The 72,089-nt window shown below is 37.8% G+C and overlaps 1 long non-coding RNA gene across 1 annotated transcript; it reads right to left on the reverse strand.

The window, feature by feature from the left end:
* Positions 1-20,531: 20,531 nt before the first annotated feature.
* On the reverse strand, positions 20,532-51,948 carry Gm39154. The gene is made up of 3 exons (XR_870298.1): positions 51,872-51,948; positions 29,524-29,599; positions 20,532-21,178 (listed from the first exon to the last, which is right to left on the reverse strand). It is a non-coding gene; the product is annotated as a predicted gene, 39154 (long non-coding RNA).
* Between the last annotated feature and the right edge of the window lie 20,141 nt (positions 51,949-72,089).

Consider the following 72,089-nt stretch of genomic DNA (forward strand, 5'->3'; position numbering starts at 1 on the left):
CCCCCCTTCTAAGAAGGACTGAAGTATCTACACTTTGGTCTTACTTCTTGTGATTCATGTGGTCTATGAATTGAATCTTGGGTAGTCTACATTTCTGGGATAATAACCACTTATCAGTGAGTGCATACCATGTGTGTTTTTTTAGTGATTGGGTTGCCTCACTCAGGATAGTATTTTCTAGTTCCATCCATCTGCCTAAGAATTTCATGAAGCCATTGTTCTTAATAGCTGAGGAGTACTCCATTGTGTAAATGTAACACATTTTCTGTATCCATACTTTTGTTGAAGGATATCTGGGTTCTTTCCAGCTTTTTGCTATTATAAATAAGCTTGCTATGAACATACTTGAGCATGTGTCCTTGTTATATTTTGGAGCATCTTTTGGGTATATGTCCAGGAGTGGTATAACTGTGTCCTCAAGTAGTACTATGTCCAATTTTCTGAGGAACTGCCAAACTGATTTCCAGAGTGGTGGTACCAGGTTGGAATCCCACAAACAATGTAGGAGTTTTCCTCTTTCTCCACATCTTGGCCAGCCTCTGCTGTCACCTGAGTTTTTTATCTCAGTCATTCTGACTGATATGAGGTTGAATCTCAGGGTTGTTCTGATTTGTATTTCCCTGATGATTAAGAATTTTGTACATTTCTTTATGTACTTCTCAGCCATTCGGTATTCCTCAGTTGAGAATTCTTTGTTTAGCTCTGTGCCCTAATTTTAAATAAGGTTATTTGGTTCTCTGGAGGCTAACTTCTTGAGTTTTTTTGTATATATTTTATATTCATCCTCTATTGGATATAGGGTTGGTAAAGATATTTTCCCAATCTGGTGGTTGCCATTTTGTCCTATTGCCAGTGTCCTTTGCCTTACAGAAGCTTTGGAATTTTATGAGGTCCCATTTGTGATCCATGTGTTATCTTTGATAAACCAATATGGATATATATATGGAAAGCTATAGATCACATTAGTGCTACTCTTTCAGCTCTGTTCTTTAACTCTTTTGATGAGTAGCAATCTATGTTTTACCTAGCATCCCTAAGGAACCATGATGTCAGTATCACACAGAAGAGTTTGAGTGCCCTAAGAAACACCATATACTCCACGAACTTATCCTTGCTTCCCACACAACTTTGATGGTGATATATCCTATAACTTCCTCTATAATTTTACATTTTAGTGATTAGAGTGTGAATAGAACCACAATACAATGTGGAGTTTTTGCAGCTCAATTTTTCCCCTGTGGCATTCCGTATTTAAGGTCCCTTTAAGTCTTCATGGCTGACAGCTTGTTTCATTGTTAAAAAATATCCCAGTATAAGTACATAAAAGTGTATTTCTCACTATCTATTGAAGAATATATTAGCAGCTTCCAGGTTTGGGAAATCATCAATAAAACTGCTATAAACTTCCATGTATATTTCCTTGTGTGATCATAAATTCTTAAACATTTAATTACGTATGCATATATGTGTTATGTATTTATTATGTGTTATGTATGTATGTCAACATGGGTCTGGCTTTGTACTCTAGGCTGGTTTAGAACTCAATGGATAAACCACATTGGTCTCAAACTTGTAACCCATATTCCTGCTACAGATTTATGCTTCTAGAATTAGAAGTCAACACCATAATACCTATCACAAATGAGTTTGATAGATACAAAATATCAGTTCTTTCTGTCCACCAGACTTATTTCTCCACACTTATCCTTAATTTCTCTACAGCCTGCCTGCCAACATACATACATACATACATACATAGAGACAGACAGACAGACACACACACATATAGACATACATATTCACACACACACACACACACACACACACACACACACATATGTATGTATAATAGAATCTGTGACAGCATTCACAAGTCCTGCTTAGGATCAAAGCAAACCAAATAGCAGTACTGAGAGGGGAAAATAGACACAAAGTTTCATCCCTTTTAAGAAATTATTTGCAATTGATATCTACTGGAAAAAGGTAAAATGATTTCTCCAATGAAGTGTCACTGCATACACCAACCACAGTGCAGGGGAGTCTTCATGACCAGGAGCCAATGCAAACACACTCCTTGATTTTGTGCTCTATTTGGTTTTAATTTTGTTTGGGTAATCTATCTATCTATCTATCTATCTATCTATCTATCTATCTATCTGTCTGTCTGTCTGTCTGTCTGTCTGTCTGACTGTCTGTCTGTCTGTCTATCTATCATCTATCATCTATCTATCTATCTATCTATCTATCTATCTATCTATCTATCTATCTATCATCTATCATCTATCTATCTATCTATCTATCTATCTATCTATCTATCTATCATCTATCATTTGTCTTATTCATTTTTTCTTTCATCCTTTATTTTGTTTCTTTCTATTTTTATTAGGTATTTAGCTCATTTACATTTCCAATGCTATACCAAAAGTCCCCCATACCCAACCACCCCTACTCCCCTACCCGCCACTCCCCCTTTTTGGCCCTGGCGTTCCCCTGTTCTGGGGCATATAAAGTTTGTGTGTCCAATGGGCCTCTCTTTCCAGTGATGGCCGAATAGGCCATCCTTTGATACATATGCAGCTAGAGTCAAGAACTCCGGGGTACTGGTTAGTTCATAATGTTGTTCCACCTATAGGGTTGCAGATCCCTTTAGCTCCTTGGGTACTTTCTCTAGCTCCTCCATTGGGAGCCCTGTGATCCCTCCATTAGCTGACTGTGGGCATCCACTTCTGTGTTTGCTAGGCCCCGGCATAGTCTCACAAGAGACAGCTACATCTGGGTCCTTTCGATAAAATCTTGCTAGTGTATGCAATGGTGTCAGCGTTTGGATGCTGATTATGGGGTGGATCACTGGATAAGGCAGTCTCTACATGGTCCATCCTTTCATCTCAGCTCCAAACTTTGTCTCTGTAACTCCTTCCAAGGGTGTTTTGTTCCCACTTCTAAGAAGGGGTATAGTGTCCACACTTCAGTCTTCATTTTTCTTGAGTTTCATGTGTTTAGGAAATTGTATCTTATATCTTGGGTATCCTAGGTTTTGGGCTAATATCCACTTATCAGTGAGTACATATTGTGTGAGTTCCTTTGTGAATGTGTTACCTCACTCAGGATGATGCCCTCTAGGTCCATTCATTTGGCTAGGAATTTCATAAATTCATTCTTTTTAATAGCTGAGTAGTACTCCATTGTGTAGATGTACCACATTTTCTGTATCCATTCCTCTGTTGAGAGGCATCTGGGTTCTTTCCAGCTTCTGGCTATTATAAATAAGGCTGCTATGAACATAGTGGAGCATATGTCCTTCTTACCAGTTGGGGCATCTTCTGGATATATGCCCAGGAGAGGTATTGCTGGATCCTCCGGTAGTACTATGTCCAATTTTCTGAGGAACCGCCAGACTGATTTCCAGAGTGGTTGTACAAGCCTGAAATCCCACCAACAATGGAGGAGTGTTCCTCTTTCTCCACATCCTCACCAGCATCTGCTGTCACCTGAATTTTTGATCTTAGACATTCTGACTGGTGTGAGGTGGAATCTCAGGGTTGTTTTGATTTGCATTTCCCTGATGATTAAGGATGTTGAACATTTTTTCAGGTGCTTCTCTGCCATTCGGTATTCCTCAGGTGAGAATTCTTTGTTCAGTTCTGAGCCTCATTTTTTAATGGGGTTATTTGATTTTCTGAAGTCCACCTTCTTGAGTTCTTTATATATGTTGGATATTAGTCCCCTATCTGATTTAGGATAGGTAAAGATCCTTTCCCAATCTGTTGGTGGTCTTTTTGTCTTATTGACGGTGTCTTTTGCCTTGCAGAAACTTTGGAGTTTCATTAGGTCCCATTTGTCAATTCTCGATCTTACAGCACAAGCCATTGCTGTTCTGTTCAGGAATTTTTCCCCTGTACCCATATCTTCAAGGCTTTTCCCCACTTCCTCCTCTATAAGTTTCAGTGTCTCTGGTTTTATGTGAAGTTCTTTGATCCATTTAGATTTAACCTTAGTACAAGGAGATAAGTATGGATCGATTCGCATTCTTCTACATGATAACAACCAGTTGTGCCAGCACCAATTGTTGAAAATGCTGTCTTTCTTCCACTGGATGGTTTTAGCTCCCTTGTCGAAGATCAAGTGACCATAGGTGTGTGGGTTCATTTCTGGGTCTACAATTCTATTCCATTGGTCTACTTGTCTGTCTCTATACCAGTACCATGCAGTTTTTACCACAATTGCTCTGTAGTAAAGCTTTAGGTCAGGCATGGTGATTCCACCAGAGGTTCTTTTATCCTTGAGAAGAGTTTTTGCTATCCTAGGTTTTTTGTTATTCCAGATGAATTTGCAAATTGCTCCTTCTAATTCGTTGAAGAATTGAGTTGGAATTTTGATGGGGATTGCATTGAATCTGTAGATTGCTTTTGGCAAGATAGCCATTTTTACAATGTTGATCCTGCCAATCCATGAGCATGGGAGATCTTTCCATCTTCTGAGATCTTCTTTAATTTCTTTCTTCAGAGACTTGAAGTTTTTATCATACAGATCTTTCACTTCCTTAGTTAGAGTCACTCCGAGATATTTTATATTATTTGTGACTATTGAGAAGGGTGTTGTTTCCCTAATTTCTTTCTCAGCCTGTTTATTCTTTGTGTAGAGAAAGGCCATTGACTTGTTTGAGTTAATTTTATATCCAGCTACTTCACCGAAGCTGTTTATCAGGTTTAGGAGTTCTCTGGTGGAATTTTTAGGGTCATTTATATATACTATCATATCATCTGCAAAAAGTGATATTTTGACTTCCTCCTTTCCAATTTGTATCCCCTTGATCTCCTTTTGTTGTCGAATTGCTCTGGCTAATACTTCAAGTATTATGTTGAAAAGGTAGGGAGAAAGTGGGCAGCCTTGTCTAGTCCCTGATTTTAGTGGGATTGCTTCCAGCTTCTCTCCATTTACTTTGATGTTGGCTACTGGTTTGCTGTAGATTGCTTTTATCATGTTTAGGTATGGGCCTTGAATTCCTGATCTTTCCAGAACTTTTATCATGAATGGGTGTTGGATCTTGTCAAATGCTTTTTCTGCATCTAACAAGATGATCATGTGGTTTTTGTCTTTGAGTTTGTTTATATAGTGGATTACATTGATGGATTTTCGTATATTAAACCATCCCTGCATCCCTGGAATAAAACCTACTTGGTCAGGATGGATGATTGCTTTAATGTGTTCTTGGATTCGGTTAGCGAGAATTTTATTGAGGATTTTTGCATCGATATTCATAAGAGAAACTGGTCTGAAGTTCTCTATCTTTGTTGGATCTTTCTGTGATTTAGGTATCAGAGTAATAGTGGCTTCATAAAATGAGTTGGGTAGAGTACCATCTACTTCTATCTTGTGAAAAAGTTTGTGCAGAACTGGAATTAGATCTTCTTTGAAGGTCTGACAGAACTCTGCACTAAACCCATCTGGTCCTGGGCTTTTTTTGGTTGGGAGACTATTAATAACTGCTTCTATTTCTTTAGGTGATATGGTACTGTTTAGATGGTCAACTTGATCCTGATTCAACTTTGGTACCTGGTATCTGTCCAGAAATTTGTCCATTTCATCCAGGTTTTCCAGTTTTGTTGAGTATAGCCTTTTGTAGAAGGATCTGATGGTGTTTTGGATTTCTTCAGGATCTGTTGTTATGTTTCCCTTTTCAGTTCTGATTTCGTTAATTAGGATTTTGTCTCTGTGCCCTCTAGTGAGTCTAGCTAAGGGTTTATCTATCTTGTTGATTTTCTCAAAGAACCAACTCCTCGTTTGGTTAATTCTTTGAATAGTTCTTCTTGTTTCCACTTGGTTGATTTCACCCCTGAGTTTGATTATTTCCTACAGTCTACTCCTCTTGGGTGAATTTGCTTCCTTTTTTTCTAGAGCTTTTAGATGTGTTGTCAAGCTGCTAGTATGTGCTCTCTCCCGTTTCTTCATGGAGGCACTCAGAGCTATGAGTTTCCCTCTTAGAAATGCTTTCATTGTGTCCCAAAGGTTTGGGTACGTTGTGGCTTCATTTTCATTAAACTCTAACAAGTCTTTAATTTCTTTCTTTATTCCTTCCTTGACCAAGGTATCATTGAGAAGAGTGTTGCTCAGTTTCCACGTGAGTGTTGGCTTTCTGTTATTTTTTTTGTTATTGAAGATCAGCCTTAGTGCATGGTGATCTGATAGGATACATGGGACAATTTCAATATTTTTGAATCTGTTGAGGCCTGTTTTGTGACCTATTATGTGGTCAATTTTGGAGAAGGTACCATGAGGTGCTGAGAAGAAGGTATATCCTTTTGTTTTAGGATAAAATGTTCTGTAGATATCTGTCAGATCCATTTGTTTCATCACTTCTGTTAGTTTCAGTGTGTCCCTGTTTAGTTTCTGTTTCCATGATCTGTCCATTGGTGAAAGTGGTGTGTTGAAGTCTCCCACTATTATTATGTGAGGTGCAATGTGTGCTTTGAGCTTTACTAAAGTTTCTTAAATGAATGTGGCTGCCCTTGCATTTGGAGCATAGATATTCAGAATTGAGAGTTCCTCTTGGAGGATTTTAACTTTGATGAGAACGAAGTGCCCCTCCTTGTCCTTTTTGATGACTTTGGGTTGGAAGTCAATCTTATCAGATATTAGGATGGCTACTCCAGCTTGTTTCTTCATACCATTTGCTTAGAAAATTGTTTTCCAGCCTTTTATTCTGAGGTAGTGTCTATCTTTTTCTCTGAGATGTGTCTCCTGTAAACAGCAAAATGTTGGGTCTTGTTTGTGTAGCCAGTTTGTTAGTCTATGTCTTTTTATTGGGGAGTTGAGACCATTGATGTTAAGAGATATTAAGGAAAAGTAATTGTTGCTTCCTGTTATTTTTGTTGTTAAAGTTGGCATTCTGTTCTTGTGGCTGTCTTCTTTTAGGTTTGTTGAGGGATTACCTTCTTGTTTTTTCTAGGGCATTGTTCCCGTTCTTGTATTGGTTTTTTTCTGTTATTAACCTTTGAAGGGCTGGATTCGTGGAGAGATAATGTGTGAATTTGGTTTTGTCATGGAATACTTTGGTTTCTCCATCTATGGTAATTGAGAGTTTGGCTGGGTATAGTAGCCTGGGCTGGAATTTGTGTTCTCTTAGTGTCTGTATAACATCTGTCCAGGCTCTTCTGGCTTTCATAGTCTCTGGTGAAAAATCTGGTGTAATTCTGATAGGCTTGCCTTTGTATGTTACTTGACCTTTTTCCCTTACTGCTTTTAGTATTAGTATTCTATCTTTATTTAGTGCATTTGTTGTTCTGATTATTATGTGTCGGGAGGAATTTCTTTTCTGGTCCAGTCTATTTGGAGTTCTGTAGGCTTCTTGTATGTTCATAGGTATCTCTTTCTTTATATTTGGGAAGTTTTCTTCAATAATTTTGTTGAAGATATTTGTTGGTCCTTTGAGTTGAAAATCTTCATTCTCATCCACTCCTATTATCCGTAGGTTTGGTCTTCTCATTGTGTCCTGGATTTCCTGGATATTTTGAGTTAGGATCTTTTTGCATTTTCCATTTTCTTTGATTGTTGTGCCGATGTTCTCTATGGAATCTTCTGCACCTGAGATTTTCTCTTCCATCTCTTGTATTCTGTTGCTGATGCTCAAATCTATGGTTCCAGATTTCTTTCCTAGGGTTTCTATCTCCAGTGTTGCCTCACTTTGAGTTTTCTTTATTGTTTCTACTTCCCTTTTTAGGTCTTGTATGGTTTTGTTCATTTCCATCACCTGTTTGTATGTTTTTTCCTCTTTTTCTGTAAGGACTTCTACCTGTTTGATTGTGTTTTCCTGTTTTTCTTTAAGGACTTGTAACTCTTTAGCAGTGTTCTCCTGTATTTCTTTAAGTGATTTATTAAAGTCCTTCTTGATGTCCTCTACCATCATCATGAGATATGCTTTTAAATCTAGGTCTAGGTTTTCGGATGTGTTGGGGTGCCCTGGACTGGGCGAAGTGGGAGTGCTGGGTTCTGATGATGGTGAGTGGTCTTGGTTCCTGTTAGTAGGATTCCTACGTTTACCTTTCTCCATCTGGTAATCTCTGGAGTTAGTAGTTATAGTTGACTCTGTTTAGAGATTGTTCTTCTGGTGATTCTGTTACCGTCTCTCAGCATACCTGGGAGACAGATTCTCTCCTCTGAGTTTCAGTGCTCAGAGCACTCTCTGCTGGCAAGCTCTCTTACAGGGAAGGTGCGCAGATATCTTGTTTTTGGACCTCCTCCTGGTCGAAGAAGAAGCCCCAAAACAGGGCCTCTCTCAGAAGCTGTGTTGCTTTGGCAGTTCCCAGAAGCTGTCAGCTTCTGTGGTGCAGACTCTCACCTGTGCAGACTAAATTCCTAAGTTCCAGGGAGTCCTGGAACCAAGATGGCGACCACTGCTCCTGAGGCTGAGGCCGCCTCCCGAGCCAGGCGGACACCTGTCCTCTGGTCCGGATGGTGGCCGGCTGTCTGCAGCCTGCAAAGGGTGCTGCCTCAGCGGCTCTGTGCTTCTGCCTGTCCCAGAAGCTGTCCGGTTCTCTGGCGCACCCTCTAACCTGTTCAGACTAATTTCCTAGGTCCCGCGGAGTCCTGGAACCCAGATGGCAACCGCTGCTGCTGAGGCTGAGGCCGCCTCCCGAGCCAGGCGGACACCTGTCTTCTGGTCCGGATGGTGGCCGGCTGTCTGCAGCCTGCAAAGGGTGCTGCCTCAGTGGCTCTGTGCTTCTGCCTGTCCCAGAAGCTGTCCGGTTCTCTGGCGCACCCTCTAACCTGTTCAGACTAATTTCCTAGGTCCAGTGGAGTCCCGGAACCCAGATGGCGACCACTGCTGCTGAGGCTGAGGCCGCCTCCCAAGCCAGGCGGACACCTGTCCTTTGGTCCGGATGGTGGCTGTCTGTCTGTGGCCCGCCAAGGGTGCTGCCTCAGCGGCTCTGTGCTTCTGCCCGTCCCAGAAGCTGTCCGGTTCTCTGGCGCACCCTCTAACCTGTTCAGACTAATTTTCTAAGTTCTGCTGAGTCCCAGCACCAAGATGGCGACCGCTGCTGCTGAGGCTGAGGCCGCCTCCCAAGCCAGGCGGACACCTGTCCTTTGGTCCGGATGGTGGCTGTCTGTCTGTGGCCCGCCAAGGGTGCTGCCTCAGAGGCTCTGTGCTTCTGCCCATCCCAGAAGCTGTCCGGTTCTCTGGCGCACCCTCTAACCTGTTCAGACTAATTTCCTAGGTCCCACGGAGTCCCAGAACCCAGATGGCGACCGCTGCTGCTGAGGCTCTCATCCTTTATTTTTAGTTCATTTTGATTTTCATTATTTTTGCTTTTACTTTTCTTGTTTCCTTTTTTAGGTATAGAGAGAACCTGTGCAGCCAAATGGGTAGGGAGATGGGGAAGACCTGTGAGGAATTATGGGAGAAGAAACATATGAAGAAATATATCCTTTGAAAATTTTCAATTTTTCTAAACATCATTTTGGATTCTCCTGCTTTCCTGATGTGATTATATTTCTTTTTGAAAGGAGCTAGCACGAGTGAAGCTCCTACTAGCAACGACCATTTCTGTCTCTTCTGTACCTTACCATTAATGGTAGATTTTAGCTCTTCTAGTGTGTGTGCCATGACATTTCATGACTTTTCCATAAAAAGATGCTGATGTCTGCTTTTTAAATTAGGTGTAAAATACAGAGGTGTTTGTCTTAGTTACATTTTTATTGCTGTGGTAAAACAACAAGGTAACATATAGAAGAGTTTATTGCATGCTTACTATCCCAGAAGATGAATCTATAACCCTCATGTTAGATAACATGGCAGTAGGCAAGCAGTCATGGTTCTACAGAAGTAACTAAGAGCTTGTGTCTTGACCCACAAGCATGACATAAAAAGACATAGCTGGGATTCAAGTAGACTTTTGAAACCTCAAAAGCCACCAATAATGAATACTTCCCTCAACAAAACTCTAACTCCTAAACCTTCCCAAACAATTCTACAAATTGGTGACTAAGCATTCAAATATATGAGTCTATGTGGGCCATTATCATTCAAACCACCATCATATTTGAAAAGGACAGTGGATTTCAGACATTTTCTTGGGAGTTGAATAAGTTTTGTAGCTGTTCTCGTTGTTGCCTGTTTATTGCATTTAACGTGTATCATCTGAAGGCAGGGGTTGAGCTTACTTTCCTCTTCTCATCTCTTTCCCTCTTTGCAGAGACAGTATATTGCTGCTGCCACCATCCCTTAAAACTTTATCAATTCTCTCATACCGTTCATGATGTAATGTGCAGAAATTTTGATTTTTTAAGCATCTTGAAGGACATCCAACTAGTCTGCTCTATTGATGGCATTATGTTAGTGGTCAAAATTATTACTCCTAGGATTCTCAAAATGGAAAATTTAGGCTTTATTTCAGATGGCATCATATTTTTGCCATCACTTTTTTTTTAGGAGAACAGCAGCATATGACAATACTTTGTAAAAGTTGTGTGTTGTACTGACCAAACTTTGCTATATTTTATTACATTTACTACTTTAGAGTACTGTAGCAAAATCCCATGAAGTTTCACTGTGACCTTGCTTTGTGTTTTTTCATTGTTTGGTGACACTAAAAACAATAGCTACACTTTTATCTATTTATAGTGTTATTGTCGTTATATACTTATGTAAGTGTATAACCCATAAATACAACTTGCTAAGTCTATTTATGCAGAAGATTTCAAGATTGACACTTTTTATTACATAGCTAAGTAGGGCGCTCATCCATTAAGAAAATTTTTGTCAATAACAAAAGTGGCTACAGATAAGAGTGGGATGGGGAGTAGGGGACATGAGAGATACTGAAGGAGGAGGGCTTAAGGTGGGATGGCAAAGTGAAGAGGGAACTAATGTAATTGTATCTTAAATAAAATTTAAGAACATTTTAAAAGTAATCTGTAAATCCATTGTCAGGAGCCCTGCTTCCACTTTGGGTGTGTGTGAGTACTGAGTTAAATGGCAAACCTCATCACCACTTGATCCACTGCATGGGAATAATGTGTTTTATAATTTCTTGAGATGTTCAATGCAGACTCTTGTTAGAGAACAGCAGCCATGCTAGCACAGCCTCACACTCTGGCAAGAAATGCTTTGAGCTTAGACAATCACCTTTTGTTGCTGCTGTTGTTGCTGCTGCGGCTGTTGCGGTTGTTTTTGTTAGATAGAAGAACAAAGACAGGAATGTGCAACATTTCAGGTAACAAGATTGCCATGAGTGAAAACAGTAGCACGAGGGAAATAAAATATTATGGTATTTGGGAGGAAGCTGCAAATGGCATCACTCTGGGCAGTGATGATTCCATGTTTGAGTGGATTTATTAACTAGGGGCAAATTCCTCCAGGCATAATGTATACTGTAGACTGTGTCCAAATGAATTCAAACTACTCTGACTCACTCCTGGTTTTAAAATTCTATAGCCAAGATGTTTTCACTCTGTGCAGGAAAAACTGTTCTATCGCAAGCCAGACTTGGTACTAAGAGATTCAGTTCACAGCTTGACACAGCTGGAACCAACTCTGGACTGAAATCAACTCAGCATCCAGTGGTGACTCAGAAAACAATCTATATCACAGAGCATTTAATGTCACCCCAAGCTTTAGTGATCCTATGAAGGTATATGACAAAAGGACAACTGTCTTTTGCATTTACAGACATACAGACAAACAGACAAATGCACACACACACACACACACACACAGAGAGAGAGAGAGAGAGAGAGAGAGAGAGAGAGAGAGAGAGAAAGAGAGAGACATTGAATTTGAATGCCATTAAAAATTATTAACAAAGTAGCAAATAAACTGTCACTTAGAGTATATGACCATAATGACTGCTCTTAGGTATGCTATGTCATTTGGGATTTGAGTTCTTGGCAGGTGAAATATAAAATATTCATTTTCATATTCAGTGTTTTTCTGACTCCAGAAACCAAATTTGAAACACTGGATTTTCTTTTTCTTCTCACCCACCAACAATAGTTCTCTGCAGAATATTGCAGTGGGGGAACATAGGTAAACACAGGGTATCCTGATGAATAATAAACTGTGTGGCTCTGGTGAACATCTGTTCTTGTCCCCTTCATGCTGAAGGTTCAGGAGAGCATACGTCATTTGAACCTGGGTCATAATGCTCATATGCACAGCTGTGTACCCACAGGTGGTATTTAACTGAAGTATAGAATGTTTCAGATTTTGGACTTTCCCGATTTTAGAATACTGGCTTATGTATAATGAGACATCATGGGGATGGGACCTGAGTCAAAGGATATGGTTTGTTTATGTTTCATATATATGTATTTACATAGCCTGAAGTTATTTTATATAACTACCTTAAATAATTGAGTGTGTTGGTGTAGCAGGCCACTTGAGGGCAGATGTAGAATTTTCTACATTTGACATCAGGTAGATGCTGAAATGTTTAATATTTGCAAGCCTTTATGGCTTTAAATTTTGCAATGTGGGGATTAGAGATGCCCATCACCTATGAATCTATCATCTATCATCCATTCATTTATCTGTCTGTCTGTTTGTTGATCTATCTATCTATCATTTAGCTAGCTATATAGCAAACCATCTTTTATTATTTCTCTAGCTATCATCTGTCATCTAGCTGCAATCTATCTACATATCTATTATCTATCTGTCAAGTTTTACAAAAATCTAAACACCATTTATTAGTATATATTTATAAACTATATATAATGTATATATATGGCACAGATTGATATATAAATTATACACATATATTTATAGGTTTATGTAGTATAATATATTTAATATCTATTGGTATCAACTTGTGTCACAAAATTTTCAAACGTCCTTTAAGAGTTAGTCTTTGTCCCATTTTTAAATTCATAAATTCTCTTCTACCTTTCTAACGATTATAACTTATTAATTAAAATGCCTGAACAAGAAATATTTCTATCACTTCATAAAACGTACCAGTGGTCCATGTGGTGACTATGGAGTGAGCAATTGGATCTTCAAAACACAGTGCTGACTCTCCCTATCCTTGCATAATTTGATGCAATTTTGTAACAATTTGAGAGGAATAAACATGCCTTTAAATCTCTGCATCAGACACATGCAAAAGCAACACACACTATGCAGATACTCGGATTAATGGTTTTATTATTTTGACTATGTTTTTTTTCAAAACTTTATTTTCAAGGGTAAAAGAAGCACATTGTTCATGTTTTTCTTCTGGCTTGATTTAAAAGACCCTAGAAGTAAAATATAATTAACAAAGTGTTTTTCTTCTGATGCCAATTCTCCTTCCTGGTATGTGGCTGGGGATTGGTGTTACTTTCAGGAGCTTGGCTCTCTCCCACAAACACAAGGACTGGCACACAGTTGGAATTTTTAAGTCTTTCGAAGGTAAAATGGGTTCCCAGCAGTACTCTCAGAAACATGCTAATTGTGAAAAATGTTTCAACAGAAGCTGTTAATCTGGCTGTGCCTTTATGATGTAGCAGTTCCATGATGCAGCTGAACTCAGGCCAACAACTCCAAAGGCAAGTCAAGAGGTCAGTCAGAGTGACTCTGGAGTCTGAAGAGGCTTGTGAGGTGAGGAACATCTTAAGGAATTAGCGAGTGTGGCTAAAACTTCAGAAGTTTTAGTATTTTGACAACAGGCATATTGCCACACAGTTTACTGTATCATGACTTGAGCACTGAACATTTAGAAAACTCTCACTCCCACTTACAGATATCTTTTATTTAGAATATATATAATTAAAATTTACATCAATTTACTTTAGGAAATATATTTCATAACCTGTTCATTCCAATTCTAGTTCCATTTTTATCTTTTAATTTTGACCAATAAGGAGTTTTAAATTCAAATGAATGAGCATAGACGTTCCAACACTTTCTTTTATTGATGAAAATAAATAAGTTTATGATTTCTTCTTGAAGTTCCACTAGTTTTGGACCGTGGATATACATTTGGTTCTGACACCATATTCTAATTCAAAATTTATTTGTATCTAGTAATCAGGACTATTAATTTTTTGTTTGAAAATAAAACTAAGAAAGTTAAACAGCAGAGCATCATCTAATACTCCATCTGCCAATATCCTATAGGGCTTGTTCAGTGTCAAAGCTTAGAACTGGCATAGATACAATAATGAAGATCTTCTTCATATTGCACAGGTAGAAATGTCTTTTGGTACCCAGGGGGCTGAATTTCCTCCTCCCTCACCCCTTCATAACTGACTCTTAAGGAAAGTGTATGACATATTTTAGTTATAATATATATATATATATAATTAAAATTTATATCAATTTACTTTAAGAAATATAAGTTGTAACATGCTCATTCCAATTTTGGTTCCCACCTTATATTTTACTTTTGACCTTAAGAAGAAGTTTTTAAAGTCAAATGAATGAGCATAGATCTTGCAAAACGTTCCTTTTATTTAATAAAACAAGTAAGCTTCTGATTAGTTCTGGATGCCCTATGGATATCCTACAACTTCTTTAAATCTTTTCTAAATTGTGTTTTACTACCCAATTTCATCCAATCTTTCTATAAATAATTATTTTCAACTATTTACAAAATAATGACTAGATGTGTGTGTGTGTGTGTGTGTATGTGTGTGTGTGTGTGTGTGTGTGTGTGTGTGTGTGTGTGTGTGTGTATACAAGGATATTTTTAAACTGTTCAGCACAAGAATAATTTTTAAATTATTTATGATCCATGACTAGTAATATCCAAATATTTCAAGATGTGAATTGTTGATAAAATTGTTTTTAAGTTTTTCACTCACCTATTTTATTTATTTTTTTTAATATTTTTTATTATGTATTTTCCTCAATTACATTTCCAATGCTATCCCAACAGTTCCCCATACCCCCCCCCCACTTCCCTACCCACCCATTCCCATTTTTTGGCCCTGGCGTTCCCCTGTACTGGGGCATATAAAGTTTGCTTGTCCAATGGGCCTCTCTTTCCAGTGATGGCTGACTATGCCATCTTTTGATACATATGCAGCTAGAGTCAAGAGCTCCGGGGTACTGCACTCACCTATTTTAATATGTGCATGCATTCATGTATGTGACATTCTGTGCAATTCATAGCTGCTATACATGGGTAGAAACCACCACTAGCAGAACACGAGCTATTCTTTTGGTTCACTTTGCTTTCTCCAGTTCTGTATGTGCACCTATAGCCTACCTTACTTGCCCTTCCATACATGCCGTTCCAAATACTTCCCACCCGAAGTGCTATTGTTCACCACTGAAACTGCTGTATCATGGATACACAGAGTATGTTATGTTGGAAGATTGGTTGCTCCATGCCACATAAGACTATGTCTGATTGGATTCTGTGACCCTGTATAGTTTTATAAACAGTCAAACTCATTCTCACAGTGTGTTTACCATCTTACTCTCTGCACTGTGGAAGAGTTCCAACCCCACTGCACCCTTAGCAGCCCTTGCTATCATCACTACTTTGATTTTTTTTTCTGTTCTCCATGACATGCACTCATTTTATGTTCTACTTTTGATTTGAATTTCCCTAATGCAGATGAACATATTTTCACATGACTTATTTGCTATCCACATTTCCTCTTTTGCAGCATCTGTACCTATATTTTGCCCATTATCTAACCTGGTGTTTTATTTCTCTCTTTTTGAATTCTATTTTTCGTGTTTGTTTTGACCTTTTTTGCATTTTGTCTATGAATCCTTGATTTTATATATATATATATATGTAATATATATATATACACAAATAGATTCACAAAACTCATAACTTTCCTTTGCTTACATTTGTTGTAGGAAATGTATCAAGACTTTATGAATTCAGAGTTCTTGTATTATTAATTCTGTTCTTTAATAATTTTGAAACACCTTTTAATTAGTGTAGTGCATCAAATTATTGTTTCTTACAAAGAATATATTTTAGCAGATATTATCATTAAATTTTCACTTTTATTATGCATTTTCTTTTATTTTCTTAAGAAGGGTTGTTTTATTATATTTATATTAATAAATTAAAAATATTTATATTCATAAATATTTTATATTTAAAAGAAACCCCCAATTAATTGCTCTCCTTTATAAGAGTTGCCGTTGTCATTCTTTTCTTCAGAGTAATAGGACACTGACTAAGGTAAAAGGAAGAGGAATGTCTCCTGAGAAAATATTACCAATCAGATTATTATAGGTAAATCTGTGGGTGATAACTCAATTACTAATTGATAGAGGAGGGCCCAGAATACTAGACACAGTGCTATTCCTGGACAAATGATCCTGGTTTGAATAAGAAATATAGCTGAGCAAGCCAATAACCAGTGGTCCCCTATGGCTTCTGTTTAAGTTCCTGCCTCTGGGTTTCTTTCCTGACGTTTTCCCTTCCCTCCTCTCAATGGACTGTGTCCTGGGCTGTATAAACCAAATAAAACCTTTCCTCTCCAGCTTGCTCATGGTTATGCTGTTGAATCCCAGCAACAGAAATGCAATGAAGGCTTGTGAGGAATTATTTGCATCATGCTCCCAAAGTGGAAGGTCACTCAAGGAAAGAAAAATTGATGTGGCATTTGTGAGAGGCACAATTTGAATTTAGAGAGGGGGAAAGTACATCTAAGAAACAGACCAAGGCTCTTTCATAAAAGGAAGTAGCTTAAACTTGCTTTGGAGACTTGATGGTGAGAGAAAGAAAATGAATTCCTATTGCCGTGCATGCATCACCAGGGACAGGAAAAGCAATGCAGCATCCCCAAATGCTACTTCCTAAGGACCTATGGAATGATTGTGAAAAACATCCCTTTGGAATACCATGAAAAATAAGTTAACAAATAACTGCCTATTAACTAAATAACAAAATAAATATGAAAGTGTTTTTACTTGCTGTTATATGCTGCAACTAGACATTGACTCTCCAAAGAAGAGAGATGGAGGGCTCACTGAGCAAAAGACAAAAATAACTGCAAAGATGGCCACCAAAATTTGAGGACCACAATACAAAGGAAATATATGAATTATAAAAATTAGAAAATGAGACTATGGAGCAAAGATGACACACCCATACACAAAGGAGTCATGAGAGAATTCCTATTAGCCTTCAGTACGGGGAATACTTTTAGGTAGTCAAAGACTCAGGTAGCCTCCCAATAAATTCATATGATTTTAAAGTAGGATGAAAACTCTTCCTAGATAGCCTAAAGGGAAAAGGTTGCTAATAAAAATATGCTTTTCAAATTTTGAAATGAAATAACACATTGGTATGAAATGTACTGAAGAGTCAGTTTCTTAATTCTGACAGGTAAGCTGAAACTTCACTTTTTTTTTCTTTTCTTTTCTTTTTTTTTTTTTTTTGCTGTTTTTTGCTCAAACTGTCATAGAGCTTGCAATATAGCCAACATTGACCTGAGACCCCCATCAGTTCTCCTGCCTGAACATCTCTAATGCTGGAATTACAAGCATGAATGCCTGGTTGAAAATCTACTTTTTAAAGTTAAAAATAAATAAGTACTAAGAATGAATGAAAAAAAAAAAACTAAAGTAAGAATTTTATTGCCACAATGATCTACTACCTTCAATAAATGTCCACGTGAAATAGTAGAGAATAAGTAAAAACATAGATTATAGCACACACAATAGCATAAAATAAAAGTAAAACAAATACTAAGATAACAATTGCATTCATGAACTAGATTTCATTTAATTACCTATTAGTAGAAGGAGCACTGTGGAATGTTAGAGAAAATTCAGTTAAAAATGACGTGATTCCGAAATGTGAAAATTTTAAGGTAGGCAAAATAAACCAGAGAACTCCAGCCAAAAAGATACTTTACTTGATAACTCATTGCCGGAAGCACTGAAACATGTAAACAGAGCTTGAGAGGCCCAGATATATGAGTTTGTGGCAAACCTAATCCTCTTATCAAATTTTCATTCACATAGGGTTAGACTTTTTTTTTTATTGGGTATTTTATGCATTTACATTTCAAATGTTATCCCCTTTCCCAGTTGGATACTCCCTCTCCCACGCACCCACTTGGTCCTCACCACCCTGGCATTCCCCTACACTGGGGAATCAAGCCTTCACAGGACCAAGGGCTTCTCCTCCAGACAATGTCATTCTCTGCTAAATACTACATATGCAGCTGGAGCCATGGGTCCTTCCATGTGTATACTTTGGTTGGTGGTTTAGCCCCTGGGAGCCATGGGTCCTTCCATGTGTATACTTTGGTTGGTGGTTTAGCCCCTGGGAGCCATGGGGAGGGGGGTCTGGTTGGTTGATATTGTTGTTCTTCCTATGGGTTTGCAAACCACTTCAGCTCCTTTCTCTAACACCTCCATTGAGGACCCTGTGCTAAGTCCAGTGGTTGGCTGCAAGAATCTGCCTCTGTATTTGTCAGGCACTAGCAAAGCCTCTTAGGAGACAGCTATAACAGGCTTCTGTCAGCATACACTTCTTGGCATCCACAATAGTGACTGACTGGGTTTAGTGTCTGTATATTGATCCTCTGGGTGGTCTTTTCTTAAGGACCCCAACTTTGTACCCATATTTCCTTTAGACAGGAGCACTACTGAGTTAAGAATTTGGAGATGAGTGGGTGCCCCATCCCCCAACCTGGGGCCTTGCCTGGCCCCTGGATATGGTCTCTACAGGTTCTCCCTCCCTTTTTTTTTTTTGGGCATTTTAGCTAATCTCATTCCTGTTGGGTCCTGGGAGCCTCTTGCTTTTCCGGCATCTGGGATTTGCTGGTGGCTACCCTCAGTTCCCCACCCCTCATTGCTACATATCTCTGTTCAAACTCCTGATACTTTGTCTATCATCCCCATCTCCTCTCATACATAACCAGCATAACTTTAAAAGTTGTGAAATCAGTGAAAGAAATGCTAAAGAGCATCCTTCCTGATAAGAGTGTTGCAGGTATGAATACCTGCACATCAACTATCAAAGCACAGTCTGGCATGAAACACAAAAATGGGACATGCAAAAAGAAATTGGTGTCATATTAATATTATGAGTCCTTCGTGTAGAAAACCTGTTTGAAATATTCTAAGTGAGCAAAAATGACTCAATATATGCCAATAACTTCCCCCTCAATAGGGCATGCAGCTTTCATGAAAAGATGAAGTTTGATTAAATATATTATAAATTGTAATAGAGAAATGTCAATATCTTTTACAGAACAATATAATATAGTATATATTTCTAATGAACAGGAATGAAAAACTTTAAAAGCCCATTCCACTTTGAAATCATAAATTCATTTAATTTAATTTTGGGTCACAAAGAGGTTCCATAAGAACTTCAGGGTATCTTTAAAGAGCCATCCTAAAAATTATACAAAAATATTTTATACCAATTTGGTAAGACACAGTTAAATCAAGGATTAAAAGGCAACAAAAAACTGTGAATGTTTAGGCTAATGTAATTAAATAATGGAAATAAATAATGACTAATGTCTTAAATAACTAGAAATTTAACTCTATTAAAAATATGAGGTAAGAAAATAAATATTTAAAATAATGTGAAATTCTAACTATTTCAAAAACACTAGCTAGTCTAATTCTGAAATGCAGTAGATAGAATGTACAGTAGGGAAATGTAAGAAAAACAAATATGTAAAAATCATGATGAAACAATTGTCATAACATTATGCAAAGTAATTTACAAACCTACATGGAACAAAGAATTATCCTGGGAAACATAATTTTCTAAAACTGCCCCTAGCAGATATAGAGTGTTTGAAATACCAATAATCAGAGAAGAATGAACACAGGAATATTTTCAAACAATTGTTGGCAAGAATATCAAGGTCTTGATTTCTCTTATTAAAAATTCTATCAAGAATTCAGAGACAAGATATACCCGATAGTTTCATGGCAAAATAAATAACATACTTTCAAAAATTACCAATAAAGTTTATATCAAGATAACTTCCTACCCACATCACCTGTGATTATTGCTTCAATTGTCACTGAATATTGTTTAGCATTATATTTACAAAGAACATATTGTGACCACAAAATTGGTTTTGCCTGATAAATATGATAGTTCAATAAGAAAATCTATTTACATTATTTATATTGATAAACATAAAAGAATAAAGAAAACATTTAAGTACCTAACGCATTCAGAATAGATGACTGATAATAGTTATCCTCTTAAAATGATAAGACGTACAAATCTCATTGCAAGTGTCAGTGTTCTGCCTGCTGTGCAACAGAGGCCTGTCAATTAAGATCAAGAACAGGGCTAGAATGTTCCTGCTCTTACTGTTTCTTAATACTGCCTTGAAGATATCAGGCACAGTGGTTGGACAGAATAATTTTTAAGGTACCTCATGAGGGTGATATGATTTTACACCTGAAAAGCCCAAAAGGTTTTAAGTTGAAATAAATTCAATTGGTAAGAAAAAAATTATTATTATACAGATATAAAATTAACATCAGAATACCAATAATACTTCTATATTCCAAACACTAACTAGTTAACAAATAAAAGATGGCTCTATTTATAATATAGCATGAATAAATATGTAGAAACGGGTGTAATAAGACTAAAAAAAATAGCTTGCATCAAGTAAGTCTCCAAAAACTTCCGGGAGCCTGGAAAGATGTCTCAGTAATTAAAACACTTGGTGATCTTGTAGAGGACTGAAGACTATATACATCACCAATATGTGTACACAGCCAACTATAATTCCAGTTTCAGAGACTCTTACATCATCTTCTGATCTTGGAGGGCTCAGGGAATAGATGTAGTGCACATAGATGTGTAGGCAAAAAAATTAACACAAATACAAAATAATAAATACGTTTTATATAATGAAAGGAAGAGAGTTCATAACAAAAATTCATACAAAAGAAGGAAGGAGCAGCAATTGTTAGGACTCCCAAGAATGAAATGTAGCAGGAGAGAAGAGGGGATACAGATGCACAAGAGGACACTGTCCAGAGCTTTGAAACCACTTACATTAGGCAATGGGATGACACATGCAGCAAATAAGAAGGGATTGCAGAGTGAACTGTATAGATGTACATAGCAAGAGGTTGGATTGTTTCTCAAATGACTCCAGAAACAAGAATTTTTAAAACATAGGAATTATTTGGGGAAAAGTTTGCTTCATTATTTTCTCAGGTTCTTTCTTCATTCATTACATACAGATCTTTCCGTTGTTCCAGGGTGAAGAGAAATGGAGGCTAAAAACAAAATGTAAAATGTCAACTCTCATAGGAGAAACAGACTATAGCATTGCAGTAGCACCTTTGATGTGTAATACATAATAAACAGCCATCTCAGAAGATATACACTATACACACACACACACACATACACACACACACACACACCCCACATTCAAATATATTCTCTTCAAAATACCACTTCTTCATTGTTTCAAAGTACTGTGCTTCTAGGCAGTGAAGGTTAAACTTTTAATTGAACATGCATAGCCTCATTCAGATTTCCTTCTCCTCTGGGCCCAAGTGTTTGTGACATTTTATAATAAAAATAGAATAGGGTGAAGCGTCCGTCTTAGAAAAAAAGTAGAACCATAACTACATTTGAAACTAATATTCACTACATAGACTCACTCGCTTTTTCATTTCAAGAATATGACTAGAGACCCTTGCATACAGAAACAAAGATCATAAAGAGAAATAAAAGAATAATTCCACTGTACCAATAATGTCTTAAAGTCTATCAAAAAAAAAGTAAAAGAAACACTAAATGAATTAAAAAGCAAACAAAACCACTAGAAAGCCAAAGCTGTTTACGGGGACAAAATTCTTCCAGAGGTTCACATAGGCCTATGACTCTATTGAATCTTTAACATAACAAATGAATTTTACAGTGCCAAACTCTGAAATTAATTTCTGAAAATACTTCCATAATAAGTCTTTGAAGATATGAAAACTAAGGAACGAAAAAATATTATTGTTCATGAGCAGATTTTAAAATATTAAAGACTGCTAATTTTTAACCTCAATGGGATCTAAGTATACCAACAGAATAGAATAGAGAACAGACAATTGAAGTACAAGCTTATGTAAACACTGTACATTCAGACTGAACTAGGAGATAATAAATGTAGCATTAAATTTTTATTTAAAACTTTAAGCATGCAGAGATGTTAATAGATTTCTGCAATCCGTATGTGCTTGCTCATTTCTAAATCTCTGCCATGCTTTCAAGTATACATATAAGAAACCACGTGGTTAAAGATTTTAGATCTCACTCAAACATAATATTGTTATAATTATACATTTTCCTGTGCACAATAACTAGGAGATTTTCTAATTGCTCATAGAAATTCAGTCATAAGAGCCTTCCCAAGTTTCCTTCTATCCCAACTATAGCACTAGTCTTTGTTCCTATGCTGCTAAAGGAGACCCAGATAGAGCAAGCAGAGACTAATGTTTCATTTCAGTAGATGAGAAAGCAGAGGCATGAAGGGCAGGCAGAAGCCAGGGCCCACTGTATCTTCACTTACAATTCTTGATCTACCATTTTTCCTCTTCTATACCCACTTTGTGTCGACTTCATGGGCTATATTGGGCTTGCTTAGAAGCTATCCTCCCCTAACATTGGGTCACTTAGAGAACAATGTGTTAGGTATCAGTATGTAAGGGTGCAATTATTCATAAAGTAGGGATTATAGTAGGTAAAGAGATGGTGTCTATGTTTATTCCTCATAGGGAACTCCTATTTTACTATTCTTCCCATTAGCATTTTCAGTTGTAATCACATGAATTATTTTAATTCCTCTTTTACATGATAATTCCTTAAATATTTTATATCACCTATTATTAAATAGTTTTGAGTCTCCAATTACTCTTTACATGCCCAATATTAATCCCTTTTTCCTTCTTTCTTTACTAGCTCTTGGGAATGTGTTTTGTCCAGTGATTTCCCTTTCAAAGACTATTGTCAAAACTTAAACAAAGACAAGAAAACATATTTTTTCCTTGAGCAGGGCATCTGCTGATCTACAAAACTTTAGACTAGATTGTAAAAACAATACTGTGACTGAACCTAGACTGGCATTACTATGAGCCAGACTTCAAAAGATTCTGATGTCCCTTTTATATTTTTGTGACTTGTGCATGGATCCTCAAATTGGTAAAACTAAGTAAAATTGAAGAAGGAGTTTTGAGGCTCTTTCATAAAATGTCCTAAATTTAGAAATGATGAGGGTTAGAAGTCCATAGAGTGCCAGGATTTTATAGCTGGCTGTGATGGACTTGAGCATTCACGTCCACCTGCTTATTTTTGTTTGGATCTTCAACTTTGTTTCTTTACAAAATGGTTATCTGGTTATTAGTGTATTGAAAGTACACTTGAACAATTTAGTCACAAATTTCTTTCCCGTGTGGTTCATACCTTGCTGTGAAAGTCATGACAAGAAGCTTTAGAAGTAGGAATTAGAGAAAATGTCTGTGTCATAAGATTTCATCTGATAACGTTCCTGCTGCAGCTAAGCCCTAGGACATTCAATATTATTTGCTAAGGTTTCTATTGTGTTTTCTTTAGCCACACTGTATAATTTAAGAGTATCTCTTAAAAAATCATTAAAGCAGACTTAGCCCTCAAGTTATACTACAAGAAAGAATTTCATACTGATTCGTTCTACAGTAAACAAAATTTTCTGTATCACAAATTGACCTTATATAGCAATACTAGTTTCGGAATTACTATGTAATGATTATGGATGGCCTGCTATTCACTTTGTGCTGATAGAAGAATGAGAACAGATTATAGGTTTTGGCAGATAACTATTAAAACCTATATGACACATATTGGAGAACAGGGTAGAGGAGAGACAAAGATTCCTTATGGAATTTTCTGTATGGCATCAGGCATGTGACAGACATGAGTGCTGGTCTGTAAGCGTTTGAACTGAATCTCCGTGGAACACAAATGTTTTATCTTAGCAAGACATGAATTTTTTTCTTGGAAAAAAGGAAGTTTGCAGATTTAAATGGAAAATATGAGAAATAGAAAAGAAAGTCAATTGAATTTACACATATGTACCTGTTTATATTGACTTATTCTTACTGAGAAAATCAAGGACCAATATTCTCAAGCATAAAAGCTTGTATTTACAAGCAATATTCTCCCACACACATATCCAGTACCTCCCACTGTAACTTCTTTAATAGCCACTGGTTAATGGTATGTTGCTCCGTCATTTCCAATGCCAACTATGCTACCATGGTTGCATTGTGTTATATTATGTTACCAAGATTCACTAACCTACATCATGACTCAGTAGCCTGATGTCTGAAGAGTGTACTAACTCGTAAACCAATAGGCATTTTACTTTGCTCTAGATTTTATAAATCATATAATGATTCATCATCTATATCTTGCTAACAAACAAATCCACCAAATACCACTTTGTTTCTGTTATGTTTATAGAAATTATGCTTTAAAATTACATCTTTAATTTATCATTGAACACTTAGCTCCTAATACTGTTTAGGAGCTAAACAGTATTTAGGAAGCAGAAATTAGCTCTAAAGTAACTTATGGATTCCAAAGTAGAAACTAAATCTCTGTAATTCATTGTCTTTCTCTTCTAATGCAACTCTGATCCCTCTTCCTTTCTAAATGATGTCACGTGAGGTCCTTGTAAAATGTCTTTGCCATTTGAAATCCTCTGTTCCAAGAGATTGTGGGACCTGGTAGAAAGATCTTCCATCCTCTGACAGTGTACTGAGATATCTAAATTTCAATTGTCATTCTTCTCTGAATATTTCCTTATCTTTATTGTGCTCACATGAGCCATAACAATCAATATCTCACTAAGCATAGTACAAGCTGACCATAGGAAGACCCTCAATGGTCATTTATTTCAGTTTTCATGTTGTGTTCCATTGTGTATCTGAAAACTTGAGGTCACTGTTTTTTGGGGGCGGAAGGGGTGGAATTCCATTTTGATGGCAAATCATGACTCTCATAGCACTAATAAGTGACCCTGATGACAGGAGTCTTTACTTTCTGTTCAGACCATCTCTCCATCACTGCAACTTCCACCTTAGTATCCGGTTCTGTCCTTTAGAATCCCACACAAGTTTTCCCTCTGTTTTCATAGGATGATTTTAAAAGAACAGAGCTGATCATTTCTCAGTCACCAGGTGACTAGCAGCATTCTGCTATGACAAAGGACTAAGAAAAATTGTGCCTCACATTGCAGAGGGATAATGCTGATTGATGTTTATAGATTTCAAAACTATTCATAAGTAGCATGAAGTTTTTTTTACTAGCATTATTCTTTTCCATCAAAAGAAAAATATTAATCTCTAGAAAAAAATACATCCATCCAGTACATAGTTCACCTTTTAGAATTCTTATGGTGATCTCTGGTTGAGATGGTTGGCTCAACCAACTGTTTACATAATTTTACATAATATGTTTGACAAGAAATAAATTCTAATTTGAAATACTCTTTAGCATATCAAGGCTTCAAGAGTTTCTTCCCCAAACTTTTACCTTCTCCCATTTATTTTCATTTTCTTTGCATCTTAACCCAGAAAGTGACCTACTTTATTATTTAATACCTAAGAATTTACATACTGTGTCCTTAGTAAGAAAGTATAAAATAATCTTTTTGTTGCTGTACTTTGATGGGTTGATATAGGCTTTGAATAAAATATATTCAGTCTTCATTTCCTGTCTTCAGAGAGCTGTGCTTAAATAAGTTGATTTAGTAGATAAGATTAAAACTGATACCTTTTAAGGATAAAGTAACCAGTTCTCTAAAGTTGAACATTCTGCATGCAATATGATCTTTTTCAGCATAAGTGTCCCAGTGCCATTAGTGTAAGACTGGTTCTCAACCTATTGGTAGCAACCCCTTTGGCAAAACTTTATCACCAAAAATATTTAGATTATGATTTATAACAGTAGCAAAATTGTAGTTACAACATGGCAACCAAAATAATTTTGTGATTGCTGGTCACCACAACACAAGGAACTCTATTAGAGGGTAGCAGTGTTAGGAAGGTTGTAATTTCCTAGTGTACATGTGCAGCACACTGATGTCCATGTAGCACCGAGGCGGGGGTTCATATGACAATAAACTAAGAAAATACACACTGGGACCTAAGCCAAAGGCCTTCATTACAACATCACCTACCTGGTCTAATAAGATTAGATGTTCCAGCTATGTTCCAGCTACAAAAAGTTTGGGTCATGAAACCTACTATGTCAAAGCTCATAACCTCCTTAAGCCTCTGCCATCCAAGATTTTCTGAACTGACAATCAATATATGTTTTCTCCCCACTAAGCCCTTGAAAAATAAAAAAGCTACCATCTTTATCTTTCTGAGTTCGTATGAGCCCTTTCTACCTCATATTTTACATAAGGGAGACATCCAGCAGTTAAATTACCAGTTACTGTTCAAACAAACAAAGTGAAAGATGTGAGACACAACCGTCAATCTTACCCAAAGACACTGAAGAGGGGGCAGGTATGTAGGATACGATCTCATTTAAATGGTGTGACTTCCTTACACTTAAAACAGACAAGGAAAATGACTATTGCCTACATTTTGTTACATTGCTGCTAATCATTTTATATAGTTAATTTACTTCTTGTCTATAACAGAGAGTAGCAATGTGAATTGACTTTTTTTTGTTCCCAGAGCAAATTGAGCAAAATCAAGATATGATCATGTGGCTAATTCGATGCTCACACTCGAAGCTCAACAGCAGTAAACTGGCAATGGAGCTGACATGTATGTGTCATGTACTGAACATGTATGTGAAAACTCACTAGGGGTGATTTGGCATTGTATGAAATAAGACCACCTTTGCAATAAGCTATATAGAATGATGGATGCTAATGCGATAAACACAGAAGAAAGGTGAACTGGTCACCAAAAGAGGTGGCATGGGGACTTAGCAGGAAACAGTCAAGCACCATGATACAACTTTCAACAGCATTATAATTTTACCTACCTAACTAGAAAAAAGGACAGGAGGCTGCTTCCTGCTTATTTGAAATGCATTTTAGTATAACTTGAGTTCTCAGTAGAAGGAAAAGATGGAATAATCTTTTCCTTCAACATAGTTGTCAAGTATAGGATGACATATAGGTCATAAACTGAAGACCTCTAGAGAAAGCTTTAACATCCAGTATAAAGGCCCTGTGATACTCTTTGCAGTGGGTTCAAAGGGGTGTGCTGTTCGAAGAAAGAAGTCATGGCATTCAAGATGCATTTCACGAGTTAGTTCAGATCAAGAGAAACTTCTGTCCTGACATCTGTGTTGATGCTAAAAGAATATTCACTTTCTAAGGCACATTTGCAACCTTGGTGAACAGAAAAGAGTTTGACTTTATGGCTATTGAATGAATAGCTAAAACTAATACTAAACTGAAGATAATAAATTATTTAAAAACCTAGCTGAAAGAGTGAAGTTAATGCCTATGAAGTGTATCAGAGAACAGCTACATTTGTTAAAACAAGTGCAACTCAGTTTATTTTCTAGATTAGTTTGGAATTTGCAAGCAGAGCCATCCATAACCAATTCAACTATAATTTAAGTGGTAAAAATAGAAAGAAGGAAAAACAATACCTCAACAACCATAACAACAACAGAAGCAGAAACTAATTAGCATTGGATTGTACATTAATTGAAAACAGTTGTAATCTGTGCAAGTAAGGGGAGCTGGGTGAAAAAGAATGGATTGTGACATGCTAGAGTTGGCAGAAGGGGTGAGTGCATTGAAGAATGACCTTAGAGTCAAAGGCTCAAGGTTTAACTCAGAAAAAAAATAATATCCATGTACGCCATTTGTCTTAGTCAACTGAGGTTGATACAACAAAGCACCATAGGCTGGATGGCTTTTAAGCAATACATACTTAATTATCACAGCTCTAGAAGCTGGAAGTCTGAAACCAGAGGGCTGTCCTGACAAGAGTCTCCTGAATTTCTATTCCATGTCTTACATGGCTTTTTACTTGTGCTAACATAACAGCTAACAGAGATGAAAAAGATTAGGTCTCTGTGTCTTCACAGCTGGAGGCAAGATTTCCACCCTCACCTCTTCTCCAACAGTCATTGCATAATGTGTCATGATTTTAACAGAAACTTGAGAATGGCAAATACATTCATTTAATGGTACCCTTGTTTGGTTCCCCAAATGTATGTCTTTCTCACATATCAAATACACTGATTTCATCCTTCCAACATGACACCTTCAAGGTCAAAATCCCAAGTGTCATTAAACATCATAAAAATCATGCATAAGTAAGACACTCAGAACTTCATCCTTAAGCAAAATTCTTCTCCTACTGGAAGTCTGTAAAACTAAACAAGCTATATATTTCCAAAATACAGTTGTGGAACAGGCATTGACTAGTTATTTCTAATAAAATAACAAAGACAGAAAACAAGAAAGGAAGGATTGAATCCCACAAAATCCAAACTCCAGCAAGGGAAACTTCATGAGATTTAAAATCTGAGAGTATCCCACTTTAGTTCAATTTTCTTCTATCCAGATTAACTTGGTTGTGTCCCATCCACCAGATCTACCAAGATACAAGTCCTGAATCTTCTCCTGTTCCCAGAATGCTATCCATAAAACTAAAGACATCATCTAGCCTATCAAAAAAATATTTGGTGCCTGTACCCATGGAATAAAATAGCAACCCAGACAATTTATAAAGTAATATTCAAGTCCTTCTTCCCTTATCTTAAAAAAAAAGCAGACTCACAGTTGAATTTCTCTATGTTTGCAAAAGTCGAATAAAAAACCCCTTCCTTATTTATTTAGTTAGAAGTTGTAGGACTTCACTGGATTGCTTGAGTATGGAATCCATGTCATTTTAGTATCCAGGGCATTCTATGGGCATGTACTTAATGTTTGTCTACTCTGTTTCTTTTTTTTTTTTCAATGTAAGTGAGCTAAAGATTTTTCTAAATCATTACATTTTAGTTACTTTTTGCTTAGTAATTCCATACTTTATGAGGACAGGTTTATTATATTTTATGATTTTCATAATCATAACAAATCTCAGTAGAGGTTAAGTATAGCTTCTGAACCAAGCACTGTTTCATTCTTTTACTTTTGGGGGATGAAGCCATCCTTTCATCATTTTACTTCAAGATCTCAACTAATTGGACATATCCAACTTAAACTTTTTTTTAAAAAAAATTATCCCATTATAAAATATTAGGCATGAACACAACATAGTAATGTCTTTATCTTATAACCAAGATCGTCTTCTCTTCATTTCTACCAGAGAATTCATTAGAATGTCTTTCATTATTTGTCCATCTATCACTGTCTACAATGATCAGTATTCTATGTCTCCTCTAAGAGGAGAGAACTATCTCTTTCCATTTCCTCCTGAATTTTTGAGCTGTGCCCAGAATCTCCTTTAAAAATTATTTTCTAGCAATCTTGACTCCTTCACCATGCATCATAAAATTTCTGTATCCTGAGCCTGTGAATTTATTCCAAAGCTGTTTCTATGTGTTCAGATATTTGATATATCAATGTCTCAATTTCTATTGGAACCAACCTCTACCTTACCTTTTTCAGGATGTAGTAAAAAACCACCATATCCTTGGTGCAATAAAGACATCCTCTTCAAGGATCTGAGAACACTCTAGAAGAGAGGGGTGAAAGATGTGAGAGCCACAAGTTTAAGAGGGGAACTAGGAATCCTATGTGCTATATACTATTCAGCCATTATTATTGCCGACCATAAACAGCTGTGGGCAACTATACTAGCTGTATCTAGGAGTGAGTTTATTAACAGTAAGTTGTGAATAGAAGGACCCACAGTATGTATTACTCTTGCTATAACAGTCAGTAAAAAGAGTGTTACTGTGCTCAGATATGTCTTCTTTGTTGACTTTGCCAATCCACAATGGATAGTCACTATTCAGTCATTACAAACACACCACTGTCTAAACTAAATGGTCCCAAAACAAACCCAAAAGTCATGAATCTTAGAAAACAACTGGTAGAGTGGTGTTAGGCTATTGAGATGGGAGGGCAAAGACAGAATGGAGGAAGAGAGTAACCAGAACATGTAATATATGTTCATAAAGTTGTCAAAGAACTAACTGAGCAAAAAAACAGTAAGAAAGTAATAAAAGATAGAGTTAGAAATTGACAAAAAAACAAGCAAGCAAACCAAAAAATAACACCCCCTCAATAAAACCTACCCAGAGTTGAAAGGTATTCTATAGGCTAACATGTGGGGTGAGAGAATCAGCATAGTTTCTTCCTCCTCCTCCTCCTCCTCCTCCTCCTCCTCCTCCTCCTCCTCCTCCTCCTCCTCCTCCTTCTTCTTCTTCATCTTCTTTTTTGGTTTTATGAGACAGGGTTTCTCTGTGTAGCCCTCACTGTTCTGGAACTCACTCTGTAGACCAGGCTGACCTCAAACTCAGAGATCTGCCTGCCTCTGCCTCCCAAGTGCTGGGATTAAAGGCTTGCACCACCACACCCGGCTCATAGTTGCCTTCTTACAAAGGACCCTTCTAATTGATGATCCAAACTTCACTGTGTCCTCACATGTCAGAAAGCAAAGATTTAAAAAGTGCAAAATTCTTTGCTATTATTTTTGCCCTATAACATACTAATTTCAATTGTGAAGAACTACCCATGTGGTGTGATTATCATTCAAGGCCCTGCCTCCTATTATCATCATATAGGCGCATGATAATTTCAATTCAGGAATTCATCAACAGTAAAGTTATAAATATCCAGTCAATTACTCAAGTAAATAATGTAAATGAGCATAAAATTCTTGGTTTTAGTTTGGATAAAAATATCTTCATGAATTTAAAGCATCAGAAATTCTAAATGATAAGTAATTTTTAGGATCAAATACAATCTAACTGTTCCAATAAAAGATTGCCTAGTGTGAATAATTGGGAAGAGAATGGATTTGAACTTACTGTAATATTAAATAGGATCTCAATCTGAGATGAGAACAGTTGATTTCTGGTCACATTTAGTGATTGGCTGGACTAAAAATACTAAGCTTAAAGGTCAATAGAGAAATTCATGGTTGTTTGAGTTTTGCCTACCAATATTCAAAGCTTGAGTGTTGAAAGTAGGGGCATTTGACACTCAAGCAGAACTATTGTTTATTTTAGGATCTACTAGAAACTACTTCAGGGATGCTGAGTGAGAATTCAGGGATACTGAGTGAGAATACAGGGATACTGAGTGAGAATACAGGGATACTGAGTGAGAATACAGGGATACTGAGTGAGAAGCTAATTCACAAATACAGAAAAGACCCATTTTAGAGATTAGCAGCTCATTATCCCAGGAACAAAAAAGAGAAGAGCTGAAAGAAATTAGAAATATATTACATTAGTAATATATTTCTATAATATTCATCCTGTGATATGAAGGTCATGTGATTGACAGAAGCATAAGCCATGAATTCAACTTTCAGCACCTCAGATTAAATGAAAAAACACCAAATCCTGCTTCTTTTTTTTTTTTTTAGAAAAAACCTCCTTGACTACAATTAATGTTTCAGCCCAGACTTGTATATTTCGGCGTTCATCCTTTCACAAACCAGTGTTTATTTGATGAAATGTAACAAAAGTGTAGTCACATTCACTGTTACTTCAGCACATACTTTTTGAACATTCATCATATTTATATTAATTGATTATGGTGACACTAATAAGACAAGAAACATTCAAAGACTAATTTGGCAGGGATGCAGTAAAAGAGATTTATTGCTTATTGCCTTATGACATTTTCCATTTTATCCAGTTTAGAGTGAAAACCATTCATGATTTTGGCAGAGGTATAGGTCAACTTTTCTTGCTACTAGATGATTATTCTTAATTATATACAAAGAATAAACTTATGTAGGAATATTTCAAAATAAGTCAACACATTTACAACCACAAAATTCTGTTTGCTTTAAGCTAGGGCCTATGCTGGTTGATGTGCCAAATACAGAACAGACCCGAATGCCCTTGAACAGCAAATTGCATCAGAATATCGCATCAAATTAATATGGAGTATTAATTAATAATGGTAAGAATCACTCCTGCACTCGTTCTTAGTAATGAGAGGATGGTGGCAACATTTGCTGTGGTAAAATTCATTGGGTTGAAATACTGTTGATGGAAATTCCATGTGACACATATGGCAAGCTACAGGAGAAACGTGAAGCAGAAACTAAATTTGAAGGTTTAAAACCATATTATATGAGACAGAAGAGACAGAGGTAAAACAATAAACAAACAAAACCCAAGTCTGATCCAACACTTATAAGACTATAGAAGAGTACTGGTGAATTAGTAGGCAAAGCACTGTAATGAGACACTGCTAATGCCAGTGTGAAAAGAAATGCCTGGTTAAAGCAGTGGAATTCTAGTTGCATCTGTGTCCATTAAGGACAATGAAATATCCTCTGTCTTCAGAAACAAATGAGAAATAAGATCACATGTTTACAGTGATGCAAACTTAAGAGATTGGCCATTACTGGCCATTATTTCTGGGGGAAAATGGAAATGGTAAGATCTTTTGATGACCCCAGGGACCTGGGTAAGTCAGTTGCCAGGCTGTAGAGCTGAGAGGACACTACAGAGAACACCCTGTTCCCCTTGAGATGAAGAGAGGGATATGTGCCCAGATAGCTCAAGTTAGTTAGGATTTTCAGGGAAGAATGCCAGAGAAGATGAAAAAGACATAGTAGGCATTCCATCGTGTCTACTACCATCCTTCCCAGAACTACAGTAAGTATTATGTTATCACAGGGATAAAAGGAAACAAGGGCCACATAATAACAGAGTGGAAGGATAGGTCATAGGCTTTCTCCAGCAAGAAGTCACTTCCCTTTTCTTGAAAATACAGGGCATAATTTTATCAAATGATAATCAAAATGTTAACCAGTAATGCATGAATTTGAGAGAAATTAAGCCATCCTGGACAACCTTTATTTTATCCCTAGAAATTTTAAAATAATGGTCAGTTCTTTAACTGTCTTTCTCTCCAGGTGAAAAACAGCATTCAAAACTACAAAATTCAAAAATGAAGAAACACTCCATGTAATCAACAGCAAAGACAGAAGCATTTCATGGAGAGATCTGGAAATGAAGAATAAAATGAGAATAGTAAAGTGGCCCTATGCTCAGAATGGTTAAGACAAGTATGTAGAGCAAGGATAGAGATGTGGGAGATAAAAAAAGACATGTGGAAAATAAAATAGCTTATAACAACAGAAAATTCAGCTAACGGAAGAACCTCAGAGAAAAAGATGAGCAAAAATCTTAGTTTTTCTGAAGAAAAAACTAAGCATTGTTATGTGCATATAATGAAAGGCATATGAGAGGGGGCAGCTGATTTTAAAGCTATCTAAGAAATCAGAACTCATGATTTTCAAATTTATGTAAGTATAAACATTCATATTCAAGACACTCAACAAACCGGAGGAAGAATTAAAGTGAAGCTACCAAAGCAAATCATAATCAAATTGCTAAAAATTCATATGACAAGTCATAGAGTCAAAAACACAAAAACTTTATGCCAGAGCAAAATGTTTAAAATTAATGAAGAAAACTTATAAAAAATCTATGTCAAGAACAATAGACTAGATTGACATGTTTAAAATGCTAAATGGAAAAAAATTCCACATATTCTGTTAGCACAGATTTACTATGCAATGAGCATACCTCTCAGAAGTAGTAATGGAATGCTTTTCAGAGAAGCAAAAGGTGCAGTCATTTATCACTATTAGATTAGCACTAAAAAAATTTGTTAAAGAATGCTCTGAATGGATATGAAAAATGACATTGGCTGGAAACAGATCCCAATGAGATATAAGGAAAGCAAGAAAAATTATACATATGTACAATGTACAAAATTATTTTAATAAGTTCAACTACTTTAAAATACTCCTTACAGGATGTAGCTTACTTGATAGAGTGCCTTCTGATAATGCATAAGGCCCTGGCACATATAAGCTCAGGATGATGGTACATGTGTGTAACCCGTGTACTCTAGAAGTAGAGGAAGAAAGTTCAAAGGCCATGGCCATCCTCAACTACAAAATAAGTTTGAGGTGAGCTTAGACAACTTTAGACTTTGTCTAGGAAATAACTTATTAATAAACTTATTAATAAACTTATTAATAACATGAATAATAAGGTCAATGAAAGGGTAAATGTAAAGAAATGAGATGAACTCCATAGTAACAACAGATATAAAAGGTCTGCAAAGATGTCAGAAACAGGAAGGAAGTAACTGTATGCTACTCTAAGACTGTTATATTATAACTGAAAGTCATTTTACTGCTCAGTGTAAAATGAGATGTAAAACCAATTTATGGTAGTTCAAATATTTAAAACAAAAAGGATATAAATTTGGCACTGATGGAGAAAAAAATCATAGTTACTCAATAAAAATCAAGTCATCAATAATGACTGCAAATGGAAAGATGAAATAGATTTAAAAAAAAAAGAGTGTCAACTCAAATAAAGATTCAACTTCGATAGAATCTCCAGAAAATCTACTTTAAATACAAAAGAAGACAGAAGAAAGGGACAAAAAGATATTCAGCATTAAGAGAGGTGCTGATGTTCAATATTACTATCTCAGAAACCACTATTGGATGTGAAGAATGACATTATAGTTTTATAATGGCTTTCAGTAGCTATGGGTAATAAGCAGGGACCTAGACAGACTGGCTGCAGTTTGAGAATGGGTAATACAGCGCATAGTACCAGGGTGAGCAGATTTTCAACAAATTTGCAGCCCGTGTGGGTATAAGCCAATTGTTCTTGACTGACTCCTGGTGGGTACTAGAAAGTCTGCTCTGGAATGACATTTTGTTATAAAATTGTGAAAGATGGGATCATATTAAAGATTCTTACAGAGATTGAGCTTAAACACAGAAAAGAAATATAAGCTTGAACTCTTGGATCCAGCAAGATGGTTTGAATGAGAACGTTCCCCATAGGTTCTTATCGTTGAACACTTAGTACTCAGTTGTTGGTACTCTTTGGAAGGTTTGAGAAGCACAGCCTTGTGGGAGGAAGAACATTACTGGAGGAAGGCTTTGAGAGTTTCAAGCCCTTGTGCCTTTTCTAGTTTCATCTCTCTGCTTCATAGTTGAGGTTCAAGATATGTTCTCTCAGCTTTAGCTCAGCCTCTATGTGATTTACAGCTATGCACTACCTGCCTAACTTCCCAGCCATGATGGATTCTTATCCAGCTAGAACTGTGGACTCAAAAACCCTCTTCACTCTTTAACTTACTTTGTTCATGCTGCTTTTATCACAGGAGTGGTAAAATGACTAACAGAAAGAGCAAAACAGTTTCCTGTGCTAAGAAATTCATGCCTGAAATGAGGACAAAGATTTGCTTTAGGTTTTCCTTGTGCAGGATGGCATTTCTTTGATGATTCACAGGTTTTGAGAACTTTCATGTTCACTGGGCTGGTTATGTTTCAGGGTTTCAGGTTAAAAAAGGGAAAAGGTTAAAATCTAGCTTGACAAAATTGTATATTTACGAGCTCTTCTGAAAAAATAATAATAATTAATAATAATATAAGGATTAATCAGAGCCTTTATTACCTGGAGCACAAAATTAACAGAAAAGTTCTAGGACTGGGAAAATTTTGAAAGTAGAAATACATAGGCCACTCCAAGATTGTAAATACAATGTAACTGAGTCATGTCTGAACAGCTCCCAGATCAGTGCTAGCATTCCAGCTTAGCTTTACCAACAGACATTCTGAATGGCCTTTCCTGAGGTGGTGTCCTTAAGAATACCTCTTTTCAGAGAGAGAGAGAAAACACACTGCCTCATTTTTTTCCATGTGAATCAATTTCAGATATCACAGTAGAGACTTCTACTTCGATAATAAAGTTCATTTGAGGGTGTGAATTCTATTTAATGTGTGTCTGTGTCAGGCAGGATATGTCCCTGTGAGTGAAGATGCCTGAAGAATCTAGAAATTCTTAGATCCCCTGGATCTGGAAATAGAGGCAGCTGTGAGCCACCCAACCTTGGTCCTAGAAAGAAAACTCTTATTTTGTCTCATGTGTGGGGGTTAACTTTGAATCTGCAGATATGTATCAGGTTTTTGTTTAGTTGGTTGGTTTTTGTTTCTTTGTTTGTTTTTGTTTTTATTTTCTGTCCTTTTGTTTTTGCTTTGTTTGTTTTTGCTTTTTTGTTTGTTTGTTTTGTTTTGTTTTGTTTTGTTTTTGAGTAACCATGAAAGTCAGATATTTCCCAAGGGAATTAGAGGAATGTCTTTTAAGAGAGAGATGTTATAATACACTGCTAGAAAGATTAGAAGGGGATAACAGAACAGGAAATGTTAAGTTGGTAGGGCAAAAGGATAGCAGGAGAAGAAGAGGGGATTCGGGGAGTGGTGAATAACACAAAAAGAATTTGGAAAAGCTAATTAAAACCCACTAGCTTAAAAACTTTCTAAACTACACATAAACATTTGCATTGACCTATAACAGGGTAACAATACCCCTCTTAGCCACCACAGAGATGATTGCAGCATCATTATGAAGTAAGATCCATCCCCAGTTTGCAGGCAAGGAGCATGAGTCAGAGAGAAGCAATGCTTCCTGCATTCTTTAAGGGGTGGTTGAGCAGGAAATCAAAACCAGACCCTAGATTCTGAATCTCCTGTTGCTCGGTGAGATAGCATGTGAGAAAAATAGCGATAAAGAAGAGAAAGAAATTGTTTAGTTGTATTGAACACTTTACTATGGTCCAGAGAGATTGCCATTGTGTTTAATTGTCAGAATGATATATCAAATAACTATTACTTCATTATAATTGTGAGAGAAGATAGAGTCAATGGTTACAGATATAATCTTTAACCCTCAAGAAACATTTTTAATAAAAAAATTTTGGGGGAAGAAAAAAACAAATAAGTAGCCCAATGCAAGAAATAGTTTACCTCTTCTGGAATCATGGTCAAGTGAGGTCTCATAGATCTCTGAACATTCCAGAGTATTTGCACTGTTATTAGTACCAGTTACTCTCCAGAGCTTGATGGTAAGTTTATGTTGCTGAAGACACCACATACTTGATCTGTAGAACATAGATAAATCTACCTGGTACTCATATGGAAGCTTTTTCTCTACTGCTTCATGGTGTTGAAGGATGCTGCACACATTACTAGAGGATAAAATTAATCAGAATCTTACCCATCTCTGAAACCTACAATAACGACTGGACAGGTAAGACATGCCTATAGTGAGACAATAGTAGCATAAGCGTTGTGGGAATCACCAACCCTTTCTGATTGAATTTAATTCCTGTTCCATAAGGGAAAACTCATACTTGACACAATTGTTAATACTAGAACCTGTATCTAGGCTTACTTTTGTGTATGGCAGTTGGAAGACAACTTGTGTAAAACAATTCTCTCTTTCCAACACATAGATCTAGAAAGTGAATTCAGGTCCTCTGGATTGACAGCTCATCTTCACCCAGTGAGCTACCTTGTAAGCCCAGATTCTGCATCTACTCACAGTGATCCCTACTTGCTAGTGCATGAGTGTACTTGTGTGCCAATTATACACGCTTTGCATAGACTCTAATAGAGAACCTACTACTATTATTTTGATAAATGAATATGTTAAATTGATTCTTCATGGGTTATTGCTATACCCATAAATTAATGCATCTCTCAATGCTCACATAAGCTTCTATTTGCAGTAGTTAGCCATTAACACAGAAACTGGCCAAGGTTCATAGGATGGGAACCTGAAGTATCCTCAGCCCCAAATGCAACATATACAATGCAGGCCCTTCTACCTAGACTTAGGGACCATTGTGTACATAGGGGTCAGTAAAAGTGTAAGAGCCAGAAGTGGTGGATGACCACAAGTAAATAGTGTCTTGTGCATATATCAGAACAACTGTGCATATGAACTCAGCGTGGTTGTAAGAGAGTGCACAAAGCCTATGAAAACCAATACCTGACCAAATAAACATAGGGATGGAAATTTTCTTTGAGGACATACCCAGTGCTGAGTAGCTAATGACAAGTGTTAGTTGCTAGAAGATGGAGAGTTAATTTTTTTCTGAAGGTAAGCAGTGGTAACTGGATCAGGTTCTACTCGAAGGCAACACACTCAAGAATATATGATGATCACTTGACCATCACAAATTGGCCTTGATGGTTTTGTTTATTAAAGACACAAAACGAGCTGGTTAGGAAAGGAGTGATAGATCAGAGAAGACTTGGGGCACGTGAATATAATCAAAACACAGTGAACAAAATTCACAAAGATCAAAAACAATATTCAGTTTCAAATACACGCTCCATCCCCTATAATAACATAGTAAGCTTTCAAATTACTTCCTTTGGTGTGGCAGTTAGAAGTCAACTTGAGTAAGCCAGTTCTCTCCTTCCAACACATAGATCTAGGAAGTTAATTTAGGTCCTCAGGCTAGACAACACATCTTCTCCCACTGAACTAACATGTAAGCCCAGATTCTGCAGTTACTCACTGCGGTCCCTGCTTGCCCATGCATGAGTGTACTTGTATGCCAAATATATACACTTTATATTTTTACCTGTTAGTGATTGTTTCTCATGTGTAGCACTTTTGGTTGGGAGGCAAAATAGTGGATGGGAGCTGTGCATGTGAATATGGGAAAAAATTACAATCACCTGGAGCTGTTTGCAAGGCCTAACTTTCACCAGCTACTTCTTTTTTATTGAATGTGTGTTGCTTTTTAAGCATTAGTGTTTTGGTGTAAATTTTCTTGTCTGTCCAACAAGAATCTATTACTTTGAAGTGGCGAAATTTAAACCGATAGACTTCAAGTGGAGTGTTTTCATTGTAACGACTTTAGCCAAATCAATGTCCTTTATTGAATGCTTTAACAACACTACTAGTAGGCAAATATGGGTTCACCATTTTTATTAACTTTAAAAAAAGATTTAAATGTCAAATGGCTGCTTCATTTGAATGACAAATTGATATGAAATATAAATGGGTGTGATCAAAAAATTTCAAAATGGATAAATCATCATCTTCCACAATCATGATAGAATGTTGGTAGACCTGGTCATGTGCAGGTCTTGTGCAGCTAACCACAAGTACACTGAGCTCATGAGTGTAGTGTTTATGCCAGGAACAACAGACACCTTTTGCTGGTACCTCTTTCTATCGAATTTGATGTTTCCTGAGCACTGGATGTGGTGATAAAGCTGACCCTTTAGGAGAGAAGAGAGGACTACATTTTCCTCAAAGATTTAGCCACTTCTCAGTTATCCTTGATTTAGTACATAACGATGACCTGTGCCTGGTAAAGAAAATATAATTAAACTCAGTGGGCCACACAACCTAATAAAAAAGACAGAAATATGGAATGGAACTTGTGAAGAAGTCTTGTATCAATAAAAGCATGAAACAGTCAAACAATAATTTAAATGTTTAAACATATAAAACAGAAAGTAAAAGATTACATATCTATAATGTGATCTGGCTACTCCAACATTCTTCACACAACAAGCAATGTAGCTAATAGTCAAAAGTCAATAAAGAGTGAATTCAGAAATACCGTGTACTAACCATGTCCAAAGCCAATGTACAATTATTGTACCCTAAAACAGAATATGTGTTATTCTCATGTGCACCCTAACAATCTCTGAGACATTGTTCAATTTATCAAACTAGATATCATGATAGTTAAAAAGATTTCTCAATAATCTCACCATAAATGTGACAGAATAGGAACTGTCTGACTTTATCCTGAGGAGATTAGAATATTTGTCTAACAGTGAGCCTTTTTGCAGATCAAACATGTTTCTGTCTTGCCTGGGTCAACATTGATAGAGAGGATGCAGTCACTAAAAACACAAATGTGTTTGCACTAGCATACAATGAATCACTATCACTTTTCTCCTTAGGAGATTATAAGGAGATGGGAAAAAACCCCTGCCTTGGTTCTCCATGGTAACAAGAATGGTATTGGCTCTCTTTCAGATTTTCATAGTTTTGTGAGACTAATTTTATCTCAGAAATCATAGAGCCCTCAACATATTCTAAATACCATGGTGTCAGCAAGAACAGGAAAACACTACTAGTCAGAAGCAGGTGCAGAACTTACAGTAAACCAGAAACTACGGATATTTTTCTGAATATGAAGCTAGCACATGCCTTGTAATTCGATGTTGTAATTACAAATCCAGTGAAAACAGAGGTATGTAATTTTCTGTGGAATCCTCCATATTGTTAACCAGGCTGATAAATGCTGTTATTCATCAGTAAAAAAAAGAAAAAACCCACCTATACACATGTGGAGATATGACTATTTTTTAAAGACACACACACATAAACTGCCAACAATTACCTCTAAGTGATTAAAGCATTTGTTATCAATCATAACTGCATTTTAACTAAGAATCAAATGAGATGCTAAAACATGTATAGACTCAAAAAAGACAGCAAGATCTTTAAAAGGAACAGAGATATTTGCATCATGCTTCTTGGCTTTAAAACATTAAGAATCTGTTACCTTTGATGCAGCATGGTATTGCATAGCAATAGATATGGACCCTTGGATTCAGATAACACAGAGCTAAAACCACTAATACATGACTACCAGAATTTTTAAAATTGAGGAGAATAAAATCTATTCAAGGAAAAGTGAATATTTTAACAATATAAATAAATAAGACAGGGACCTCTACTAGTCAAAAACAACAACAACAAAAACATAAGCAAATAAAACAACAACAACAAAAACAAAACAAACCAGAAAATCTGGCCTGTCTCATTTCTAGTAAATAAGTTGATTTGCAGTTAAGTCTCCAAGAAGGACTCAGAGGATATTACTCAATTAAATTCTACCTAACAGTGAAGCCATAGGTAGTGAGTACTGTAAGCCACTGTTGTTTTAGGAAATGGGAAAAAGAGGAAACATTTTTCTTAGTATGAAGAACAGAACTAATATCAGTTTTCATGATGAGTCCTTCCATCTGAGCTCTCCAACAGCACAAGGGTGCTTCCATTTGTCATTACTTTTCCTCCGGAAGTCCTGCTTGGTACAGTAGCAAGAATCAAAAGTGACAAAAGTACCAGATAAGAAGGAAAATTGTATTTGAAATAGTTATATATGTAAAAATTTTCATAGACAGTAAAAGTGGGGTATTAGGCCTAGCAGGTACGTTTAGCATATTTGAAGGTTGTAAGATGAACCAACAATCCCGCAATACCTCTCCTGGGCATATATCCAGAAGATGTTCCAACTAGTAAGAAAGAAACATGCTCTGCTATGTTCATAGCAGCCTTATTTATAATAGCCAGAAGCTGGAAAGAACCCAGATGCCCCTCAACAGAGGCATGGATACAAAAAATGTGGTACATTTAATACCTGAGTATTACTCAGCTATTAAAAAGAATGAATTTATGAAATTCCTAGGCAAATGGTTGGACCTGGAGGGCATTATCCTGAGTGATATAACCCAATCACAAAATAACTCAAATGATATATACTCACTGATAAGTGGATATTAGCCCAGAAGCTTAAAATACCCATGATATAAGTTACAATTTGCAAAACACATGAAACTGAAGAAGAACAAAGACCAAAGTGTGGACACTTTGCCCCTTCTTAGAATTGGGAACAAAACACCCATGGAAGGAGTTACAGAGACAAAGTTTGGAGCTGTGATGAAGGATGGTCCATCTAGAGACTGCCATTTCCAGGGATCCATCCCATAATCAGCCTCCAAACGCAGACACCATTGCATACACTAGCAAGATTTTGCTGATAGGACCATGATAGAGCTGTCTCTATTGAGACTAAGCCGGGGCCTAGCAAACACATAAGTGGATGTTCACAGTCAGCTATTGGATGGATCACAGAGCCCCCAATGGAGGAGCTAGAGAAAATACCCAAGGAGCTAAAGGGATCTGCAACCCTATAGGTGGAACAACATTATGAACTAACCAGTACCCAGGAGCTCTTGACTCAAGCTGCATATGTATCAAAAGATGGCCTACTTGGCCATCACTGGAAAGAGAGGCCCATTGGACTTGCAAACTTGATATGCCCCAGTACAGGGGAACGCCAGGTTCAATAAGTGGGAGTGGGTGGGTAGGGGAGTGTGGGGGAGGGTATGGGGGACTTTTGGGATAGCATTGGAAATGTAAATAAGGAAAATACCTAATTTTAAAAAAAGTATAAAATTTCACTAAAGATGCCAAAGAACTATATTGAAATTAGACCCATCCTTCATCAAAAAAGCTTCTCTTCGCAACAGATGAAGGCCATTCATTCTAGAAAACCACAACTGGTCAAAATTAAGACAACAATCAATCATAAGACCCCTGACCATGGAGATATGTACAACATAGCTCCTGCATGTAAGGGTCAGGAAACATTGTGGAAGTGGCAGGAAGCTGTAGGAGCCAGAGGGTCAGAAAATCTCCTGTAACTTTGTGTCTCCTGGAAATTTGAGAAAAACTTCAACAACCAAATATCAACAATACGGCTGCCCAAACAAGACCTGAACAGTAATAATACTAAAAGTTCTATTTACATGAAGGTGGGTATTCTTATTGGGCTCCACCATAAAAAAATAACTACCAGGAACTGAGGAATTTTCAAAGCAAGAGAATTTGTCATCCTAGGATGAGCTCCCTCAGTGGTTCTTCAGTATTCATTGGTCAGCCCTGAAACCACATACATGAAAGGATAGACTTAGCAGTCTGTGAACATGAGTGTGCATGCCTGTGTGTGCGTGCATGCATGCTTGCATGTGTGTGTGTGTGTGTGTGTGTGCATGCTTGAGTGTGTGTGTGTGTGTGTGTGTGTGTGTGTGTTTGAAACAATGACAATTGAGTAATGTGATTGAATTTCGAAAGATAGGGACAGGTAGAGATGAGTACTAGATAGAAGAAAAGAAAGGAAGGAAATACACATAATTATATCTTTTTGTTTAAACGAAAAAAACTGGACCTAAATAAGAAAATACATGGATTTCATATCTTAGAATATCCGAATCTGTCCTATTGTAAACTTCTGTTGTCTACCAATTAACATATCGACCTAGTATAATCTGAACTACATGTAATAAAGATAGCAGGGAAGAAAACTGGGACTTGTAGGAAGAGTTCAGAAGTCATTTACATATCTACACTGAAAAATTGACTCCTAGCATCTTTCTGGAGCACTGAGTTCATTCTAAAAGCTGCACCCAGGGTCAGGTAGAACCATGTCAAAAATAGAAGAATATGATTCTTGCTCATATGGAGTTTCTACTAAGTGTGTGCAGGCCCAAGTTATCAGTAATTAATAGATAAATAACATTTCATGAGCTAAGAAATGCCATAGAGAAAATGAAGCAGGTTGCTGGGCTTGGGAGTCTCTTCAGGACACTGTAAGGATGACTATAGATAAGATACAGAGAAAGCTGTTCCCTTTGAGGAGAGCCTTGAATGAATAGCTAGGTTAATGGACCACCTGGGAGTATAAATTGTGAATTTAAGAAAAATACCTAAGCAGATAATAAAAGCAGTTATTAGAATTCCTTGCAAGCTGCACCACATCCCTAGCCTGATACAATCTAATTCCCAAGCTGACCTTCGAATCTGCAGTGTCCGGACTCCGGGGCCAGTAATATTTTTCTAAAAGACTCTTACCCAGTGGGAAATGTACAATTTTAAATTCAGAAGAGAAAAAAATCACAGTGGTAAGGAAAACATAACAAGACACAGAGGCTGTGTTAATTTTCCACCTCCCCAAGGGCCTGGGGCCTCATTCTGTTCTATTTCCTAACAGCTGGCAGGCTTTTTGTTCTTTTCCACTGTAACTGTTTCTCCAGCAGGTGAAGCTCCATTTGGCATCCAGGGCATAGATTGTTAGAAGCGGGGGCCCCATGACATTTCATTAAGTTAGAATTTCTACATTTAGTACCAGACTACTGGAGCCTTGTTAAAAGCACTTAATTGCAGTCTCTTTCGAAGGCTGTAGCTGTACGTGGAGATTCTACTTCGTGTTAATTTCTTGTGCATTACCCCCAAGGTCTTCCTGCTGCTTGGTGTATTTAAAGGCTTTCTCCCTCTTTCCTTTCTGTCTTTGCCACCCTCCCCTACTCCCCCATAACCCGGGATGCTTCTCTCAGCTCTTATAGGTTGCACTTACTTGATGATGTGATGGCTCTGTGCCTGAATGCCAAAATGTTTTGTATCACCATGTGTCTTCATGTAGTATTGAAGTCGGGAATGCAAGATGGTGCTCACCCAATGTCTTAGAACATTGTCTTAAGAACCCTCATTGATGCAATAAACAATTTAAATAGAATAGTTCTGGGTCTTTTGAAAGCAGTCTATTTTTAAATAACCTAACTTCTATCTTTAGCTGATCCTCCTGAAACCCTATGCCCACTGAATAAACAATCTGATGCTGTACTCAAACATGGGGAGAGAAAGTGTTGCCAGTGTGTCTGTCACTTGTTGCTCTAAATTCTCATTCTTGCTGACATTCAGATGTGCCAGCAGAGGTTCAGCACAAAGCTCTATTTCCTCCTTTAATGCTCATGACAGAGTCAATTTTAAAGAAGGGCATTGTTTTTTTTTTTCTCCTGTTTTTACGGATCAGCAATGGAACCACAGACAGTGTAAGCATCTTGTTCAAGCTTGTCAGCTATGTAAAATGGTAGAAAAAGATCCAAGTTCATGTGTCCAACAAAAAGCGCACCAGTTAGGACAGCCCTTTTCCAAAGAAGACAGACTGTCTCCTTCACAGTGTCTCTTTCCCAGCATCCTCCATGCATGCTCCTTTTCACTTTTTAAAGACACTCCTGCTGAATTATACATTTACCATGTCAGAGTGTCAAAAAAACTGGGCATCCAAACTCCCAAGTTGAATGAGACATTTTTATGCACCCAGCTTCCTCTCCCATCTTTTCAGTGTCCTTAAGAACCCCAACAGACCACGTCGGGTCTTCCATCTCTGAGGCCTTCATTCCCTACACCACTGATGGTGTACTTTCTGACACACAGGTATGAATGCCACCCATGAACCCCTCCTAGGCTGCCCACTGGACAACTCTCTATGTTTACCCTTGTTAATTCACAAACTTAGATGACTCTACCATTTAAGCCCTACCTTGTGACAACTCTCAGCCCTCTTTATATCATATGTGATTTTTGTCACATGTCACCCCACTCAACACACATATGCCATTGATTGGAACGCTTTTTCCTATATTTCAAAGTCTTTTAAAATCCAGCTCACAAGTCATCTCTGCAGAGGTGATTTGGCAATTTTCCATGTTTTCACAAAGAACTGAAGAATGTATTCTGTCTGTCTATGATCCTTTGCTTTCTTGGAGGCAACCCCCATCTTATCCATTTTCTTCATACATAACCTACTACCTAAACAGGGAATTGCTTCCACAAGAGAAAGAGTAGTATCCTTTATACATAGGAGTAGCTGACAAACATGGCTGATGAATAATGCTTAAATATTATATACCATAAAACAGATAATTCCATCCAGCACTGATTATACTGAACACATGAATCACAACTATGGAGACTCCAACTCCTCTGAATCCATGCCCATCTTTAAAGAAATTCTTTCTCACAAGATCTGTTTTTCTGAAATAAAAACCACAGCATACTGAACCTTATGTTGGATTCTTTAGCGAAGGAAAGCCCAAGGATGTTTGGTGATCTTATGTGTCAAGTATTGATGGTATCTCTTTTCCACACAATCACAGTACCCTCTCCTTAACACTTACTTGGATTCAGGGGTCACCATATTTGTCTTTCATGCCTCTGCGAGCATTCATGTCCACACATCTCCACTACTTGTAAATCTTGACTTGATCTCACTCTCTACTCATTTCCCCCACTGCAATTAAATCAGTTCCTGTGGTTTTACTTGGCTATTCCTCTAGCTAGCAGACCAACTCCTGGGAGTTTTATGGAATGAAAATACTAAGATAGCTCACTTATTTTCTATGGAAGTAATCAATAAAATACACTAGGAGGGGGGACATAAAAAATATTCTGAAGTGAGTATGCTTTATATTAACTGCTCTTTCCACTGGTATATCATATGACCAGTAGCTTCACAGAGAACCATGTTTCTGCACATGTTTAAGGCTAACTTTGTGCTCGAGAACTGTGAATGAAATGCTGAGAGTTACAATTACATAGGAGACTCACTTCAGAAATATTCCAGAATATTCTGGTTATGTTTTGGTAAAACTATCAAACTTAGGGGAAAAAACAACCAGTAGTAGAGGCTCCTAGAGGGTCTTTATTTCTAAGTATGTTTAGCTGAAATACCTAGTTTCTGACTGGGATGCACTACCTACTGGTTTAGAAACTTTGTAATTATCAAATTTAAAACTCAAAAGTTTTAATTTTATCTCAGAGTTTATCACTGAAGCAGATATAAGGCAAAAATTACAAGAAAGTAGCTAGGGATATAGATCATTTGGTGAAGTGTACTTAAATACCTGGGTTTAATCTCCAGCACCCAAAATACGTGGTGGAGTGGTACATGACTGAAATTCTTGCAATATGGCTGTAGATCCAGGTAGAACATAGATTCAAAGTCATCCTTTGCTACTTGGTGAGTTTGAGGATAGGCTGGCTACATGAATCCATGTCACAAAAGCCAACACTCATAAATATGCAAATAGTTTTCTAATTCTTTATTAAATTGAATGAGTTTCCACTGACAGCTTATATATGGATCTGGGAAAGGTAAAGTCTTCAAGATTCTGTTTAGGTATGAATAGATTTTAAACAAAGAAGGAGAGAAGAGAAGAGAAGAGAAGAGAAGAGAAGAGAAGAGAAGAGAAGAGAAGAGAAGAGAAGAGAAGAGAAGAGAAGAGAAGAGAAGAGAAGAGAAACCCACTCCATGCTCCATATTAGCTAGTTTGCCCATCTGCCTAGGCATAGATAAGAAACAAATCAGTACACAGACACTCTATTACATACCTTGCGCAACAGTAAGCCAACCAAAACTAAATTCCTGGAAGAAATGCTGTTAGTCATTACGTTACACTTTTACTCTCTCCAAGGAAATTGACTTAAATTGCTGCACATTTGAACTTAATTTCTAGCTTACTCTAAGTGGATTAAATCACATTGCAATCTTGTTATCTCATAAGGCCTATATTAAAATGTACATCCAGGTATTAATTTCACTCCTTACCAATTATTATATTTGAGTTTAACTACAGCTTTCTTGAGCTAAATCACAGTTACTGAACTGGAATTCCCAGAAAGTACAACTCTGTTACAAGTCTCAAATTTCTATATTCATCTTGTTTCTACATTGATGTAACATCTCCCCTTTTATGTAAATTAGTACAACTAGGAGCGATAAGATAATAAACAAATCCATCAATGAAGGAGTCTTCTAGGATGTGACATGGTTCTTACAACTTACTGGGTTCTTCCCTAGCTAAATGGAAGCTGCAAAGGGTTCTTCCTACTAAATATCATCAGAGTCCTTGGTGACTTGTTTTCGTGAGCACATTTGGCAGAGGAAGAATTAATTCAGAAGCCTCTTCATGTAGTTAAAAAAATGATCGGACTGGGAAGTTGCACTCCTCCATAGGAGAGGACTGATTAGAACCTGAGCAGATCTGGGATTGCACATGATGGCTGTTTTCCAGCCTTAACAGTTTATACTGCAGCCACCTTTCAGCTATGGTGATTTTAATGCTGTTTGGTGCAATTCTGTGTTGTTTTACGTTTACCTTGGGCATTCTATTATCCTTACACAATTTTAATTAATGCATTATACTCTATAGTGAGTGAAATACCAAGTAACTGAATTCCATTTTCTCATTCAAGGTCATGTCCATTGCTCATTAAATAGTATGTGTTCTAATGATGGTAGGACCCTCATCTGCATTAAAGTTTTGGCATCATCGATTAAGAGCCATTCAGCAATATGCACTTACGGTTTCAACAGTGCAGCTGCTTCCTTGGACTAGGCCCAAAGATAAGTTTGCTGAAGGGTTTGCAAGAGTCTTGAGCTCCCAGGTGATAGCTTCTATGATACTGTGGTTTTCAACACTTCCTGCTTCTTCCTCATGAAAACTATGAGACTCTTGACTATGGTGTGGAGCTGCCTTCTCTTTGAAAATCTTAGATTCCTCATTGAAACCTCTCTCTTAAGGATATTCTTATGAGATCATTGGGACATAGACTGCCTGGGTCATGGGAAAGGCTGTTTATGGGCCAGAGACATTGATGAGAATTGCATTTATATGCACTTCAGGACTGCATTGAAATTGTCCTTATGGCACCTTAGCATCTTTCTCCTTTTTTATCACAGTTTCGTTAGCTTGCTTTAATCTAGTTTCAGTTTGTCTTTAGTTTTCTTTTAACATCTGAGGAAGGAGAAGCCTGAAAAGTCAGCAGATGGCCAGAGTATAAAGAAATGATGCTATTTCAGTTGTACTTCCTAAAGGAAGGAGGTGTTACAGATGATAACAGCCAAGATTGTACTGAATTAAAAAAAAAAAACAAGAACAAAAACAAACAAACAAACAAAAAACCTACCCTAACCTGAGAGGGTTGCTAAAAATGTGCAATATTCAAGAGGCCAAGCAACATTAACAGAATTAAGTGGGTCTCAATATTCTCACAACATATCATTTAATATTATCCAGAATGACAAAGTAAATCTGGTGGGGAAAGTCAAATCAAAGAAATTTCATCAATTTTTCAAATTCAGCATAATATCACCTCATATTTTAATATTCTACTCTATTATCCATTATCCAGCCTGATCTAAACATTAAGAAGAATTGATCTATATAGCTTCCTTGATTACGAATGGAGACATCACCTTTCATTGAAGAAACTGCCTCCTCAAATTTCTGTTTAATTCTTTTCAGACTGTAAATAGATAAACATGGGTTGATTTTAGATATGTGTGTTTATTACTGAAGATTTTTTTCTATAAATTCCTCGTAAGTAGTTATTGACTTATACCCTAAGAAATTATCCTTAGGCTAAAGAGATTGGTTATATCATGTTAGTAAAAAAATAATAATAAAGAGCATGCTAACTCATATAGCAAGAAACAGGAACAGAGGAGAGATGATAAATCAGGTCAGCAGGGAAAAATATCTTAAAGATATTAGGACATTTACAGACAAGTTTAGGTATCAAATTACGTGCAGAGATTCACTGGAAACCCTTGAGAAATGAGCAAAATGATATGGAGAATATGGTATGTGAATAACCTCAAGGGAGTGTGCGCAACTCAAGAATGAAGCACCTGCTTTTCTCACATGATAACATGCATCATATTAATGATGGTTGATGCGGAGGCCAGACTATGAGCACCAAGGACCCTGAAATCTTAAGTAGTACTTAATGAAGTTTTGCCACAATTTAGTAAATCACCTATTCAGGGTAAAGGATGAATTTGAAATCGTATACAGAGTTATCACCATTTATAAACAATGAGATAAGGTGTAAATATGGGTACTCTAAAAGGAAGAATTGTTTTAGATGTTAGACTGTCAGATAAGATGGTTTGAGGAAAATCATGGGGCTACAAATACACATCAAATATGTCTTGTACTGAATCTGGCTAGGTATCATCTGAAGGAATACATAGTAAAATTCTGAAGAAAAGCAAAGAAGAAGGCAAGGATAACATCCTCACAACAGCAACTTGGCAGACATTGGCTTACCCTTCAAAGGTTTGTGAACACCGAACAATTGCAGCTATGCATGGAAAGACCGTGGGAGGCAAGGCAGACTGTTGCAAGGGGAGAACATAACATAACAGAGGAGCAGTTTGCAGCTAGAAAGGTCAATTTTCACACCCTTGCTCATCAGATAATGGTGATCAGAGATGTCTAGAGCACAGGTCCTCTGCATTCTTGAAAGAAGTGAAGAGATATTAGAAATAAAATATACATCTACTACATACATACATACATACATACATACATACATACATACATACATACATGCATACATATAATTATAAGTAAAATGGTTCTTTAAAGAGCTGAACTTCTTCAAATGATATTAATTTTGTGTTCTTAGAGGCCAGTCTGAACAAAAGTGTTAATCTAACCCAGTTTTCTGCCTTTTGTTATTATCATCCATGAATACTATGGTTACATCATTTGCCCCACTATGTGTACTCCACTCCAACAATTCCCCAGGTCACCCTCAAATTCATGATTTTTTTTTCATTACCATTAACTCCACACACACCCCCAGATACACACTCAATGCATTTTTAAACAGATATGTTATTTAAAACATCCTCAATGTTCTTTTTACCCCTTCTGTGCCTCATTTCCTGCCTTGGCCTCCTCACCTTCCCAGTTAAATCACTGCCCCCTATCTTTTTAGGCCTCATTGTGCCTGTGTCGTACAGTTTCTCTCTTTAAGAGCTCTTCTTTGACCACACCCCATGGTTCCTTTTGACTTTTCTAGTCCCTGTGGTAACTCCGAGTTATATCTTGCATGTAAAGATTTATATCTGGGACTGGGTTACTGCATTCAGTATCGAATTTTCTAGTTCTATCTATTTACCGGAAAATATCACAATTTGGTTTTTTATTCTTTACAGATAAATTGAATTCTGCTGTGTATGTGTATCACGATTTCATTATCTGTTCACCCAATGAAGAACATTACAGGTTGCTTTTATTACCTAGCTATTGTGAACATAGTAACAGCAAACATCTGAGTGAGTATATGCAGAAGAGATTGTACATAATCAAGGAAGCGAAAGACATCTACAATGTAAAACCTTCAGTCTCTGGAGAGATTGAGAGAGATGCTATGAGATGAAATGATCCCACTGTGGTTATGAGTTGGTAAAATTAATACTGTAAAAATAATTACACTAGCAAAAACAATTCACAGGTTCAATGTAATACCCACAATATCTCCTTATATTCTTCACAGAGATATAAATTAAAAATCTAAAATTCATATGGAATTACAAAGGATCATTGATAGATGATAGGCAAAGCAATACTTGGAAAAAATATGAATGCTGTAGGAATTACCTTACCAGAGTTCAAGCTATATTATAGAGAGACAGTCATAAAAAACAGGATGATTCTGGTACAAACACAGGCATCTAGAAAAATGGAGTAAAAGAGAAGAAACAAACAGGAGGTAATCTAATCACAATATCAGATACTTGATAAAGGTAGAAAAAACGAGTAGAGAAAGATAGCGTCTTGAATAAATGAGGATCAGAAAATGGGGTGCATACTTGTAGAAATATGAAATTAGACCCATTTGTACTATCATGCTCAGAAATCAATTCCAAATAAATAAAAAGTCATCAATGTGAAATCTGAAATGCTGAAACTTCTATTTAAAAAAATCACAGGTAGTAGTACCCTTGGAGATACAAGCAATAGAAAAGGGCTTTCTGAATAGCATTCCTTCTAACTAGGAATTAAGATCAACAACTGACAAATGGAACTTTATAAAACTAAAACAGTTCTGTACAGCTAAGGAAACAATCCAATGAAAGAAAGACCACATAACGGGAGGGAATACTTGTTACCTACATATCTGATAGAGGATTCATGTTCAAAATACAAAATAACCCCAAAACCAAATAATCAAAACAAATGATCTATTTAAAACAATAAACTAAGGGTTTTAACATTTCTGGAAATAAAAAAAATGCCCAATAAATATCTTTAAAAGTTATCAAAATACTTGTTAGGGAAATACAAATAAAAATTAATTGAGATTTCATCTTATGCCAGTCAGTATGGCTTAATTTCCAGGAAACAACTGACATGGAATATTGATGATGATAGCTGATAAGGCAATGCTCATTTGTTTTTGGTGGAATCACAAACTGGTAGAGCCGTTATGGGAGTCAGTGTTAAGAATTCCCTTTAAAAAAAATCTAAAATAAGACCTACCATATGGTCCATATGTCTTGCACGCGCCCAACTGGCCAGGAAGAATGACACTGCAACAGGATCCTTCTGCACACGTTTATTCAGTCCTGTTTCTTCTTGTTTATATCTCCCTTGTTTATATATCTCCCTTGTTTATATCTCCCGAACCCTGGGCCTCTTACTCTTTTATACTCTCAGTTCCCATCCACGCACAGCAGGTCACCCCACTTCACCAGGCACGCAGCCTCAGCTAATCAGGGCAGCAGGGGCATATCTCCATCAAAATGGATTCACCAGTATCCTGGTACACCTGTGCAGCTCTCAAGATGTTTGTGGCTTATATGAGGAAGTCAGGTGCAAGTCATACGACTTAGCTGCAGTCCCTGGCGCCTTTGGGATTGCTGCCACACCCGCTCCTCACACATATGTACCACTCCTTGGCAAAACTTACCAATCTTAATATAGTATAGATTTATATTTTTGAATCAGTCTTCAAAAATGTGGATGCTCTCTGAGTGTACTGCTGTGTGTAATGACCTAGAAATGAAAGCAGTGTTGGACAGAAAGACTTGAGGCAGTTTTCCCAAGTTGCAGTATATAGGAAAGTCCTGCATTTCTTCCCAATCTTTAGTAGCAGTGTAAACAAGTAGCTCAAAGCTACATTCGATATATCAGAAATAGATTCTGGAGTGAATCTTTTATTCTTAAATGTGAGTTCAGAGGGAAAAATGCAGGAACTGGATCTTACAGACGATGTCATTCTGCAAGAAAAGGAACCAGGGTCCTTTGGGAAATGTTCAGATCTCAAGACAAAGTAGTATTAGAAATAGTTTTTTTGAGACCAAAAGTTAGGGGATAGTTCCAAAAACCAGAAACCATGGAAGTCAGATTGAAGAAGCCCCTATAGCCTCCTCTGGTAAAAGATTAATGAAGTAGACAGTGGCACTGATAAATAAAAACATATATGTTCAAACAAATAATCATACATCTGAGATGAGCTCCAGATAGCACAAAATCTATCTCCACAGAAGTCTCATTCATATATGCAAGGAGAATGACAGCAATGCCAAATCTCTGTGAGGGGAGACTCAGACTAAAGGTGTTTCAGAAAATGAAATAGATGCTGTAATTTCTTCATGAAAGTGAAAGAATCAGGAGATTACAGGCTCAAACTGCCTTCCCAGGGGATTCTGGAATCAGTTTAGGACGAGTTGTCAGCTTTTTCATCTTGATTATCTGGAGGAGGATTGTATTAGTTGGCCATTCGCTGTTTTCTTTCCCCCTGTCAGGAGCTTCTGTGAATGCATTCAGTGTTCTGGGGAGTCATTTTTGTTGTTGTTGTTTGTTGTTGTTGTTTAGAAACATGCAGCTCAATAAGGGATGGTTTTTGGTGTTCTTTGGGCTCTGAAGTCTTCCCTTATTGTTTATCTTTTTGTTTTACTGTTTCTTTTCCAAGGAAATGGGGTTTTCTTTCACCCCCTCCTCCCCCAGTAGCACAGTTCCCCATTGCATCCAACTCTAGTTCTTTCCTATGGTTACTGGCCTGGTCATCCACCACCATCTGTAGTTGTCCTCTCTCCTCTCCCAGGTCTCTTTCTCATATGCATACACTTCTCAGCAGCACTTTGCAAGAGGAGCTATGCTGGGGGTTTTATTAATACTTATTTGTATGTATATCGACTGTTTGAATTATATGAAATGTTCTTCATTCTACTAATACTGCTTAATGTGATTCATTTGTGCATCATTTTTCGTTTTGTTATTTTCTTTTTTTTGCCCATAGAAAAAGAAATGGAGAAATTTAGAGTTTGGTAGGAACCCTTTCTTTGTCTATATGATTGCAAAAACAGAATTTTTTCCTAACAAAAGTCAGGCTAGGTTTTTTGTTTTGATTTGGTTTTTCTATTGTTTTGTTTTGTTTTGTTTTGTTTTTCTTCCATAGCAAGAAAGGCATAGCGTTTCCTTTAGCCATTGTTTTAAGGTTCATTCAAAATATCTTCTCGAAATGTAAATGAGCTAAATACCTAATAAAAAATGGAAAAAAAAATAAAGGTAATAATGGCCTCAAAAAAACAAAACAAAACAAAACAAAACAAAAAAAACAAAATATCTTCTCTATTGTATTTTTCAGATTTTTTTTTCTTAATTTATTTCTTTATTCACTTTACATCCTGATCACAGGATCCCCTCACCCTCCTCCTTCTGCTGTGAGAAAGGGAAGGGCCCTCTAGGTGTCACCAGATGTGGCACTTCACGTTACTGCAGGATTCAGCACAACCTCTTCCTCTAAAGCCAGGTAAGGCAATCCACTTAGGGAAACAGGCAACAGAGTCAGGAACAGCCCCCACTTCAGTTGTTGGGTGACTTGCATAAAGACCAAGCTACACATCTTCTACATATGTGCAGAGAGCCTAGGTCCAGTTTATGTTTGATCTTTGGTTGGTGGTTCATACTCTGGAAGCTGCCAAGGGTCCAAGTTAGTTACCTGCTGATCTGGTGAGGTCAGTATACTATTTAGTTCCTTAAGTCCTTCCCCTTATTCTTCCATATGACTCCCAAACTCTGTCAACCGTTTGGTTGTGGGTCTCTGAGTCTGTTTCCACTGGCTGCTGGATGGAGCCAGAACTCTCAGAGGACACTTATGCTGACTGAGACAGATGCAGGAACTTAGAGCCAACCATTGGTCTGAGGTCTGGGATCTCTATGGAAGAGTTGGGAGAAGGATTGCAGGAGCTGAAAGTGAAGACAACCCCATAGGACAAACGATGGAATCAACTAATTCTGACCCCTCAAAGCACCCAAAGACTAAGCCACCAACCAAAGAGCATACATGGAATGTTCTGTGGCCTCCAGCACATATGTGCCAGAGGACTGCCTTTTCTGGCTTCAGTGGGAGAGCATGTGCCTAATCGTGTAGAAACTTAATGCCCCAGGGAATGGGGATGCTGGGAGGATGATGAGGGTGAGGGAGCACACTCTCAGAGGCCAAGGGGAGTGGGATAGGGTGAATAACTCTAGGAGGGAACATTGGGAAAAGAGGCCACATTTGGAATGTGAATAAATAAAATAATTTAATTAAAAAATTCTTAACTGATATTTATTATTATAGTCATGTTTTAATTTATATCCTGAAAAATCTTTATGACAGGACCTTTTGCTCTGCTTACTAGTTTCATTATTTGGCTCATATAATATGTTTAAATGGACTGATTTTATTGCAGGAAGGGTGTGATTTCTGTTTCTTCATGCTTAGTTTTAGTGTTATATGGTGTCCTGGAGCGATTTCTGACTTTTTACCTCTCGTATGCAAGTGTTGTGAGTTCTAATAGAAAGTTTTTTCCTTGCTTAGTGTAAGCTTTTGCTGGAGATAGATCACGTAATTGATATCCTTAGACTTATGTCAGTCTTAATCTAAGGTATAGTTCTTATTCCCTTTCTATTTCTATTCTGATCCCTTTTCTAAACATCTCAATGCAGTGGCGTCTTTATTTTCTCTAGGTCACACTAGTACTTACCTCTAAGTCCAGGGTTCTTTCTGGTATGATATGGTACTTCTAATTTTTACAGAGACTTAATTTGCACCCCTTATAAAAATCTCAGTGAATGGTGTGAATCTGCCTACAGACTCTCTGAACAACTGAAGCTTTCATCTTTTAGATAGACACTCTGCAGTAATTTCACCTTGATGCTCAAACTCTGCCCCCTCAACTCATTGATGAAGCATCAACAAATCTAGTCCTATGATTGAGACTCCGGAAATCACTTGGGTTCAGAATGTTTAAGTTCCTTCTGTCAATATCATATTGCTTCACTGCCGTTCATCCAGTGCAAGAAAACCCTCGTCCAAGTATGCCTCAAGTAGCTTCATGTTTATCACAGGAGTCAGTTCTTTGGTCTCTATGATTAGGCTTTAAGTGAAATGTTGAATAACACTCTTTCCACATTTACATATGTATCCAGTGTATAAGGGATAGTTGAATAATTTACAAATATAGAGAATGTCATTTGACTTTATCAGCAAATATTTTATAATAAGATATATAATGGAAATAATATTACCAAAACTGGGATCAAACTTAGAGCTCAGAGGTAGAACACATCCTTAAACATGGTTGAGATTCTGGGTTTGATCTTTTGCATTGCAAATCAGTGAATATTTTAATGGCTATTACTCATTACTCTGTTCTTGGATAGTGATTCTTGACAAACTTAAGGGTCAAAAGCAGAAAAAAAAAAGAAAACAAATATTGTAAGACATATTTGTAACATGAAGACAGATCATTGAATATTCTTTTTCTATCTCACCATACCCTTACCAATAAGTTCTCAATAGATATTTATTACGAGCATGTTTTACATTAAAGATCCTTTAGATGTATCACAGATTAAAATTTAAATCACATTAAATGGCTATTTAACATAATTTTAAGAGCTTATAACATAGTAAGTCTCCATATGGCTTTATAAAACATACTTAATGTTAGTTTATTCCTGTTCCAATTCTCTCCCACCTTACATGGGGGATAACCAATCTCCCCAAATCACAGCACCACATGCTGGTCAAGGGTATTCCAGAGATCTTTCAAACAAGAGTTCTGGGTTGCCACAAAATCTGTAAGTAGTATTAACATCTTAGTGCTGAAGATGCTACACATGCATGAACATCACAGAACAAGGACACACTTACTTAGTGCTGACCTTCATATTCGCTGCCTTTCATGACAGTGTAAAATGCCAATTGGTGAGAAAAGGTGTCTTAGTCACCTATGAGTCCTCTATACTACAGTAATCTCTGTCCTGCCATGACATCTTTACTGAAGCAATGGTGGCATGATTGTTCTGGGCATAACAAATCATTGAATGCCTGGTTTTGAGACCTGCTCCAGAAGAACCCTCATGCCTTGTACTATAAATCTGGCAAGAATGGGTCAGAGGCTCTGAGAAGCAAATTTACTGCTATTATTTTGCTAAATGGATATAGCATCAAAGGGCTCTTTTAGTACTTATGCTTATAATCACAAATTTGTGCACCTCTCTTTCACCAGAAAAGCTTCTTTTTATAGTGGGTAATAGTTATACAGAGACTCAAAACTGATCAATATACAGAAACAGTGACTGTAGGATGCTCAATGTTCTATGGAACATCTATATTACTCCACATCCACACCCCAAGGTGCTCATGGACTAACAAAAAAGGAATGTTAGATCCAGAGGTTGGGGAGGACTTCTGAGAAAAAATTTTGTGGACATGAGGAGTTATAGGTAACTGATAATCTACTAAGTGAATATATCTATATAGATATAGACATAGATTAGATATAAATATAGATATTGATATATCACTACACTAACAGGACTAAGTGGTTTGTAAGAGAAAGAGAGGAGATTGGGAAAGTGTGCAGATTTTAAATAAAAATGCCCCCGCATTGACTCATAGGTTCATATATATGAGTGCTTAGTCATCATGGTATTGTATCATTTGTAAAACGTTAGAATGATTAAAAAGTATGGCTCGTTGGAGGAAGTATATCACTAGGGGTAGACCTTGAAGTTTCAAATGCTTAACTCAGGCTCAGCTGTAGTGAGAATTCTGGAATTTTGGTTCCTTTAAAAAAATCACAAAAATATAAAAATATGCTATTGTTTTAATCCCAGGTGTAAGTATGTGGAGCTGCTTCTGACTAGTCACAGCAGGTGATTGTGGTTTACCTCATGCTCTAGCAGAGGCATGGTTTTTGTCAGCTGCAGATTGTTTCAGCAACTGTGGGATGGTTGGAATCCTGGGAACTTTTCAAAAGGTATAAATGGTAGAGCCCTAAGAGGTGGGTGGGGGATGGCTACTCAGACGGGTTAGTTGTGGTTTGTTAGTAGTAGTGCTTGAAGAAGAAACAAGAAGAAATAACTTAGATTCAGAGGTTTCTATCTCTCTCCCCCTCTATCCTTCTTCTCTTGTATCTAGTGATAAGGGATAAAACTGGGGTGATAAAGGGTAGGACAAAGTATAAAAGCCCGGTTACTTCCAGAAGTTCTCACTCTCAATCTGTGGCACTCAGTAGCACTCAGCTACTGCTCCATTGCTGTTTGTGACGCCATATTCCCTGCCATGATGATAATGGAATAAACCTCTGAAAGTGTAAGCCAACTCCCAAATAAATACGTTCTTTCATAAGAGTTGCCTTGGTCATAGTATTTCTTCACAGCAGTAGAACAGTGAATAAGACAGGAAGATGAAATACAAAATGGAGATTTGGGGCACTTATAGAGTTGAGAGAGAATAATAGTGGGTACAGATAATTTAAATAAATAGTTTGCATGTATGAAGCTTTTAAAGAATAAATTACAATATTGAATAAATACATTCAATAGCTAAAAACAAAAATATTATTATAAAATGTGTTATGGAGAAGTATTTTCTAAGCATACTAGGAAAAGCTGATGCCCAAAACAAAGGTCAACAGATTTCACTATAGAGTTTTCTAATTAAAAAGGATCTCTTGTCAAATGTGCAGGAAAATGTTAAATGGCAAGTGGTGCACAGAAAGAGCCATTTGCAGAATGCAGAAATGAAAATATATTTAGTATAATTAAATTATTAAATGTAATTTTAAAATATCTGTTTCAGAATAGATAAATACGCTCTGAACAAAAATGAAATATGTAAACACAGAAATATGTATATGAAGAGCTTGAAAAAATGTGAACCCATTCTGTAAAAGTCATACCTACTTACAGAATTATTAATTTATAGTTCTTGCTAAAATTTAGAAAAAGATGTTAGATTGATTTATAAACTTATTACTCATGTATATTATGAAGATCTGTAAACATGGTATTTTAGTTATTTAATGGTAAAATAGGCTGATGCCTAGTCCACAACCCATACAGCATCCTTTCCTCTTTCATAGACATTAACAGGAACCCTACAGAGGCATTGTAATTCATTGGCTATGAGATTCACAGTTGTCAAATTGTGTCATCTACAAAAAGGGCACTAAATCAAAGCAGTTATTGGTGGTCCCATACCCTTTCCTGACTCCTTTCCCTGCCTTCTGTCAGAAACCAGAGATCCAGTTTTGATCCGTAAACCCCTTTTACTCAGAAAGGTATAAAAAACTTTCACTGCTGCTAAGTTTATCTTGATTTCTTCTCTTTAGACCCCCACAACTCTGTCTGTCTTTGATGCTAAAGTATGAATTTCCCTAGAGTCTTTGTCTTGTTGTTTATCTGTCTGTCCTTGACACTAATAAGTCCTTAGCCCCAATAATGTATCTAAGTGTTTTACCTGATTCCCTGTTTGAGATCAGTCTGGTGTATTGTTATTATAAAGGAAAGTTAAAACTAAGTTATAAAAACAAAATATTATGAATATTTTAATTCTTACCAAACACACACACAAATTTCTAGTGGAAACAAATTGTCTTCATTTTGATTGTCTTACATTCTATATTGCTGAAGTTCTGTTTTTTTTTCTTTTTACTTTAAAATGCTACACAGACACACAGACACAGACACACACAGAGACACACACACACACAGAGAGAGAGAGAGAGAGAGAGAGAGAGAGAGAGAGAGAGAGAGAGATCAATAAAACTAAGATCTATATGGTTTCACAATTATATCTTACCTCCTAGTTTACTCTAGGAATACTTTCCCTAGTCTTTGCTTCCTGGACCCTATTCGTGACATTTGCCTGAGAATCTCCAAGGAAACCTCAAGTCTGATTCTATGAATGAGACCACCATTTATACTTGGGGGAATGTGTGTGCCAAAAGGAGAACAGGTAAGAATTCTCACTGATGGGAAAAATCATAGAAATTTGGGGACCAGGGTTGATGCTCCAGATTCTGCTAGTGTGATACATGTGGTTGAATTATTTCTATGAACTTCCATTATAGGCAGCTCCATAGCAAGCTCTCCCAAAGCAAAGAACAAAAGGGGAATAAACAGACAGTACACTTATGTTTAATCAGCTCTCTTCCCCAAACCGAAAGACTCATGGGAATTATTTGGCAAGCCTCACTTTAGAGACTCCACATGGTTTACTTTGCCTGCTGCACATTGATTAAGGCAGGAGCTGGTATTCTGAAATCCATCCCAGCACCTTGTGTTAGCAGGCACTTGCCAAATAGATTCGAGAGCTAACAGCTGCCTCAGAGCAAAAGTGTGGCTGCCACCTTCCTGGGAGAAAGAGCAAAACTGGACCCCATCATGATTCTGTTTCAGTGAGCAGGAGGACCTGAATTTGAAGAAGGCTGTGCAGAGTGAGAAATATGTGCCAGCTTAGAATCTGGACCATTGCTCTTACAGCTTCTTTTGAAAGCTATCAGAATCCTTAGAGTTACCCTCTGTGGGATATGCAGGTAGCCAAACAGAATCTGAATTAGGCAGAGTGCTAGGGAAGGCTCACATGCTTGGTGTTGCTTCTGGGCAAACATATGCCTATTTACTTTTTTTTTTTTCTGTGCATCTACTGTTATGAATTCAGTTACTTTTCAAAGGAAAATGGCTTCCAGTGTTGCCATCATTTTGAATAAGAAGGTATTATGTTTTCTGAGTACCAACTACCTACGGTGAAGGTCACTGATACAAACAGGATGATGGGCCACCTGTCTCTGGATGAAGGGTGAGCGTTATAGATCACAGTCACAGTCTCAATAAGATATGCCTTTTTGGACACAAATTTATACTCAGGCCACATAGCTAAGAAGTATATCTCTTCATATCAGGTCCCAAATAGGACTCCTGCACATCAACTAGAATACTCTCCACTCTCGGGCAAACCTCAATAACGTCTTGCTATTCCTTTCTCTTTGGTACTTGAGGTAAACTCCATGAGGTTCATAAATTTCGCCTTAGCTGATGTGCTTGTACTTACCTCTCCAGCCATCTTGTGAAGGCTGAAGATTTATTACGGAGAAAGTAGACTGGATGCTTCTCTGCAGAGTGGTCAGGGTCTTTGCTTACATGAACATTGGGTGTGACTAGTGGGGCTGTGCATCTATGAGTAAACTCCAAAAATTGTTCTCTACAAACATACAAACAAACACAAAACACTTAAAGAATCATTTTGTAATTTCTGGGATTCTAAGTCACCACAGAAGGTTGCAGTTAGGACTTGGTTACTGAAGTCGAGTGTCTGAAGTTGTGTACAATTTCCCTCTATCCTTTTGAATGAGTGGTATCAATGAGGTGCTTTGTGTTTTCTGCTAACTGCAATCTTGGGAAATTTGGAAAATACTGCATATATATAGATTTTCTCCTCTCTCTCTCTCTCTCCCTCCCTCTCTCTCTCTCTCTCTCTCTCTCTCTCTCTCTCTCTCTCTCTCTCTCTCTCTCTCTCTCTCTCTCTCTCTCTCTCAGTAGTGGTGACTACGGACTGTTCTCAGAGTTTCTGAAGCAGTTTCACATCCTGAAATGCCACCCTCCTGCCAGATTAAGTGCAATTAGGATACAAGTTGAGTCCATCTCAATAACAACAACATCTAAAAGGAAGGAAGTCATTGACTCCAGGGTCCTCCCTTAGCAGAGATATGAAAAAATAAAACAAAATAAACAAGTAGGTTTTAGACCTCCAAATCTCCACCTCCTAGGAGGATAGGCCCCACTACCTATTGATGGAGACATATTGACTCTTTTTGTAAAGTTGTCTGGATGCTAGAGCTTTGCAGTGGCTGACTTTTTTTTTTATTCCTGGGAGAGCAGCAGAGAGCTGGGCTCAACAAAGAAACTGCTATGTTTGATTAATTCACGAGATACTGCTCCGTGGTTCTGCCAAGGCCTCATTTCAAGACTCAGCATTGTACATTCACAGGGAGCAAATATTCAGTACAGCCATCCTCCTTGTAACTTGTCATACAAAAGAATCAACAAATTCTGTGACTGTCAGGAAGGCTGTAAGTGAGGATAATTGCTTGCCTTTGCACCTGCCTCAGCCCCTGCCATCGCTGTGCAGTAGGGAGGTCTAAATATTGTGATTTACTCACAGGGCAGCACGTCTTCTCAAAATGATTCTTTTATACTCACCTGAAGGCTTTACATTTCAACAGCAGCTCTGATGCTGTGAAGGCACTGCTACACGGAACCCGCATGTCAGCCATGTTCTCTCAGTAGCACTTGTCCACAGTTCCTCCTAGAGAGCTTCAGCTTAATATCACTGGATGGATGGAAAGCATGCTTTTGATCCCCATACACTTTATGAATAAAAGAGAGAAGTAATACAGAAGCATGGGCTGCTGTGTTCTGAGCTGTTACAGTCAGGGTCTGGGCACTCACAGTCCCTAAGAAACAGGCATAACTACACATTCTCAACCGGCAATGATGAGAAACCAGCTAGCTACCAGAAAGTCTCAGATGCCAGGCAGGCAAGAGGCTCCCAGGACCTAAGGGAGATGACATTAGCTGAAATACCCCCAAAAAGGGAGAGGGAACCTGTAGAGATCATATGCAGAGATTAGGCATGGCCCCCAATTAAGAGATGGGGCCACCAGCCCATCTCAAAAATATTAACTCAGAATTGCTCCTGTCTAAAGGAAACAAAGGGACAAAGAGTGAAGAAGAGACTGAAGGAAAGGTCATCCAAAGACTGCCACACCTGGGAATCCATCCTATATGCAGACACCAAACCAATACACTATTGCTGATGCCAAGAAGTGTTTGCTGACAGGAGCATGGGATAGCTGTTACCTGAGAGGCTCTGCTAGAGCCTGACCAATACAGAAGTGGATGCTCTCAGCCAACCATTGGACTGAGCATGAGTACTTTAATGGAGGAGCTACGGGAAAGACTGAAGGAGATGAAGGGATGGGCAACTCCATAGGAAGAACAATATCAATCAATGCTTCCTAGTTCCCAACCCCACCCCCGAGCTCCCAAGGGCTAAACCACCACCAAAGAGTACATATGGAGGGAACCATGGCTCTTGAAGAATATATAGCAGAGGATAGCCTTGTCAGGCATCAGTGAGAGGGGAGGCCCTTAGTCCTTGGAAGGCTCAATTTCCCAATGTAGGAGAATGATTCATAGAAACAGAGAATGAGGGGGATGGGATATGAGTTTTGCAGATGGGAAACCTGGAAAGAAGATAACATTTGAAATATAAATAAATAAAATAACCAATGAAAAATATAATAAAGGAGGGAAAGGTTTATTTAATGCAGCCTCATTGGTAGACAAAAAAGGAGGTCTAGCAGCCTCTTATGACTATCAGTTGATTATTAATATAAGGTTCAAGTTTAAATGTGTGGTAAGAATACATAATTAGATGCCCTACACAAGATGTATTTCCATCTACAATTATTGTTCTGTGCCCCATCTCTAAATCAAGATGGTCTGACAAGTAGTCAAAACGTGTTTCCAGGGAAACAAGATACACTTTACTACTAGCATCAGAATCCCAGCCCCTTTCTTCTCCCAGCATGAAATTCCTGGGGAAATTCTGATTATTCCTGGCCCATTATGTGATAGTCTGATAGTCCAAAGTGAGGAACACAAGAGTGACTTTAAAATATCTTCATTCCTGCCAGGATGGTTACAATACAGAATCAAGAGGGAGTGGGTTTTATCATTTAAAATAAGAGGTATGGAAAAGAAGGGGCTGGATCAAAAAGAAATATTCTGATTAGACATATTATGGAGAATTAGGGAAACTTCATGGAATGTGAACTTACCTAGGTTTACCAATTACAAAACAGTAAAGCTAAGAGATCATGAAAGAGTTGTATGATGGTTAGCTTTGCCAAGTTGCTACAATCTAGAATTACCTGGAACTATTCTCAGCGAAGCCTTTTCTAATTGAGTTTAGTCTGTGCGTTGGTTTATAGGGGGTTATTTGCTGATAGATGAAGAGCTATCCCACCCTAGGCAGTACCTTGGGCTCTAAATTTCTAGTTTGGGTCCTAAATTTTCTAAGAATGGAGAGAAAGAACAGATCATGAGAAACATAAAGACGCATTTCTCTCTATTTTGCCTATGATGTAATTGAATGGGTTCAAGTCTCTGCTGACTTGACATAGCAAAAATTATGGACCATATGCTAGAATTGTGAGCTAAAATAAAACCTGTCCCCCTGGTTGTGGGATATGGTAAAGGTGGTATAGTGTCAGATGGACACCTTGTCTTTTTTTTTTTTTAGTTTGTTTTTTTTTCCATTTTTTATTAGGTATTTAGCTCATTTACATTTCCAATGCTATACCAAAAGTCCCCCATACCCACCCACCCCCACTCCCCTACCCGCCCACTCCCCCTTTTAGGCCCTGGCGTTCCCCTGTACTGGGGCATATAAAGTTTGCCTGTCCAATGGGCCTCTCTTTCCAGTGATGGCCGACTAGGCCATCTTTTGATACATATGCAGCTAGAGTCAAGAGCTCCGGGGTACTGGTTAGTTCATAATGTTGATCCACCTATAGGGTTGCAGATCCCTTTAGCTCCTTGGGTACTTTCTCTAGCTCCTCCATTGGGAGCCCTGTGATCCATCCATTAGCTGACTGTGAGCATCCACTTCTGTGTTTGCTAGGCCCCTGCATAGTCTCACAAGAGACAGCTACATCTGGGTCCTTTCAATAAAATCTTGCTAGTGTATGCAATGGTGTCAGCGTTTGGATGCTGACTATGGGGTGGATCCCTGGATATGGCAGTCTCTACATGGTCCATCCTTTCATCTCAGCTCCAAACTTTGTCTCTGTAACTCCTTCCAAGGGTGTTTTGTTCCCACTTCTAAGGAGGGGCATAGTGTCCACACTTCGGTCTTCATTTCTCTTGAGTTTCATGTGTTTAGGAAATTGTATCTTATATCTTGGGTATCCTAGGTTTTGGGCTAATATCCACTTATCAGTGAGTACATATTGTGTGAGTTCCTTTGTGAATGTGTTACCTCACTCAGGATGATGCCTTCCAGGTCCATCCATTTGGCTAGGAATTTCATAAATTCATTCTTTTTAATAGCTGAGTAGTACTCCATTGTGTAGATGTACCACATTTTCTGTATCCATTCCTCTGTTGAGGGGCATCTGGGTTCTTTCCAGCTCCTGGCTATTATAAATAAGGCTGCTATGAACATAGTGGAGCATGTGTCCTTCTTACCAATTGGGGCATCTTCTGGATATATGCCCAGGAGAGGTATTGCTGGATCCTCCTGTAGTACTATGTCGATTTTTCTGAGGAACCGCCAGACGGATTTCCAGAGTGGTTGTAAAAGCCTGCAATCCCACCAACAATGGAGGAGTGTTCCTCTTTCTCCACATCCACGCCAGCATCTGCTGTCACCTGAATTTTTGATCTTAGCCATTCTGACTGGTGTCAGGTGGAATCTCAGGGTTGTTTTGATTTGCATTTCCCTGATGATTAAGGATGTTGAACATTTTTTCAGGTGCTTCTCTGCCATTCGGTATTCCTCAGGTGAGAATTCTTTGTTCAGTTCTGAGCCCCATTTTTTAATGGGGTTATTTGATTTTCTGAAGTCCACCTTCTTGAGTTCTTTATATATGTTGGATATTAGTCCCCTATCTGATTTAGGATAGGTAAAGATCCTTTCCCAATCTGTTGGTGGTCTTTTTGTCTTATTGACGGTGTCTTTTGCCTTGCAGAAACTTTGGAGTTTCATTAGGTCCCATTTGTCAATTCTCGATCTTACAGCACAAGCCATTGCTGTTCTGTTCAGGAATTTTTCCCCTGTGCCCATATCTTCAAGGCTTTTCCCCACTTTCTCCTCTATAAGTTTCAGTGTCTCTGGTTTTATGTGAAGTTCCTTGATCCACTTAGATTTGACCTTAGTACAAGGACTTAAGTATGGATCGATTTGCATTCTTCTAAATGATAACAACCAGTTGGCCAGCACCAATTGTTGAAAATGCTGTCTTTCTTCCACTGGATGGTTTTAGCTCCCTTGTCGAAGATCAAGTGACCATAGGTGTGTGGGTTCATTTCTGGGTCTTCAATTCTATTCCATTGGTCTACTTGTCTGTCTCTATACCAGTACCATGCAGTTTTTACCACAATTGCTCTGTAGTAAAGCTTTAGGTCAGGCATGGTGATTCCACCAGAGGTTCTTTTATCCTTGAGAAGAGTTTTTGCTATCCTAGGTTTTTTGTTATTCCAGATGAATTTGCAAATTGCTCCTTCTAATTCGTTGAAGAATTGAGTTGGAATTTTGATGGGGATTGCATTGAATCTGTAGATTGCTTTTGGCAAGATAGCCATTTTTACAATGTTGATCCTGCCAATCCATGAGCATGGGAGATCTTTCCATCTTCTGAGATCTTCTTTAATTTCTTTCTTCAGAGACTTGAAGTTTTTATCATACAGATCTTTCACTTCCTTAGTTAGAGTCACGCCGAGATATTTTATATTATTTGTGACTATTTAGAAGGGTGTTGTTTCCCTAATTTCTTTCTCAGACTGTTTATTCTTTGTGTAGAGAAAGGCCATTGACTTGTTTGAGTTAATTTTATATCCAGCTACTTCACCGAAGCTGTTTATCAGGTTTTGTGGGAAGCCACATGTGCCGTTGCAGAGTGGCACTGACTACTGCTGGCCACCAGGCATAAGATTGGACAAACAACCAATGTGTACATATGCAGTAAAGTTTTTTGCAAAGACACTGCCTGGCCCAGGCATGATAATGTGGTTCTGTAAGGTACTGGGAGTATAACCAATCAGATGTGAGACATGCAAATGAGGTATGATAATGAGGTTCTGTAAGGTACTGGGAGTATAACCAATCAGATGTGAGACATGCAAATGAGGTATGATAATGAGGTTCTGTAAGGTACTGAGAGAGAGTAGCCAATCAGATGAGGAACATGCAAATGAGGCTTAGTGCATAACCAATCCGGGTGTGAGACACGCCCCTCCTAGGCCTATAAAAGCAGCACCAGTTCTGGGCTCGAAGTCTTTTCGCCTCTACAATCAAGCTCTCCCAATAAACGTGTGCAGAAGGATCCTGTTGCAGCGTCGTTCTTCCTGGCCAGTCGAGCGCGCGCAAGAAGTGGTGCCGAAAACCCGGGACAAGAAACATCTTCAGGCACGAGCGAAGACCCCCTGCTACAGGGAGGATTCAGAACTGCATCACAGGGAAGGAGCAGTTAATAAAGGTTCCCGCAAAACAGACTGCTGAGAAGGATCCAGCGTGGATTCAGAACTCTTCAGCTGGGGAACGGTGGTAATGAAGTGTTCCTGCAAAACAGACTGCTGAGAAGGATCCGGAGTGGATTCAGAACTCTTCAGCTGAGGAACGGCGGTACCGGTAAGTAGAAAGAAATTAATGTGAGAGGCATGCTCTCCTACGAAATAGATCTGATAATTGTTGCTGGGGTTGCTATCTTTCTTGCCTTGATCTTATATCATGGCTTTAATTGTCAACTCCCAAAATGTAAAGATACAAAAAATAGTATAAAAAATAGTAAAAAGCAGAAAATTAAGTCAATTTACCCTCCTCTCGAGGACTCTGAGTCGTTAGAATTGTCTAGCTCAGAGGATTCCGAATTATCAACAGGAGAGGAGGAAGATTTGAAGGAGGCTGCTGCGGAGTATGAGGCAGAAAGATCTGGTCCAATAGGGAGGAGTTTCAGTGCTCCCCCACCTACTCCGCCTTATGCAGATAAGAAAGCAATTGGCAATGGTCACTCTTTTTGCACTCCTAAAGGGTTGCAAAAAATATGTCAGGCTTTTCCTGTTTTTCAGGATCATGCTCAACAGCGATATTATGAGCCAATATCACATGAACAAGTAAAAGAGCTAGCAGAGTCAGTAAGGACCTATGGAGTTAATGCCTCATTTACTCAGTCCCAAATTGATAGATTGGCTCACAATGCCATGACTCCTTTTGACTGGATGAGTGTGGTAAAGGCATGTCTTACGATGGGACAGTATCTAGATTGGAAGTCTATATGGCATGATCTGTGTTTGAGTCAGGCCCTTACTAATGCTACTGCAGGGCAACAAGCATGGAGCTTTGAAATGCTTACAGGTCAGGGTATATGGACAAACAATCAATTAGGATACCCAGTGCAGGTCTATGATCAAATTAATCAGGCAGCAGTGAAAGCTTGGAAAGCATTGCCTAATAGAGGAGAGGTATCTGGTAACTTGACAAAAATTATTCAGGGAACTAATGAGCCATTCTCTGAATTTGTGGCTCGCATGATGGAAGCGGCAGGACGTATATTTGGTGATGCTGAAGCCGCAATGCCATTAATTGAACAATTAGTTTATGAGCAATGTACCAAAGAATGTAGAAATGCTATCACACCATGGAAAGGGAAAGGGCTACAAGCATGGATGAAAGCCTGTAGAGAAATAGGAGGACCTCTTTCAAATGCAGGGCTGGCTGCTGCAGTTTTGATGGTGCAAGCAAAAGAAATAACCTGCTATAATTGTGGACAAACAGGTCATATGCAAAAGCAGTGTACAAAGGGTAGAAAGAATAGATTTGAAAAGACAGAACCAGGTACTTGCCCAAAATGTGGGAAAGGAAGACATTGGGCAAATGAATGTAGATCAGTCAGAGATATAAAAGGAAGGCCAATACCTCAGTTTAAAGTGCAACAGCCAAAAAACGGGGTGAGGGGCCCCCGTCCCCAGGGCCCCCAAATGTATGGGGCATTTCAGACCACAGTGTCCATGAGGCCACCCAGAGACTGAGGAGAGCCACTCCGGGTTCAGCAGGATTGGACATCTGTGCCACCTCCAGAGTAATTCTTACACCTCAAATGGGGTGCCAACCTATTTCATCAGACTTTAGAGGTCCCTTACCAAAGGATACAGTGGGCCTACTGTTGGGTAGGTCCTCTTCTGCTTTGAAAGGATTGATGATACATCCCGGAGTTATAGACTCAGATTATGAGGGACAAGTTAAGATTATGTGTTCTGCACCCCGAGGTATTGTAGCCATTTCTCCTGGAGATCGCATTGCTCAATTACTGATTCTTCCTAGTTTGCATAACATGTTCCCTAGTAGCCATGATTCCCGAGGGGATAAGGGACTCGGTTCTACAGGAACGAATGTGGCCTACATATCTTTAGATTTGAATAATCGTCCCACTTTACAATTACAAATAGAAGGAAAAACCTTTCAAGGTATAATGGATACAGGAGCAGATAAAAGCATTATATCCAGTAATTGGTGGCCCGCTTCTTGGCCTGTTAATCAATCGTCACATAGCTTACAAGGATTAGGATATGAGGCTACCCCAACTATAAGTGCAAAATCCTTACAATGGAAAGATAAAGAAGGAAGAACAGGGCTTTTTCAACCTTATGTACTCCCTTTACCTGTAAACTTATGGGGAAGAGATGTGTTGTCAGCCATGAACTTTATATTGACTAATGATTACTCTCAGAGAAGCAAGGAAATGATGAAATGAATGGGATATATACCTGGACTAGGTCTTGGAAAAAACTTACAAGGTAGAATTTCACCAGTTAAAGCCACAGAAAAAGTAGATAAGAAAGGGCTGAGTTTTTTCTAGGGGCCACTGAGGAGCCTTTGCCCATTCCATGGTGTACGGAGGACACGGTGTGGGTGCCTCAGTGGCCTTTACCCTCTGAGAAGTTAAAAGCAGCTAAAGAATTAGTACAAAAACAATTAGACCTGGGACATGTGGAACCCACTCAATCACCCTGGAACACCCCTATTTTCGTTGTAAAGAAGAAGTCAGGTAAATGGAGATTGTTACATGACCTAAGAGCCATTAATGCACAAATGCAAGTTATGGGTCCTGTACAAAGAGGACTCCCCCTACTCTCAGCTTTACCTAAGGATTGGAGAATTATAGTAGTAGATATTAAGGATTGTTTCTTTTCCATTCCATTAAATAAGAAAGATAAACCTAGATTTGCATTCACCTTGCCTTCTATTAATCATATGGAGCCTGATTAAAGGTACCAATGGCGGGTATTACCCCAAGGAATGGCAAATAGCCCTACAATATGTCAGTTATATGTAGGAAAAGCTTTGCAACCGGTTAGGGATGGTTTCCCCTCCTTAAAAATTTGTCATTATATGGACGATATAGTGATTTGTGGACCTGAAGAAGAAAGTATACAGCAAGCTTATGGCTTGCTTAATGAAACTTTAAAAAATAATGGCTTGATTATTGCACCAGAAAAAGTACAGCAGTCTAATGTTAGTCATTTTTTAGGAGCCACTATTACTTTACGATGTGTCACCCCACAAAAGATTAGTATAAGAAAAGATCATCTAAAGACATTAAATGATTTTCAAAAATTATTAGGAGATATAAATTGGATTAGACCTTATTTAAGGATCCCTACTTCGGAATTAAAACCTTTATTTCAAATTTTAGAAGGATACTCACATATTACCTCATTGAGACAATTAACACCTGAGGCTTCTGATGTTCTTAGGAAAGTGGAAAAGGCGATCCAAACAGCACAGTTAACTCGTATAAATGAGCAAGAACCTTTGTGCCTATGCATATTACGCACCATCAATTTGCCAACTGCTGTGTTATGGCAAAATGGTCCTTTAGTATGGATACATCCACATATATCCCCTAATAAGACTATAGAGCATTATCCCACCATGGTAGCAAATATGGCCCACAAAGGGATAAAAACTTCAATTACTCACTTTGGAAAAATGCCTGATAGCAGAATTGTCCCTTATACTGTCGCACAAATGCAAATACTGTGTGCTACTATAGATGAGTGGGCCATTCTTAGATGCAGTTTTTCTGGTTTAATTGATAATCATTATCCTAAACATCCGTTATTACATTTTATGTTATTACATCCAGTAATATTTCCAAAGGTAACGGCTAATACCCCTATAAAGGGAGCCATTGATATTTATACAGATGGATCAAAAACAGGAATTGGAAGTTATGTAATCAATGAAAAGGCTGTAAGGTTGCAATTTACACCAGGAGCCCCTCAATTGGTAGAATGTTTGGTGGTTTTAGAAGTTTTTAAAAGATTTCCTATGCCCATAAATATTATCTCTGATTCTGTTTATGTAGTTAATGCGGTTCTAGCATTAGAGACTGCCGGAAATTTTAAGCAGTCTAGTCCAGTATCTGAAATTTTGAGGAAAATACAAAATTGTATTTTGATGCGTGAGCATCCCTTTTATATTCAACATATTAGAGCACATACATCATTACCTGGACCTATGGTTAAGGGAAATGCAATTGCTGACTCAGCCACCAGAGACATGGTTTTCCTATCACAAAGTTCTATAGAAAGTGCTAAGAATTTTCATCAGCTTTATCATGTCCCTGCTTCTACATTACGACAAAAATTTAAGCTCACACGAACAGAAGACCGAGATATTGTCCTACAGTGTGGTAAATGTGTAGAATTTATTAATGCACCTTCCGTGGGTGTTAATCCTCGCGGATTGCGACCCCTAGATGTTTGGCAAATGGACGTCACGCATATCCCATCTTTTGGGAAATTACAATATGTACATGTATCTATCGATACCAGTTCTGGTGTCCTACATGCCTCTCCCTTGACAGGGGAAAAAGCAGTTCATGTCATATCTCACTGCTTAGAGGCTTGGGCTGCATGGGGCAAGCCCCTAGTGTTAAAGACAGATAATGGTCCTGCATATACTTCTTCTAAATTTAGCCAATTTTGCAAACAAATGCAAGTAAAACATATTACTGGATTGCCCTATAATCCACAAGGCCAAGGCATCATTGAGAGAGCCCACCGCACTCTGAAACAATATTTGCAAAAACAGAAAGGGGAAATAGAGGCTATGACGCCAAAGATGGCTCTATCCCTTGCAATATTTACTCTTAATTTTCTAAAATTAGATGATGCTGGAAGATCAGCAGCTGAAAGGCATGGACAATGGCCTCAATCGCCCAATGAAATGGTCAAATGGAAAAATGTCCTTGATAATAAATGGTATGGCCCGGATCCTATCTTAATCAGGTCCCGGGGAGCTATTTGTGTTTTTCCACAGGGTGAAGAAAATCCACTTTGGGTCCCGACGCGACTGACAAGGACCCTGAAAGAGCAAGATGAACCCCAAGATGATTCTCCTGCTCCTGATGATTGAAACCAGGATAAGTATACCTTTATGGGCCATAGTAAGATCATGGCCAGTACCTTTACCGGTACATTCCAATTCTTCTACCTAGCCTTTGTTTTTTGCAAAGGAATGTTTTTTGGATGTGCCTTATGCACGACAAACTCCTCAAGAGCCACGGGTGTATAAGAATACTAGTTTTCATTTAAATTATACATTATGCTTTGTGCATAATGTGGATAA

Source organism: Mus musculus, chromosome 8 (genome assembly GCF_000001635.26).
Source record: "Mus musculus strain C57BL/6J chromosome 8, GRCm38.p6 C57BL/6J".
Classification (NCBI taxonomy): domain Eukaryota; kingdom Metazoa; phylum Chordata; class Mammalia; order Rodentia; family Muridae; genus Mus; species Mus musculus.